General features: G+C 42.5%; 1 protein-coding gene, 1 long non-coding RNA gene and 1 pseudogene across 3 annotated transcripts; 1 reads left to right on the top strand and 2 right to left on the bottom strand.

Annotated features, from left to right (window-relative positions):
* Positions 1-27262: 27262 nt before the first annotated feature.
* Positions 27263-27969, bottom strand: LOC105858053 (large ribosomal subunit protein eL15-like; annotated as a pseudogene).
* A 9756-nt stretch (positions 27970-37725) lies between these two features.
* LOC142863887 (uncharacterized) lies at positions 37726-41171 on the bottom strand. Its single transcript, XR_012914538.1, has 3 exons — positions 40759-41171; positions 39014-39318; positions 37726-37920 (listed from the first exon to the last, which is right to left on the bottom strand). It is a non-coding gene; the product is annotated as an uncharacterized LOC142863887 (long non-coding RNA).
* A 40-nt stretch (positions 41172-41211) lies between these two features.
* Positions 41212-48622, top strand: LOC105855630 (transmembrane protein 187-like). Of its 2 annotated transcripts, none has more exons than XM_075997039.1 (2): positions 41212-41315; positions 47040-48622. In XM_075997039.1, the coding sequence occupies exon 2, from the start codon at positions 47272-47274 to the stop codon at positions 48070-48072; it is 801 nt and encodes a 266-aa protein (XP_075853154.1). In that variant the 5' UTR covers positions 41212-41315; positions 47040-47271; the 3' UTR covers positions 48073-48622. The 2 variants fall into 2 exon arrangements, with proteins under 2 accessions (XP_075853154.1, XP_075853153.1); XM_075997038.1 differs by having other exon boundaries at positions 41212-41341.
* The last annotated feature ends 23467 nt before the right edge of the window (positions 48623-72089 follow it).

The following is a 72089-nucleotide window of genomic DNA, read 5'->3' as shown; positions in this document are numbered from 1 at the left end:
CTATATATATTAGTTGGCCTATTAATTTCTTTCTATTTGTAGTGGAGACAGGGTCTCACTCTTGCTCAGGCTCTTACGGGTTGGAGACTGGAATTCAGGTTTTGAACTCCTGACCTTGGGCAATCTGCCCACCTCGGCCTCCCAGAGAGCTAGGATTACAGGCGTGAGCCACCGTGCCCGGCCTACCCATCTCCTTTTACATACAAGCAAAATCATCCTGCTAGGCCTATACACTGTGTTCGAGAAAAACTGGATTAGCACATAGTAGGTCTCTAAGACATGCATGAATAAAAGATAAAGATAACTGGAAGTTTCTTTGACTGTAAATTCCTTAAGGGCAAGAGCTTTGTCCGATTACTCTGTCTCACTAGAACTTGGTATAGTGCCCACCACACAGAAGGCGCCCGAAGAGTATCAAACACTGAGTGTAAGGTGCAAAGGTGCAGGAGAAAATCAAAAGGAAAAGAGATGAGTTTGGGTTTTGTTTTTGGTACCGGTGTCTATAAGTATTTTTTTAGAAAGTTCTACCAAACCCAAAATATTTCATTGAACACCTTGGACATCTCAGCTCTGGAAAGATCTTCCTATTGCATCTCACTCTCCCTTATTCCTGTTTCATTCTGGAGGCTCTCAGGTCACTGGGGAAAGCTCTTAAGGTGGAGGGCTGGTGGGAGGGAGGGAGATGTGCAGGGACAAGAGGTGGGAACAGAAGAAACATAAAGGAGGCAGCAAAGAAATACAGGAGTAAGAAAACACTTCCATCTCTCGCCAAGCACAGCCAGCTTGCTAGGAGGGACAGCCCTTCCCAAACTCCCTGGTGGTGGCTTTGGTGAAGAGACCAGGGCTTCAGTACTTGAGGAATTGAAGGTCATGATTATTATTGTCACTATTCAAGATCAAACTTCTTTCCGACTCCATCTGATTTCTTACAAATCTGGACTGTTCCTGAGTGCTGGTGTTGCTTTTCAAAACAGTTGAGACATGTAAACTCAGGCTTGAGGAGGAAGCCTGTGAGGAGGGCCTCGGGCCAGCTTTCGGAGGAAACGGAAGAGGGGGTTCTCTGGGATGGGAGCAGCTGAGGACGGGAGAGCTCTGAGGAGAGAAGGACTCCTGGCGGAGGCCTCAGGAGAAACCTCACCCAGGGAGGCGGAGGCGGCTCTGAGAACTGAGCTCATGGGGGCCGGGGGAGAGCCCTGAAGAGCCCTGAAGTGCTTCACGTTGCCATGGAGAGTCTCGTTGCTCCATGACAACAGATTTCCTCAGACATCACCTAACCCGTGGCAAAAGCAGTCTGAGAAGGGGAAGGGACAGCTGACGCCAGCCCTGTTGAGTCGCTGTGGTTAACCTCCATCCCCTACATTTCCTCAGAGAGTCTTGGGACTGGGCCTCACAGCCCACCTCTGAGCAAATGACAGGTTACAGAATTCGGCTCTGAGTTCAGCCTTTCCAGACAAGATTACTGTGGCCTCCGCTGGGGCCATCTCTCTTACCCGCCATTACTCTCCTTGTTTTCCTTGACTCCTGAAATTCAGCTGTGTGTTTTGGTGTTTTTCCCCTACACGCAATTTCGACTTTCTCTTTTCGCCTATACCAGCCGGAGCTCCCTGTTATTTCAATCCCAGCTCAGTATCACATTCCCTCAGACCGTGTTGTTTTAGCCTTGCCCTGACACCTAGCGCTAATTTGTTCAGCTCTTGCCCTCAAAAACCTCTGAGCCTCAGCCCGGCTCTGGGGACCAGACCAGATTAGTCTTGTGTGTGGATTTTTGAACTTGACAATTGAAGCTTTTAGATACCTAAAATCAAATTCACGTGTGACGCAGGCCATTCAATGCCACAGGTAAACAAAATCACAATCCTTGGGTGTGCTAAATATGATACATATGTGTTAGGCCTCCTTTTGAAGGCAGGCTCTGACATACTTACTTACTCCTTTTAAACCCTAAGTTTAGACCAAAGGAAATGTCCCCTCAACTTGGGCCTGTGGTCCACTCAACTCGGGCAAAAACAATAACAGCCAACAGCTGCCTAGTGCTGACACTCTGCTAACCTTTCCCAAGCTTTTTCTTATTTGCTATGGTTGTTCTCATAACACTCCTGTGGGATGGATGTCATTGTCACCATTTTACAGATGAATCTGGAACTCAGAAAGATAAAGTGCAATTGACACTTGAACAGCACAAGTGTGAACCGTGCAGGTCCACTTATAAGTGGTTTTTTTTTTTCAATAAATATGTTGGAAAATTTTTTGAAAATTTGCAACAATTTGAAAAAACTTGCAGATGAACTGCGTAATCTAGAAATAAAGAAAATATTGAGAAAAAGTTAGGCTCGTCATGAATGCATAAAATATAAGTAGATACTAGTCTATTTTATCATTTATTACCATAAAATATACACAAATCTATTATAAAAAGTTAAAATGTATCAAAACTTATGCACACCCTTACAGAACATAGATAGTGCCATTCTAAGTCGAGAGAAATACAAACACATGCAAGTATGCAGTATTAAATCATAACTGCATAAAATTATTAATAACTGCAGTACATACTTGTACTACTATAATGATTTTGTAGTCACCTCCTACTGGGGCGAGCTCAAGTGTTTTGAGTATCTGTTTAAGATGCCCCGCGATGCTGATCATCTCTGCTTCGGCAGTTGTCTCTCCAGTAAATTGCGTGTCGCAGTAAAAAGGGATCTCTTACAATTCTCGCATATTTATTTATCACGTTTAGTGCAATACCTTAAACCTTGAAATAACCCCATGGGACCCATACAAAGGGCCACTAGTGTTGCTGGAAGTGCTTCCCAGAAGCAAAGTCATAACATTACAAGCAAAACTTGAATTGCTTCGTATGCACCAGAGATGGAGGTCTGCAGCTGCAGCTGCCTGCCATTGCAGACAAAAGATTCAACTTGCAAACAGACCATGCAAACACACGGTATCAATAAATACAGTACAATACTGTAAATGCAGTTTCTCTTTCTTATGATTGTCTTAATAACATGTGGCTTTCTCTAGCTTACTTTATTGTAAGAATACAGTATATAATGCACATACTGTATTGCGTTAAATACAATAAACTGTATCGTGCAAATATGTGTTAATTAACTGTTTATGGTCTTGGTAAGGATGCTGGTCAACAGTAGGCTGTTAGTAGTTAAGTTTCTGGTGAGTCCAAAGTTATACCCAAATTTTCTACTGTGTGGGGAGTTGGTACCTCTAACGCCCTGTGTTGTTCAAGGCTCAACTATAATTTGCCCAGTGTCACAAATCTTGCATGCTACAGAACTGAACTTGAACCCAGATCAGTCCAAAGCCCAAACCCAAGCTCTGAACCAATTACACTCTAGGACTAAGGCATTTTAGGGGAGAATCACACCCTGTGCAGGGGACTAACCATGTAAGATTGAACTTGGGCTCCCCAAAACACTGTTCAGTTCTCTCAACAATATTCAGTCTTACTATCTATCTATAAGTTAATTAAATTCCTCTTGAATCTAAATGTTCTGCTTGCATAATATCTTGAGTAAATGATTTTCTTTAGCTTAGTAGGTACTATGTGCTTCTACTTATTTGAGCTAATACTACCATCTTCAATCACTACAGAGAAGTCCTTAATTCTAATATGACAAGATCTGTAAATTCCAATTTTCCTTAATAGAAACCTTTGCTTTTCTTTAGATTTATGTAAGGTCTCACAGTTCCAGGCCAAAAAAAATCATGTTTGCAGTGTTGATATAAGGCAGTGGTCTCATCCCTCCCTTCCTAACCCCGCGCTCCAGGTGAACCAACAGCTCCAGGCTGTCACCTGTGTATGCCTCCATTTTCTCACCACCCTTCAGGTAGAAATACCCTTCCTTTTTCTCCCCCTCTTCCTCATAACCTCATGGGCGAAACTTGTACTTTATGATTGACTCAAAGTTTACTCCCTCCTTGAAGCCTTTTTTTGGTGGCCCCAGTTGGAAGTGATTTTTCAGTCTCACATGAAATAATACTCACTCCAGCCTGGGTGACAGAGCAAGACTCCATTTTCTAAAAAAAAAAAAAAAAAATAGAAATAATACCATAGGACTATTTAACCTTATATCCTTCATATGGTACTTATCACTTTCTCTGTCGGACTTTAGTTATACTAAATATTACATATTCCTCCTAGATTATAGCTACTTGAGGGCAGGGTCTATATGTATTTCCTGGTGACTTACATTAAATTTGGTACTCACATACTGGTTGAATGCATGCATGAATATATTAATAAATAGTTGTGCTTGACTTCTTCCCTGAAACATTTCCATCTCAGTTGAAGCATTTCAAGTGATAGATCACTATGAGTTGATATAAGGCTAAGATAACATTTTATAATTTGCATCTGACATCCTTCTGACAATCTCCAACACTGCAGTGGCATGTTTAAATCTTCTTGGAAAGGTTGAACTCTTTCCTGGATCATAACTAGGAACTGCATTTGTTGTCTTGAAACAGTGTGGCTACTTCTCTCATAAATGATTTATTACTTTAACTTCCATCTGAAAATACTATTATTTTACATACAGTATGAAGGTTATACTGGGTACTCTTTCAAATTATAGCTTATAGAGATATCATTTGTTTCGTGTACCAGCAAAATCGCAAAATTAAAGACATTTCTGTGACAAAAAGAAACAGAACATTTTAATTTATCTCCCCCAATATTTAAAGTATGCACATGTGTTGGCTTGAATTTCTGGCCCATGCTGGAATACAGAACTGCTAACCATGGCAATGTCTTTGGTAAGTTTTGGTTAAACTTTCATTCCCTGCACACACCAGGAATATTTTGATTAATACTATTTAAACTATATTGTGCACCCACCTGCAGCTGATGTTGGACAGAATACTGAAAGGCACAATCTGCAAGGAATTCAAAGGCCTAACAGCTGCCTTTCAGATCCAAAATTACTCTTTTTAGAGAGCTCTGAGGGAAAACACAGAAGGGAAGTCAAGATTATCCAACAGCTACTGCTACAATCATATTATGTCACCTATATGATTACTTTCTTTCGAGATCACAGTGCTTGCAAAATAAGGACTTTCAACCCACTTTAATATTTAGTCTATTTTCCTACCATATTAAAGATATTGGCTCTGTGTCATATAGATCAGGATTCCAAAGCCACCCCAGGAACAGCAGAAGTCAAAGGTTAATGTGTGCAAAGAATCACCCAAGGGACTTCCTATCGAAATGCAGACTCACAGGCCCCAGCCCAGACCCACTGATTCAGTAATCTCTGGGGATAAGGCCTGGAATCTTTCTTTTTTTTTTTTTTCTTATTTTTATAGAGACAGGATCTTGCTCTGTCACCCAGGCTGGAATGCAGTGGCATCATCATGGCTCACTGCAGTCTCCAACTCCTGGCCTCAAGTGATCCTCCTGCCTTAGCCTCCTGAGTAGCTGATATTACAGGCGTGAGCCACCGTGCCTGGTCCATAATCTCTATATTTTTAACAAGGATTTTTAACTAGGATTCTGTTCAGTGTCCCTGGAGCCAGACTTTCAGAAAAAAATTGGAAGTGATAAAGGAGAAAGACAGAGAGGCAGTTATCCCAGCATCTGGAGCTGACAGAGCAGGAAATTGCTTACTTTTTGGGATTGCAGAGTCAACGTAGGCTTGCAACTCCTGCCCCTTCCTCACCACTAGAACCCCTCACCTGAACAGAAGTGGCATGATGGGAATGCCACAGGCTGACAGCACAAGAACACCAGGGTCCTTGTCCAAGCAGCTGTGATATTTGGGGACCTGCCTCACCTCTCAGAACTAAGCTGGGTGATCTCCAGGGATGCTCTGAAGCCCAGGAATTCATTTCGTGAACGCCAAGGCATCGCCTGTAGGCTCCTGCTGTCCAGCAAAGCCACAATGCCAGCCACATACGTAAGCGTCAATGTTCTAGTAGCCACATTTCAAAGAGTAAAAAGAAACAGGTGAAATTAATAGTTTAAGCCCACTATATCTGAAATATTATCATTTTAACATGCAACCAATATAAAAATTATTAATGAGATATTTTGCATTTTTTGTACTAAGTTTTGGAAATCTGGGGTCTATTTTGCACTTTGAGTACATCTCAGCTCAGACTAGCTACACTTCAGGTGCCCGGTAGTCACCTGTGACTGGCGGCTACTGTACTAGACAGTGCTGTGCCAGAGTAGGGTCTGCAAACTATGGGTCATGGGCCAAATGTGGTCTGCTGCCCGTTTTTGTACAACCTGCTAGGTGTGGTTTTCATATGCTTACATTATTTTTAAAGGATCAAAAATAATATTTCCTAATATGTGAAAATTATATGAAATTTAAATTTTAGGTCTACAAGTAAAATGTTATTGGAATATAGCCATATCCAATTGTTTACATATTGTCTATGGCTGTTTTTGTACAATTGCAGTTAAGTGGTTACAACAGAGACTGTATGGCCCACAAAGCCCTAAATATTTACTATTTTGGTCCATTACAGAAAAGTTTACAGACACCTGTTCTAGAAGTCCACAGAGATGAAGTGTCAGAGGTGGCATCAAAGGGCTGGCTCGCTCTGGCCCCCTGCCACTTGTGTGGAAGCAAGGCTTGGGTAATGCTTGGCTTGGATGACATGGCAAGCCTCCATTGAAAGAAATGGGGGGCTGGCAGGCAGAGGCTTGGGGGGCATGGAATACCAACTGAGATGCCACAGCAGAAAGGAAAGTCAGACAGGCCCAACGTGAGGGCTGGGAGCAAGGCAGGACAACTGCGGTGGCAGGGCACTAGATGAAGGCTCAGGTTGAGGATGGCACGCCATGGGAGAAGGAGACCTGAAGATGGCTGTGGCCAACTTAAAAAGTCTGAGCCACTTACCTGTGTCAGGATTTGGAGTTTGAGCCTTAACTCAAGTAAGCAGGAATAATAGCAGCAGCCTCCTCTCTTTTGTCTTTAAATATCTGTTTCAACGTCTTTTAAAGTGCAGTACTTGAGCTGCATCACCTCTGGCCGTTCTCCCAAGCTCTGGACTGTAGGTTTTATTGGTCCCTTGGTTTATCTCTCACCCTAGCTACACGTTTGATTGGAAGGAAGTCTAGCCAGGCCCTTGAGTTCAGGGAATGTTTCCAGGACTTTAATTACCTGGGATTTAGCTCCATCAAAGGCATATTTTGATCCATGAACCCAATGTCCTGGTCCAGCCCTTCCAGTTCCTGTGAGTTACCTTTGGGCAAAATAAAGATAACATTCATTAATTTTTCTCTTTTAAACAATTGGGAAAAAATGACCAAGCTTTTTTGGGGGGCCGGATTGTTCCTGACCTCTTTGATCCATTTCCTTATGAGTTATAAATTCCTGGTAGTATTTCTTTAATGTGGTAGCATTTTTTGCTGTATTATTCCATAAATCATTCTGCTCTTAACCCTGTTGTCCAAATCATTTCTGCTTTCATTCTTTTTTTTTTTTAACCTTTCACCCAGATTTTTTTTAATGTTAACAGCTTTCATTACTATGGTACATTTGCCAAAACTAAGAAGCTAACATCAGTATATTACTATTAACTAAACTTGACATCTTATTCAGATTTCAATTTCCTGTTCTGGAATATAATCTAGGATATCACATTGCATTTAGAACAATGGGTTTTTTTAATTAGCACAATAATCAACATTATTGTCAATCAATTAGTGATTCCATTGTCAAAACCTAAATGTGCCTTTCTAAAACACTTGAGAGATCTTGAAAATCATTTATTCTCTGAAGTGTTGTTTGAAAAATTATTGACTTACTAATTGGCATAGTAAATTCTTTTCCTTAATTTATTATTTGGTAAAATAAACATAACATAAAATTGACCATGTTAACCATTTTTAAGTATATAGTTCAGTGGTGTTAAATACATTCATAATGTTGTGCAACCATCACTACCATCCATCTCCATAACTATTTCATCTTATAAAACTGAAACTCTACCCGTTAAACAATAACTCCCCATTCCCCCCCCCTTCAGCCCATGGCAACTACCATTCTACTTTCTATGTTTATGATTTTGATTATGCTACTTTATGTAAGTAGAATTGTGGAGTACTTTTGTGATTAGCTTATTTCACTTAGCATAATGTCCTCATTCATGTTGCATGTGTGAAAATTTCCTTCCTTCTGAAGGTTGAATAATATTCCATTGTATTTACATACTACATTTGCTTATCCATTCATCTGTTGATGGACATGGGTTAGCTATTGCAAATAATGCTGCTGTGAACATGAGTGCATAAATATCTCTTCCAGACTCTGATCTCAATTCTTTTGGATTATATACCCAGAAGTAGAATTGCTGGATCATAGGTAATTCTATTTTCAATCTTTTAGGGAAGCACTATATGGTTTTCCAAAGTGTCTATATCATATTACATTCTCACCAGCAGTACACAAGAGTTCTAATTTCTTCACATATTCACCAATATTTGCTATTTTTGTTTTTTTTTTTTTTTTTTTTTTTTTTTTTTTTTTTTTTTGGAGACAGAGTTTCGCTTTGTTGCCCAGGCTAGAGTGAGTGCCATGGCGTCAGCCTAGCTCATAGCAACCTCAAACTCCTGGCTCAAGCAATCCTCCTGCCTCAGCCTCCCGAGTAGCTGGGACTACAGGCATTCGCCACCATGCCCGGCTAATTTTTTGTATATATATTAGTTGGCCAATTAATTTCTTTCTATTTTATAGTAGAGACGGGGTCTCGCTCTTGCTCAGGCTGGTTTCGAACTCCTGACCTCGAGCAATCCGCCCGCCTCGGCCTCCCAGAGAGCTAGGATTACAGGCGTGAGCCACCGCGCCCGGCCTATTTTTGTTTTTTTGATAGTAACTATCTAAAGAGTATGAGATGTTATCTCATTATAGTTTTGATTTGCATTTATGTTGAGCAACTTTTTATGTACTTATTAGCCATTTGTATGTCTTATTGGGAGAAATGTCTATTCAAATTTTTTGCCCATTTTAGAATCAGGTTGTTTGATTTTTTTGTTGTTGAGTTTTAGGAGTTCTCTGTAATTGTAGATATCAATCTCTATCAGATATAGGATTTGCAAATATTTTCTCCCATTCTGTGAATTACACTGTACTCTGCTGTTAGTGTCTTTTAATACACAAATTTTTAAAATTTTTGTGAAGTCCTATTTGTCTATTTTGTCTTTTATCTTCTGTGAGTTTGTTGTCATATCCAAGAAATCACTGCCTAATCCAATGTCATGAAGCTTTTGCCCCGTTTTCTTATATGAGTTTTGTAGTTTTAGGTCTTATATCAATTTTGTAAGGTCTTTGATCAATTTTGAGGTAATGTTTGTATACAGTCTTAAGTGTGGGTCCAACCTCATTATTTTGCATGTAGATATCCAGTTTTCCTAGCACCATTTGTCGAAAAGATTGTCTTTTCCCATTGAATGGACTTGGCACCTTTGTCAAAAATCATTTGACCACGTAAGTGAGGGTTTATTTCTGGGCTTTCTGTTCTATTCCATTGGTCTATATGTCTGTCTTTATGCCAGTGCCACCCTGTTTTGATTACTGTAGATTTGTAGTAAGCTTTGAAATCAAGAAGTGCAAGTCCTCTAGCTTTGTTCTTTTCAAAATTGTTTTGGCAATTCGGGGCCCCTTGAAATTCCCTATGCGTTTTAGGATGGGTTTTTCTATTTCTGCTAAAAATGTCTTTGGGATTTTGATAGCATTTGCGTTGAATCTGTAGATTGCTTTGGATAGTATTGCCAGAAGACTTAACAATATTAAGTCTTCCAATCCATGAACATGGGATATGTTTCCATTTATTTATGTCTTCTTTAATTTTTTCAGCAATGTTTTGTAGATTTTATTATACAATTCTTTCACCTTTTTGGCTAGATTAATTTCTAAATATTTTATTCTTCTTGGTGCTATTGTAAATAAAATTGCTTTTGTAATTTCCTTTTCAGCTTGTTCATTAGTGTATAGAAATGCATCTGATATGTGTGTGTTGACTTTGTATCCTGCTATTTTTGTGAATTTATTAGTTTTAATAATTTTTTGTGTAATCTTTAGGGTTTTCTACACACAAGAAAACTTATGTCTTCTCCAAACAGATAATTTTAGTTCTTTTTTTCCAAACTGGATGCCTTTTATTTATTTTTCTTGCCTAATTGCTCTGGCTAGAACTTCTGGTATTATGTTGAATAGAAATGGCAAAAAGCAGGCATCCTTGCCTTCTTCTTGATCTTAAAGAAAAATATTTTGGTCTTTTATCATTGAATATAATGTTTGCTGTAGGTTTTTCACATATGGCTTTTATTATGCTGAGGTAGTTTCCTTCTATTACTGGTTTGAGTGTTTTTACTATATCATGAAGGGGTTTTAAGTTTTCTCAAATGCTTTTTCTTCATCAATGAGATTCTCAGGTGGTTTTGTTCATTCATTCTGTTAATGTGAGATATTACGTTGTTCCATTTTGTATGTTGAATCATCTTTGCACTGCAGAAATAAATCCCACTTAGACACAGTGAATGATCCTCTTAATATGCTCCTGCATTTGGTTTGCTGCTAGTATTTTGTTGAGAATTTTTGTATCAGAGTTCATCAGGGATATTGGTCTGTAGTTTTGTTTGTTGTTTTTGTTTTTTCCTTGTAGTATCTTTGTCTGATTCTGGTATCAGGGTAATGCTGGCATCCTAGAATGAGTTAGGAAGTATTCTCTCCTATTCAATTTTTTAAACAGTTTGAGAAGGATTGGTGTTAGTTCTTCTTTAAATGTTTGGTTGAATTCACCAGTAAAGCCATCAGGTCTAGGGGTTTTCTTTGTTGGGAGATTTTTGAATACTGATTCAATCTCCTTACTAGTTATAGTCTACTTAGACTTTCTATTTCTTCATGATTTAGTCTTGGTAGATTTTTTGCTTCTAGGAATTTGTCCATTTCATTTAGGTTATCCAGTTTCTTGGTGTGTCATTGTTCATAGTACTCTCTTATAATTCCTTTTATTTCTGTAGAATTGGTAGTAATGTCCCCACTTTCATTTCTGATTTTAGTAATTTGAGTTTTCTCTCTTTTTTTCTTAGTTAATATAATTAAATATTTGCAAATTTTGTTGATCTTTTCAAAGAATCAACTTTTGGTTTCAGTGATTTTCTGTATTTTCTTTTCCCATTCTTTATTTCCTTGATCCCTGCTCTGATTTCTGTTATTTCCTTCCTTGTACTAGCTTTGGGTTTAGTTTGTTGTTGTTTTTCTGTTCCTTAAGTTGTAAAGTTAGGTTGTTAATTTGAAATCTTTCTTATTTTTTAATGTGCTATAAATTTTTCCCTTAGCAGTGCTTTTTCTGCATCCTGTAAGTTTTAGTATGTTGTGTTTTCATTTTCTTTCATCTCTAAGTATTTTCTAATTTCCCTTCTGATTTCTTCTTTGATCCATTGGTTGTTTAAGATTTTCCTGTTTAATTTCCACAAATGTGCAAATTTTCCAGTTTTACTTCTGTTATTGATTTCTAATTTCATTCCATTGTGGTTGGGGGAGATATTTTGTATGATATCTATCTTCTTAAATCTATTGAGACTTAATTTGTGGCCTAACATTGGCCTATCTTAGAAAATATCCCATGTGCACTTGAGAAAAGTATATATGCTACTGTTGTTGGCTAGAGTGTTCTGTATATATCTGTTAGATCTATCTGGTTTATTGCATTGCTTAAGTGCCCTATTTCCTTACTTATTTTCTGTCTAGTTGTTCACTCATTTATTTTCTAAAAATTCTTTTCAAGCACATTCATGTCCATAAGCTTATTTGGATGGACAAATTGGGAAGGATGTTATTTGTTCCATTTTTACAATTCAGAAACTGAGGACCAGAAATATCATAAATTTGCTTAGGTTCACACAAGCAATTATGGCCAAGCGGAGCTAAATATAGCCTTCTGAAGCCTGGACTTGTGATCTTTTTGCTACATTTTGTTGGCTGCCTATTATTTTTACACTCTTATTCATTGGCCTGAATATTTCCTCTTCTCAACTCATTTTAACTTTGGTCCAAGCAGAGAAATAGGCCATGGAAAAGTCTAGAGGTTTGGAAACAGCTGGCCGCTGGAGGAGTTGGTGTGGGACAATGGAGGCCTACATCGTGGCCCTGTACGGTCCACACACAGCTTGTGCCAGCCACCTAGCGTCCTTGGCCGTTCTTAACCTGGTCTAATAACCTTTCAAATAAGCCAAAACCATTCAGTGTGCCCCTGGATCCTGTGGGTGGCGGTCATTTCAGCCTTTCTAACCAGGTGCTGGAGGCAAAATTAAAGAGGGCAAACTAGAGACCGCAGCAGCTCACCCAGTGTACCAGGCTGGGTGAAAACAAATCCTGCAGTTCCTACAAGATAAATAAAAATTCAGAATTGAGAATGGCAAGGACAGCTGGCCAGCAGGGGACAGGCACATGGCCAAGGCTTCATGTTCGGATGACAAGGGAAGAAAGAATGAAATGCAAGAGGAAAACAAGGACTCTCTCTTCAAACAGTTGGGAAACACCCTCTGTTTCCCTTTGTTTCCCAGCGGGGGAGGGCGGCAGCAGCAGGACATGGGGTCAGGAGGAAGCATTCAATCCCAGACACCCTGCCTGCTACCAGGAGACCTGTTGGGTGGAAGCCACCGGGCCGGATGCCGGAAACAGGGGACACAGAGAGTGTGGTGCCCAGTCCCTGCCGCTGTCCCCACCGATGCCAGGGCCTGCCCCAAAGAGCTGGACGTCAGCAGACAGAAAACCATTCAGACGCTGCGGCAGGCAGGGTTCCCATGGCAACCAACAGTCCACCCCCACCCCCCACGCCACCCCAAGAAGCACCACATGCCCTTCTTTTCCTCTCATAAACTTTCCATTTGGATCCAGCCTTCTCTCTGGATAACGTGCAGGTTGGATAAGTGGTGCTGGGGGAGAGGGAGATTGCAGGGGGCTTGAGGAGTGGGAAGAAGAAATCTGGTTTTCACATGAAGTCTGGGAATGAAAAGTCAGTGGGTCCCCAGGCAAATATATAACCAGGCTGTGCTTTTTTTGAGCCTAGCTTTCTTCCCAGTTCTGGCATTTGCCCGAGGCTCTTTTATAGGCAGAGGCCACTGGTCACTTCTCCTGGCCCTTCCCCGGCCATCACTCTGACCTGCTGTAAGGATGCTCTGCTGCCCAATGCTGTTCCCAAGTCAATTACTAGTCCCTCCCCCAAATCCAAGCTGGCTGGCGTCCCTCTGCCCTTTCAGTGGCTGATGGATCAAAGGAAAGGGAAAGGCCCCCTGAGAATGTTAAAGAAAGTCCACTCGTGAGCTCCACCTTCGAGATTCAAGATCATTAAGCCTGATTGGAGTTCCAAAGATCTGGATTTTTCATAAGCACCCTGGCATATGCAGGTTTTGATGGCCACTGAATACATGAACAAACACACTAAAGAAATATTGTTCTCAGGGATCACCTAGACTGGATTGCAGCCAAGGCCGTGGGATAAACAGACTTCCAAGGATACAGTTGGAATTCAGGCCTGGGTGGCAGACGCACTCAAGAAAATGTCCTTTTCCACGAGGAGAGGTGTCTCCCAGCCCTGGGGTGTGTGCTCCTCCAGTTCTGTGGAGCTGCGGAGCGTCTTTCAGCATCTTTCAGCCAGCGCTTAAAGTTTTTGAAAGAAAGAGGTTCCAGTTCTCTTCCTGGTGAAATGTGTGCTGTATTCCCTCTTGCAGAGTAACTCCGCCGTCTCTAAGAACAACAGAGCCCGTGCAATGCTTGACTTAAGTAAAAGTGTCATTTCTGATTCTAACAACCCAAATAAGACCCAGGGAAAGTCACATGAAATGAACCTAGAAATGAACAGAAACGAGCATGACTAAAAGCCTGGGAGGAATTTCTCTCATGTTGGAAATGGAGGAAATGTTTGTGTTGACCTCATTTTCCTCTTTGATGCTGATTACTTTTAAGTGGGGTTATTTTAATTTTCCTGTGCAGTGAATATTTTTCACTCTGAGCCTCATCTGGCCTTGGTTACCCTATTTATTGCAAAAAAAAAAAAATTAAGGAAATCTGCAAAGGGATATTTTAATCATTAAAGGAATTGATTGAGCAGGGAGTATACAGTAAAGAAGAAGTAGGAAGTGATTGTATCTCTGTTCTAGAGACAGAGGTGAGTGATGGTTTCTATTGGAAATGCACTGGCATTGCATATTAAAAGTTAACACAGAGGTTTCCCTGAATGCACCATCCACACTCGATGCCCATGTGTCCAAAACCAAGCACTTACTTTTCTATCATCTGTATGGGTTCCTAGGGGCTGATTTTAGTGAAGACTAGGGATTGTGTTTCATTTCTTTGTATCCATCATAATACTTCTAGCATTGTGCTAGCCATTTATTAAATAGTCATAAAGTCATTGTTAATTGGTGGATTTTGAAAAGTAGTTTTGACGGTTTTGATGCCTCAATGAGCTATCTTCAGACTCCATTTCCTGGGTATTTGTAGGGAACAAAGAGAGGGACCTGCCATGTATATTTGTAATACTCTCCAGAGGGGTTGGCTGGGTAAGATCCTTCAGAGGCACCTGCCAGACTGAGCTTAATCACCGGTTAGTGATTATCCACCTGCATTTGTCACCGAGTCATTGGGTAGACATATGACCTAAACGTGAGGATCATTCGCTCTGTTCCTGTTCTGTTCCTGTTTCATCCTTTACAATTCCATTCTGTACGAATGTCACTTCTGGCTGGGCACCTAGGTCCTCTAGAACCTGGATAGTGAGGAAAAGAGGAGAATGACAAATAGCAAAAATGATTTCTGTCCTAAAAATCATAGTTAAGTTACATTAAAGAAAAGGGGTGGAGGTTGAATGTGAACAACAAAGTAACAGTTCTCTTCTGCTTCCCACTAACACATGCTAGATGCAGCTCTGAGAGATGGTAGCCAGCCAGTTTTCAAGGAATGCTGGGTCCCACTTCTAGGGATAAGGACTAAAAAGTCTCAACAGGTTTTGAAATTTGGCATTGTAGAAAAGAAAGGCATGTTCTAGCCTTTTAAAACTTCCAATGTCAGCAAAAGAGAGCCAGAGAAGTCAGTCACCAGATTGTGTTTTGGCTGTGGGATTTTCAATTTACTATCTCAAGGTCTTTTTTGAACAATAATACCTTCATTACATTATTTCTTCTGCTTCTGGTCCAGAAAGAGTATTACACAATGAATTCCATGGAGAAGCAAAGAGTATTTTTAAAATGACATCAGAATATATACATACAACGCAAAATATTATTTAGCCTTAAAAAGGAAAGAAATTCTGACGCATGCTACGACATGGATGAACCTTGACAAAATTATACTCAGTGAAATTAACCAGTCTCAAAAAGTCAAATACTGTATGACTCCACTTGCATGAAGTTCCTAGAGTGGGCAAATTCATAGAGACAGAAAATAGAATGGTGGTTGCCCAGGGCTGGGAAGAGGGGAATTGGAGAGTTTTTGTTTAAAGAGTACAGAGTTTCAGTTTGGGAAGATGAAAAAGTTCTGGAGATGGATGGTGGTGATGGTTGTGCAACACTATGAATGCACTTACTGCCACTGAACCACACATTTAAAAAATGATTCAAACAGCAATGGGTGTTTCATATCCACATGTATTTTGCCAAATTAGAAAAGATGTTTTAGAGTCATCCGCATGTTTATGCATAGAATTTTTCTTTTTAATTACATCTCCTCTTTTTATCTACATAGTAACATAATTTCCAGAACTGTCACCTACTATTATGGTAGTGAAGTAACAGAATTTCACAGTTGTTTGGAAAAAACAATATACTTGGATTTGCATGCTTTTCAAGTGAAACTAAACTAGTTTTTCATTGGTTAAAAAATGCTAAAATGTTAAACTTTATGTTATATACGTTTTAACACAATATAAAAAAAACACACACAAAAAAAAACGAAGCATCAAGGAAAATGATGCCCAAGCACTGGGTGAAGTTTCTGCTGCCTCTTTGCACAAGCTGCTCTGCTCTAGACCTATTATACGATAGTTGCCCTTTGCTAATCCTACAGACAAATGTTGCAGTAAATGATTTTTAGTGGGTTTCATCAGAGGGATATGGAATCTGCTCCTATCCTCCGATTCACCAGTCTCAATGCCTACTCCTCCAGGGGATTCTGCTAAGGAGCTAGAAGGAACCAAGGGAAAGGAAGGTGGCTGAACTACCAGGAGTTTTCCTGGGTAGCATGTGGCACAGGCTTGCTAAGAGAAACATCAGAGTCAATAGGTTTATGCAATGCGTAACTAAGAGCATTTCTCTCCAGTTCCCCAAATAAACAACCTGCTTATCATTTGCCAATGACAAGAATTTTGGAGATGGTTGAATGAAACCATCCACCAGTTAAATATTTCAGTAGCTTTCAAGTTATTTTGATTGCAACCCATGGTAGGAAATGGATTTTGCACCATGACATAATGTCCTCATTCATATTGATGAATGTTTATAACTGAAGCAACAACTGAGGTTTCACCAAATAATATTATTGCTTTCCCCTGTTACAATTGTCACTAACAGAGATGGTAACCTGAACTGTGTGGCATCCATATGGCATCTCATGGGCCCTTGTGGTGGCAATGGCCATCACCCTGGAAACCACAGTCCTGTGAATGCCCCAGCAGGACACTGTGACATTTTACCTGCTCTTCTCCTAAATTCTGGTCTACTCTACTCCACTTTTTAAATGCTGATTGTCATCCATTATATTTATTTCAGGTTATCATCCATTAGATTTATTTCAGGCCCTCTAATAGGTCTAGACTCGCAGTTGGAAACACTGCTGTGTGTCTGCTGCTCCTTCTGTGGGTTGAGATGACACTGCTTGCTCCAGAGGAGTGCCCACAGGTGACCCCCTCCGCAAGCGAGAGGAGCCTTCAGGAAGGTCAGTCTCCCCTCAGTCTCCGAGGGAAGCAGCCTGATGTGCCAGCGTCGACTGAGGAACGAGTGCACGGGCCACGGGCCGTGAGCAAGGCTCAGCAGGAGAGGCTGGGACCGTGCGTCTGCCCGTCAGCAGAACGCTGAGTGCGGACGTCAGCCAAGTCCACCCTTCCTGGATATCACAGCAACATTATAAAATGAAATCTGATTTGGGCAATTAGGGAAAAGGCAAAAACAGGAAGCTCCGGGGTCTTGCTAAACATTTCAGTAAAGAGAGGAGTGCATGGGCTATGCAATCGTTTTCCAGCGAGAAATTAGAAGTTGGGACATGTTTGAGTACGCACGTGGTGGCACTCGCACTTTCCAGAGCCCTCTGCAGCCAATTATCCATCCTGCCTCTAACTCCATCATTTTTGCCATGTTGTCTTGGAAGCTGAGAAACAGAATGTTGGAACCTCTTGCCCAATGTCTCTGTTTTTCTGTTTTGTTTTGTTAGTTTTTCCTGTGCATGTTGGAGAGATCTAAAGGAAGTTAGGCCCCTGGGGAGCACTGCTTCCTGGCTACTTACAGTCAAACCCAGGACGAGAGGAATCGACATTCATTGAGATCACGTGGAAAAGCACGTACAGTGTTGTAACAAGTACCAGGCACCATAAAAACACATCATTTTTGGCAGATTGTGTTGAAAGTATTATAGTTTCCAGAGCTCAGAAACTGAATTAAGAATTCGCTTTCAAAACAAACCGATGCCTGTCTATGCAGACTCCAGTCACTCCCTCATGCGGTGTAGATGTTCAAGGAAGTCATCCAACACGCTTCGCTTAAGGAGTTCTCAGGCTTCTTGAGACAAGCTTCTGTGTCCCTTCTCTACTCACTTTCTCACAGATGTGCCTAATGATCTACAAGGAGGTGGCCCCTCTGTGCTCCCTCGCGCAGGTGCTGGGGCACCCACAGGACTGTGGTTTCCGGGGTAAGTGATGGCCCATGGGATGCCATATGGATGCCACACAGTTCAGGTTACCATCTCTGTTAGTGTCAAATGATAGAATTCGAGGCTGGAACTGTACTTAAAGATCACCTTTTTCAATTCCTTCAACACATCATCTCGAGTCACCTAGAAATGGCCTTCCCGCCCAAGCCCACCTCCTCCAAATAACTCCAGCTCATACTTTCTGTTTTCTACATTTCAGTGAACAGACTGTCCTTACCACGAGTTCAACAGTTCATTTCCCTGTGGGTTTTTTCCCCTGTGGATAATATTCCACGTTTCCACATAGATGGCAACTTCCCTCTTTGGCCTCACCCTCCTTCTTCTCTGGCACATGGCATTGTCCTCTGTTTGTCAACTGGAGCCAGTCGACATTCTGGATTGGATTATTCTTTGTTGTAGGGTCTGCTCTGGGTATTGTAGGATTTTTAACAACATTCCTAGGCTTTATACCACCTCACCACCACCAGTCATGAGAATTAGAAATGTCTCCAGAAATTGTCAACTGTCCCCCAGGAGAGAAGCAAAAATCACCCTGGAGTTGAGAACCATAAATGTAGACCAATCAGGTTACTTGTTTCTGTGCCTCAGTTTTCTCATCTGTAAAATGGGACTCATAACAGTAGCTTTCTCCTGTGATCCTTATGAGAATTAAATGATTTAATTTACATAAACATATAGAATATAGTAAGCACTGTATAAATGTTAACTACTACTTTCATCTACTACTCAGTGTATGGAATATAGAATGTACTCAATATATATTTTCTGAATAATGAATGAATTCAGTGGCGAACTCATTTCTATGCATGTAACACTGATATAGCTCAGCAAAATGATATTCTATAATGCCATTCCTGCCGACAATTTCTGAAGCTGGGGTTATACTCTGGATGTGTGGCACATTTCAAGTGTCACCACTAGAATGTAAGGCCTTATATGTGCAAGGGTAAAACCTGGTCCCATTCAGAATTTGTATGGCCACTACGGAATGAGAAGGGCAAGCTAGTGGGAATCGGGGACCTTCGATGGGCTTGATGATTTATTCATCCAAATCGTGGAGTGAGTCTACTCTGCCTTGTATCCTGGAAAACAAGACTGAGAGCATTTTCTTAGCTGGACATTGCAGACTTGGAAATGCAGGCTGGAGTCCCCTGAATGAACATGCTGAGAGTAGTATCTTGATGACATAATTTAAGTGTATGCATTTTTTCCACTTTATTACTGTTGATAATAATAATGATGTTCCTATTTGCATAGTGCCCCATATGGTTTTAAAAATCACTTTCACATTCCTCTCTAAACACCAGGGCCAAGGAAACCACCTTTCATGTGAGCAAAGTGGCGGCATAAATACTTCCTCAGAGCCATTTCTCAGCAAGTCAGCACAGAGTGGGCACTGGAGAGTGGACCAGGGGAAGATATGGTAGAGACAAGCGTAGGAGCTTTTGGCTAAGCACGGTGGGTTGGAAACATGTGACCACTGTCCTGCAGCTCCACTGATATTTCAGGGAAAAACCATGTTACACATAACATGACATAAATCACCAAGGACAAAGAGAATGGGATGGGCATCACTAGGTAAGAAACATTGGAATTGGGGAGAAAGAAATCAGGGGTGTGTGAGTGTGTGGGGGCGGCGTGGAGGGAGGTGGTATGGAAGAGCTAAGGTCTCTTCTTAGTAGGAAGAAGGCGTATTCAGCTGCTGGGGCTGCCATAACAAAATACCATAAGTGTCTTAAACTATGGAAATGTATTTTTTCATAGTTCTGGAGGCTGGAAGTCCCAGATCAAGGTGCTGGCCCATTTAGTTTCTGGAGAGGGCTTTCTTCCTGGCTTGCAGACAGCTGGCTGCCGTCTCACTGAGTCTTCAGATGGCCTTTCCTTGGTGCGTCCTCCAAGAGCGAGCCCTGGTGTCTCTTCCTCCTCTTATAAGGACACCAGTTCTATCAGATTAGGGCCCCACCCTTATGACCTCCTTTTAACTGTAACTACCTCTACAAAGGCCCTAGCTCCAAATACAGTAGTCACATCTGGGTTTGGGGTTCCTACATATGAATTTTAGAGGTCACAATTCAATTTATACTGGAAGTCAATAGAAGATATGAAATGCTAAAACAAGAAATAGTTTATCATTTACAAAAAATGATAGTAAATATATGAAGAAATAGCTAAGAGTTAGAAGAGACTGCCCAGGAACAGAAAGGGTGCAGAGAGATGAGACAGGGTACTACTGAAAGTTCTGTCCTTGTCCCAGTGGCTGAACAAAGAACAAAGACAAGCGACTTGAGGAAAAGGAAAGAGAAGTTTATTAATTTGCCAGCGAATGAGGAGGATGGTAGACTCTCATCTCAAAGAACCATCGTCCTCCCTTTATTTCCCTGTATTTCCTAAGCAGAAATACAGAGCCTTCGAAGGGGGTTTTCAGCTTTAGGCTATTGTTGATGAACTATCATCTCCTGCAAAGATGACCCCATGACCTCTGTCTCGACAATTCCATTGAGCCAACTCCTGTGGTTTAAGATACTAGAAAACAAAGAACAAAGAACTCTCCTCTACCCCTCTGATTACTGGCCATGGGCAGAGATGCAGATTTTAATTCCCAAAAAGGGTGTGGGTGGGGGAAAGGTAAAGAGACAGCTCATAAAACATTTTGCTCTTTTTCAGGCCTTTACCTCTGTTATAAAAGAAAAAAGGAAATAAAATTTGTAGAGAAAGTTAACTGTGCATTGGCTAAAAGAACCTACTCAAGTGATCAATTTTTAAAAATTATTCTCTGGAACCATTGCTCTAATCTTGTAGCTGGAGAGTACTTAATTTGTTGGTGTTCCCAGGAGAGTTAGGCTTTCTTCTGCTTATTTTATTACCTTTGAAGGTAGAAAATTAGATGGTGAATATCATTGCTAAAAAAAAATAATTAGAAGTAAAAAGATCTATGAGCAATTTTAAAAATAAAAGTGGGTACCTAGGATTAGAACTGTGGGTCAGATTATGTAATTGGATAGTAAGAAGCAAAGTTAAGCTGAAGCTATGTGGTCATTTTGATAGGTACCAACAGGAATTTATTTGATAAGAATTTAGTAAACATTGCTCACAAAATCTCTTAGTAAACTGCATATAGAAGACTGCTTCTTTAACATGTGACAGAGCATTAATGTAGACCCAATAGTCAATGCTGTGTGTAATTAGTGAAAAAATAGGGGCCTTCATGTTAATAGCCAAAAGTAATGTGAGACGCTAGCCATCCTGATGCCATCGTACCTAGTGAAATAAAATGGAGGGAGAGGGTAGAAGAAAGGAGGATACAAATCATTATTTGCAGGTGATGTGACTGTCTACATTAGAGAATCTACTGAAAAAGAAAATAATATAAAAGAGATATTAGATAATGGCCCGTTGGAAAATAAATATACAAATATTAATATCTTGCTTAAGCACTAGCAATAACAAATTCAAACATAATAATGAAAGAGGTGCCACTTACAATAGAAATTTAAAAATATACGTATACTATACCTCAGAATCAACTTCTCAAAAAGATATAACATGAATATTTTAAAAAGAAACTTAAAAGAAATTTAAAAACAAATAAATCAGGAAAAAATATTCGCAAGTATGTGCAAATTTTCTTATCTCTGAATTTACAAATATTCTTATCTCTGAATTTATAAATAAACAAATAAAGGTGAAATTCCAACTGGAGGAGAGTTGCCTGTAGGGGCTGCCCCAACCAAACACAGGAGTGTTAAACCATTGAGTTTTCAGAGTTTGCTCTTCCTGCAGCACGACTTCTCCCTTTCTAAATGATAGACCAATCAGAGACTCTGAAACAATTTTTTAAAAAAGAATTTGCTATTTGGGCTCTTAAAAAGGATCAAACTATTTTTAAATGGGTAAAACGAGAACTTGGTTGGACTTCCTTAGTGTTATTTTGTAATTTAGCACTTTGAAATTTTCAAATAGCATGTGGGGAGTACTACAGTAATGTCTATGCTCAGGGTTCTGAGGGTCTGTAAGCAGCTCTGCTTTCCTGAACACTGAGGAGCTCACAGCCTCCCAGTGAAGACAGCTCACTGGTGTCTTCAGGCTCTTTGCTAAAAACACTCTCCATTCCCATGGTAGCTCTACTTTTGTCCAGGGATTCCCTGTACTTGGAATGTTTGTCCTAGCTTAGCTTTCAAGTTCGGTTCGACTCTATTTCTTCCAAAAAGCCTTTCTAGATTCTCCAAGGAGTGATTGATTTTCTTCCTCTACAATTCCATGCCTCCTTCCATAATACCATAATGCCCACCACGTTTGTACCCGACACCCCCGGCCCCAGTACATTCGCACGTGCGCCCTGAAGGAGCGCAGGGATTTCACCCCAAAATATGACTTCCTGGTATCAAGAGTTTTGACTCAAAGGCCCTTAGAGGGCAGCAGGCACTGGAAGGGGCTTTCCCTCTCTCTGTATAAAACCAGACAGACCCATGAAAAAGAGCAATTATCTTTCGTTCCCCTTCGTGTTATCTCAATATATTGCGGGAAAGGAAATCAAGAATGCAACCAGACCTGGCCCGAATCATTTTAAATGCAATACCTTCCTCTCAGGTTAATTTAATTTCCAAAGAGAATCATTTACAGGACGATCTGTTTCTCCCATCCATTCATTCTCCCAAGTATCTATTCAGCCTCCCTAGTAACCATTTATTGCCCCTAAACAGAATTATCTACACTCCTCATCCATACTTCCCCTCGAAAATGAGGGTATAGAAACTTCTGGACCCCATTGGTGTGGGGCGTGGTGTCAACACCATTGCAAGATGGCGCCGACTTCCTGGTCACACCCATACCACAAGACTGATAAACAGGATGAACCGCGCATGTGTAGGGGCTTTTTCCTGTCTCTCAGCAAGTATGCTAATGAGGGCTCTTGCGTGAGCCAATCAGATTCTGCCTAATGTACTCAGTGCCTATATAAGCCCGCTCCGAGAGCTCCTCGGGGTCTTCCGCTTTAGTCACCTTCAGATTCCCCAATAAAGCGCTGTCAGAAGAACTCCGGTTGCCGCGTCTTCCTTGCTGGCGAGGCGGGCGCGACACATTGGGATATTGGGTAATCACTCCGTGATCTCCCTGTGTGCACAGTAAATAAACCTCTTTCTCTTGTTAAGCTGCCTTACTGTGAGTTGATCTTCCAGCAAACTTCCCGGGCAAAGGGGAGGTTTCCCTTCACACCCACAACACTAAACTGCAGCTTTTGGAAAACAGGTAGTGTTCGTTCCTCACTGTTGTCCTCATCATAACGTGCTCAGAAGGTGGTAAAAGTTCAGAGCATTTGTAAATCTTAGTAAAATCATTTTTTTTAGCAGACATAGCCATGCGGTGTTTTTGAAATGATCATACAGGCCCGCTCCATTTATATGTAGGAAGGGCCCCAACAACATATCTTTGTTCATTCATTAAAAAAAAAAAAATTCAGAATGTCTCCTCTAAACCAGGCACTGTCCTGAATGCTGGGGTGCTGTGTATTCCATGTCACTATCAGGACAGCTACAAACCACCTACGGAGCGTTCCTACTATGCGCCCGGCTCAGCGTAGATGAGTCGCTCTCAGCCCGAGCTGCTGGTCAAGGCTCAGCTTTCCAGAACTTTTTTTTTTTTTTTTTTGAGACAGAGTCTCACTTTGTTGCCCAGGCTAGAGTGAGTGCCGTGGCGTCAGCCTGGCTCACAGCAACCTCAATCTCCGGGGCTCAGCGATCCTCCTGCCTCAGCCTCCCGAGTAGCTGGGACTACAGGCATGCGCCACCATGCCCGGCTAATTTTTTGTATATATATTTTTAGTTGGTCAATTAATTTATTTCTATTTTTGGTAGAGACGGGGTCTTGCTCAAGCTGGTTTCGAACTCCTGACCTTGAGCAATCCACCCGCCTCGGCCTCCCAAAGTGCTAGGATTACAGGCGTGAGCCACCACGACCGGCCTCAGAACTTTTTTCTTTTTCCGGGAAATGCAGCCTCCCAGCATCTGGGGAGGCTAATCACTCATTTGTTCGTGTTTGCTCTTCACACCAGGATTTTTTTTTTTTTTTTACTTTCAGGAACAGGCTGTTCATGTTTTTTTTGGCTCAGATCTCTATGTTCCCATACCATTATGATGTAACTTAGAACTTATTTTATAGAATTGAACTCCATTCAATTTTGAAATTGTGTAAGAGATCTACCCCACCCATCTTCTTTCCATTAAAAAGCAGAGGGGTGTGTGTAGGAGCAATTTATTAAGGATCCCTGAGGCTAGTCCCAGCCCATTATTTCAACACTTTCTTCCAGCTCACTGAGAAGGGAGGGAGAACGGGAGGGAGACTTGATTGTTTGGCCAATCCACAGGGACCCCCACCTGGAGAGAGCCATCCAGCTCCCATTGGGAATGCAGTGCTCAGAGAGCCCACCCTGAGGCAGGGCTGGCTGGATCAGACTGTGAAGAATGGTGCAGATTGGAAGGTGAGATGTGGCCAACAACAGGGAAGGCATGATCAGAGGTGATAATTATTAGAACACGACACTTCGAGAGTGGGATCCAAGTCTGTTCAGCACAGCCCCAGCACCAACTTGCCTTAGTAACTGTTCCATGAGTTTAAATAGACATTAAATGAGTAAGTGAATGATTGAGTGAATGAATGTCATATTTTTGTTTTCTTCTCCAGTCACTCTTTAAAATTCATGTCACCTCTGTAACTCAGGAATCAGGAATTTGGCGAGCTATGCAGGCCTTCACTTGAAAAGCATCCTGCTAGTCATCAAGGCCCAGGATGCTTGGGCGGAAAGAGCACAGGTTGGGGAGGAGAAAGTATTATAGAATAGTGTCTTTCCAGAGTGTTTGCAAATAGGCTAGAGCCCCACTTCCCTGCATAGTTAGGTTGAAGCTTCTTTGTAATCCTCCCAACATGCTGATGGCTCTGTGAGAACAGGGAGCAGGAGCATATGAGGATGGTTTGATGGGCTCTGCAGTGGTACAGCCCTGGATTCTAGTCCTTGTTCTCCACTAACTCTGGGGAAGTCACTTAAGCACCTTAACCTTCAATGGGTCATCCATAAAACAGAGATAGTAATAGTAGGTGTCTCATAAAGTTGATAGGAAGATTAATTTACATATAATGCACATAAAGTACTTGGCCCGGCCCCTGGAACATAGTAAGTTCTGAATAAATACGAGCTATTATTATCATTAGCTCAAGACCTAGCACATGGCCCTTCATGGATGTTTTTCAATTGCCCCACTGAAACAGAGCCCAGCTTGGGGAAGCAGAACAAATCAGAATGAGTCCATCAGGATTCCTTCCAAATCTGAGATCGTATTGAGCTCAATCCTTTGTCTTGGCTCAGTTATTTCTCCAAATGTGAGCAACTTCAGGCTTTTCACAGTAGGGTGAATGGGCATATTTGCAGGGATGACTTGCAGTTTTGAAGAAGCTCCCTGCAGGGCTGGTTTTCAGGGGACTTCTTCCAGGCTGAGTGCCTGAGAGAACTTGTTGAAGAGCTGGTCTCACTACCTCCAGCAACAGGAAGGTATAATTGACAACTTAAAATTTTGGAGTGATTAAAATGTGTTATATCTTGATTGTGGTGGTAGTTACATAATGTATTCATTTGTCAAAACTTATTGGACTCTACCCAATAAATGAGTGCATTTTGTTGTACATGAATTATAACTCAACAAAGTTCATTAATTTTTGTATTAATTTTTGTATAAATATACTAAAAATTGTATATACTTACAATGTACAATGTGATGTACATGTACAATACACATTGTATGCATGTACATGTACAACATGATGTTTTGATACATGTATACATCATGAAATTATTAAATCAAGCTGACATACCAATCGCCTCACACACATCATTTTTTTTTTAGCTTAATAGACATTTATTCCTTTCGTTAAACAACGTCTACACAAAATCCAAATTAATTTTTTTTTAGAAAGTAATTTAGGTCTTAGGTCTCAAATTTTATGAGCCTATTAATATTTTCTGAACATCGATTAACCGAACCTTTTGAAACCCCTAGAGGAAAATTGGTTCAGGAAAACTATCAATTGAATTTTGATATCAAATTACTCTTAAGTCAGAAAACTCAGAATTTGGGAAAAAAATGGAGCAACTCCTCCTATTTCCTTCACACTCAAATTTACCCTGGGAAACATTAGCCTAGTCCACTGAACACAGGAAACGTAAATGTGGCAGGATACTTAAAGTTAAGGTGAGCCATAACTGATGGCCCAATTTTGTGAAAGGCTAAGGATTTTCAGAGTATTTTTATCAGAAACAAACTGCAGATATGTAAGGTTAGATTGGAAACCATGAATTTACATTGACACCAACTATGTATGACTCTTCCCTGCCTGTAACCTTTGGATTGGGTTGACCCAAGATGATTTGTTAAGAATGGACTGAGAATGACATATTTTTAAGCAGCCAACTATACTTTTACCCCTCATGTGGCTAGAGGATTTATAATGGTCACAAGTTAGTGTTACAGGTAAGTATTTAAAAATCTTGAATAAAGGTGCTTTAGTTTTCTCACCTCACATTTGAAATGTATTTACCTAATGGCCACTGGCTTGCCAGCTTACAAACATAAGGTTAATGATTCTTATTTGCCTAACATTCAATTTCCATCAGTTTCAAAATGCAGTGTAAATATCACTACTGTCTATATGTATAGAATCCAGGACTCTAGATTTCATGGAGCCATGGGATTGAATCAGGAGCAGCTTTTATCTCTTATGTTAATTTAAAATGGTACAATGAAGACTGAGGCAATTTTTAGGTTAACCCAGAGGTTTCATTCGTAAGATAAGCCTCTTGCAACAAGTATATCCAGTTCCGAAAAATGGTGGCATTTTAAACTTTTCTTTCAGAAACAAATGGAACACTGGACTAAATCTGAAGATGTGGGCTCTACACAAGCTCATATTTTCCTATGTGACCACGACATAGGGTTAAGATATCCTCCTCCTACCCTAAAAATTTCTAAACAAAACCCAATTAAAAAGCTAGCAGAGCATTGCCATCATCCCAGTAAAGCTGTAGGTTTCACCACATGCACCAAACAAATCTACAGGGTAGTTGTAGCACTCCTCTTTTAAAGAATTTATTTTGCACCTATTATACCACACAGCATGTTTTAAACACCGACATAAAACTCCCTAATACGATAGAGCAAAGACAAGAAAAGCTTCTCTTATTAGAAACAAGATACACCATCACTTATAGTCTTCAAACATTATTGCACTTTTAACTTCATATTTGACAAAGCACTCACGAAACAATCTGCAGACTAGCTTAACAGACAAATAACACCTTTAAGCAGACATGACCGTCCTAAGTAGTTTATTAGGTATGAATTTTACAAACATTACTTATTAGCGGTAACGGCGGAGCTGGAGAGTATTGCGCCTTCTCCAAGCTGCACGGCGAGAACCACCCATAGTGCGGTGGAACTTACGGCCCTTTCCAAGGCCACGGCTCTTGCGGCCTGCAGATGCCAGCCCACGCAGCTCCCTGTGCTTGTGGACCGGTTTCGTGATCCACTGGGTATCAGGATTTCTTCTGATAGCTTTATGGAATGGATCAATGAGGATAACCTCAAAAAATCTGTACGTGGAATCTTCACCAACCCAGTAAGAATTCAGGACTCTCAGAGCCCCACAGTGGCGTCCAGCTCGCTCCTCGGCAACAGACTGAAGGCTTCGAGCAAACTTCAGCTGGTTAACACCAGGATGGACAGGCTTGCCATAAGTTGCACCCTTAGGAACTGGGCGTTTGCGGCCACCACGGCGCACACGAATCCTATATATGACATAACCTTGCTTGGCCTTGTATCCCAGTCTGCGCGCTTTATCCGGTCGGGTGGGGCGGGGAGCCCTGTGGAGCGCAGAGAGCTGCCGGCATTGCCAGCAGCAGACCCTCAGAAGAACACGCATTCAATCAGTAGCATCGTTAATCCTAAAAAAAAAAAAAAAAAAAAAAAAAAAGAAGAACACGCATTCCATCAGACTGCTGCCTCTTCCACAGCTCCTGGATATACTTGTATGCACCCATCTTGGCTTACCTGATGGCTGCCGCCAGACGGAAAGGCCACACATCATTTTTGTGTGTGTGGTGAGAACTTTTAAGATCTACTCTCTTAGCAATTCTCAAGTACTCAACACATTATCAGTAATTACAGTCACCATTCTGTACAGTAGATCTCCAGAACTTAGTCAACCTAGAAGACCTGTTTGTACCCTTTGGCCAGCATCTCCCCATACCCTCCTCAGCTCCTGCAACTGTTATACCATTCTACTCTCTGCTTCCTTGGGGTCTACTTTTTTGGATTCCACATATAAGTGAAATCGTGCAAGATTTGCCTTTTGGTGCTTGGCTTATTTCATTCTGTATAATGTCCTCCAGGTTCATCCACGTTGTCACAAGTAACAGGATGTCCTTTGTTAAGGCTGAATAGTATTCCATTCTGTATATATACCACATTTTCTTGATCTGTTCATCCACTGATGAACATTTAGTTGCGTCCATATCTTGGCTATTGTTAATAGTGCTGCAGTGAACGTGGGGATGCAGACATCTCTTTGAGATCCAGGTTTCATAGAGCTACCCTTGTAATCACAATTGAGGGTGAGGTAAGAGGAAATGGGGCCTAATGGCCACTAGTGCTTCTTGCTAGACAGGAAGAATTCCTGGAACCAATTTAGCCTCCTCAAAGAGGTGATACCCTTCTGGGAAAAAAGTAATGAACTTTATTGAGTTATAATTCATATACAACAAAATGCACTCATTTATTGGGTAGAGTCCAATAAGTTTTGACAAATGAGTGCATTATGTAACTACCACTACAATCAAGATATAACACATTTTAATCGCTCCAAAAAAATTTCCTTTTGCCTATCTACAATCAATCTTTCCCCATCCTAGGCCCCAAGCAATCATGGATCTGCTTTCTGTCATCATAGGTTAATTTTGCCTGGTCTAAATTTTATATGAACAGAATCACACTGTATGTACTCTTCTGTTTTGACATCTTTTGTTCATCCATGTAGTTGCATGTACACTTTGTCTATTAAGTTTTATTAGTGAGTAATAATATTCTATTGTATATTATAGTATTCTATTGTATATTATAGCTTCTTTTATCTATTCACCTGTAGGTAGGCATTTGGGTTGTTTCCAGATGTGGTCATGATAAATAAAATTGCATTTGTGTACAAGTCTTTGAGTGGACACGTTTTCCTTTCTCTTGGGTAAGTACCTAAGAGTAAAATAGCTGGGTACTTAGGTAAGAAATTTTAAGAAATTGCCAAATAGTTTTCAAAGATGGCTGTACCATTTCATGTTCCCACCAGCAGATGAGTCCCAGATGTTCTACATCTGTATTGGTCAGGGTTCTCCAGAGAAACAGAACCAGTAGGAGAGTTTTTATTTTTCATATATATATATATATGTATATATATGTTATTATAGATATATGTTTTCATATATATGTATGCTATTTTATGTATATATGTATGTAAAATTATGGGAATTAGCTTGCATGATTATAAAGACCAAAAAGTCACCTACAAGCTGGGGAGCAGGTGGTATAATTCAGTTTCAGCCAGATGGTCAAAGTACCAAGAGCACAGATGTCCAAGAACAGGAGAGGATGGATGTCCTAGCTCAAACAGAAAGGGCAAATTTGCCCTTCCTTAGCCTTTTGTTCTATTTGGGTCCTCAATGAATTAGATGATACCTGCCCACATTGGTGAAGGTGGTCTTCTTTATCCAGTCTACCCATTTAAATATTAATCTCTGCTGGAAACACCCTCACAGACAGACCCAAAAATGTTTCACTAGCTGGTCATTCCTTAGTCCACTCAAGTTGACACACAAAATTAGTCATCACAACATTCTCACCAACAATTGGTATTCGTGGTAGGCTGAATAATAGCTCCCAAAGGTGATCATGTCCTAATCTCCAAAACCTGTGAATATATTACTTTCCATGGCAAAGGGACTTCGTAGATGTGGTTAAATTAAGGATCTTGAGATGGGAAGATTATCCTGGACTATCCAGGTGGGCTACTGCCATCATAAGGGTCCTTAAAAGGTGGAAGATGAAAGCAGAAGAGTCAGAGAAGGATATACGAGGACAGACACAGAGGTTGGTGTGATGAGGTCACCAGCTAAGGAATGAGGACAACCTCTAAAAAACTGAAAAAGTCAAGGAATAGATTCTCCCTTAAAGCCTCCAGAAGAAATGAAGCTCTTCAGACAGGATTTTAGCCCTATAGACCCCATGTTAGACTTCTGACCTCAAGAACTATAAGATCATAAGTTTGTGTTATGGTAAGTTTGTGGTAACTTGTTATAGCAGCTATAGGAAACTAATACCTATTGTTGGTATTTCTAATTTTAGTCTTTGAGTATGCGTTGTATCTCAGAATGGTTTAATTTGTATTTATCCATCTACTGATGTCAAGTTTTCCTAGGAGACATTCATATATATCTCCTTTTGTGAAATATCTGTTCAAGTCTTTTGTCCATTTTTAACTATATTGTTTTATCATTTAATTGCAAGAATTCGTTACATGTTTTAGATACAAATCTTTTGTTAACCTATGAATTGGGACTATTCACTCCCAGTATTTGGCTTATCTTTTTATTTTCTTAATGATGCCTTTCAAAGGCAGAAGTTTGTTGTTGTTGTTGTTGTCTTTTTCCTATCCAGTAAAAGGAAGACATTTTTAATTTTGATGAAATTCAATTCATCAATTTTTTATTTTTATGCGTCATGCTTTTTGAGTCTTATCTAAGAAAGTTTAGCCTATCTGAAAATGGGAGGAATTTGGGCATAGTTTTCTTCTAAACTTCTATAATTCCAGCTTAAAATTGTACTCCCTTGAACTTTGGAACATATGTTAAGATGCTTCGTATGAAGCTCAAGGCTTTGTTGACATTCAGAGAATCTTTCCAGGCAATCTTACAACTCCATTAATTTCTATCTCTGGGTGAGAGATGCGAAAGCATTGCTTCAGTTTTTAGATTCTAGATTTTCTGAGAAAGGCTAGAAGAGAAAAATATGTCCTCTTGCCCATTTCTCTTCCTAACTACAAGCTAAGAGAAACAAAGTGAAGCTTAAACTAGTATTTATTGCATTGTGATGCTCAGCCAGACAAACCTTCATGCAATCAGTCCATTCCACAGATGAGAAAACTGAGATTCAGGGACTTTAATTACCTGTTATAGGTGACACAAGTATAATCAGTCCAGAATTTAAGTTCCTATCTCATGGAAATATTCTGAACTTTCAAATCAGATGGTATGGCTTTTTACTCTTCAAATACACTACCCTTTTTCTCTGTGAAAAATGTTATTTCTCTAAAGTCAAAATGCATTAACTGTATGAAATTAGGGTTCTTTCTTCACAAGCACCTGTCAAATTATGAAGGGAACAATCCAATGTTCCTCTTCTCTTCCCTTAGGTGCAGAGATTTTTGGCACTATTTATATCTCCAGTGTCCTGGGTCACTTTTTGAAGAGCAAAGGCAATCGGTTGATCAATGCTTGGAGCAAAATGCAAGGAATCTGTGAAGACTTCCTTGGAAGTTATTAACCTCAGATATTCCAGGAATGAATGAACAGAGAGATTGACCTCTATGCAGTTGTGACCCTGAAAAGCAAGTGCACACACACGTACACACACACAAAAGCACACATAGACTTAGAAGAATATAGACCATCGCACAAAGCCACCAACAGCCACTTTCACTGCAGAAAGGCTCACTAGGGATCTTTCCTGTGCCTCTTGGGAGCTACAGAAGTTGTGGGATCAAGCCCCTAAGAGGTGACCACTCTTGCCAAAGTGGCATTCTGGCTCTCTCACTGACTGACTGATTTTCTGGCTGATTTATTAATTCTCAGTGCCTCCGTTTTCTATTTTAGTGACAGAAGCAGCATTATTTGGGTGCTAAACTGTTAGTGTTAAAGTTCTGACTCTCCCATTTACTAGCTCTGTGATTACAAACAAATTGCTTCATTTCTGTGTCTAATTTTCTCATTTGTAAAATGGCGCTTCAGTGACACTAACCCAGTGTGGTTGTGATAAGGATTTCATGAACTAAGTAAGACAGGTAAAGCTCATGACTGCTGCCTAGTGTATAGCAAGGGCTCAATAAATGTCTTTGGTTATGGGGCAATCATATATATATATACACACACACAAATATATATATATATAATATATATATATATATAACTTCCTTCTACTTCTGCTCTAGAAAAAAGTACTAAAAAGAAGGGGAAAAAAAGTAGTTCCCTTCCTCAAAAATTTATTTCAATTCCTTTGCTCCATATACAGTGTTAGACTGTTAAAATAAGGCTTCCACAGATTACACAATACCCTTTTATTTTCCTGTCCAGATCTTATAGTGTTAGGTGAAGTGGGGAGGATGAGTCATAACTGGCAGGTATGGGAGGACAGCCAATATCCTTAGTTGCTTTGCCTTAAACACGTGACTTCCTCTACTCAGCAGTGGCTGAGCCAAGCCTCAAGGCAAGGCTGCCCGGCTTGTGCACACACTGGCTCTGCTGCTCAGCCCCCTCAGCTCCAGGCACAGGCAGGGACCCTCTCTCAACAGTGAGATGACTGTGGGTTTGCTGGTTGACCCTGGAAAGGGAAGGGTGGTGACAAAAGGAGCTAGGGTGAGAGTAGGGTGTTCTAAAACCAAATATTGCCTTTCCCACAAATTTGCCAACTCTCAGAGAGAAGACTGTGATGATTGTGATTCTATCCTTGTAGACCACGAAGTTCCCTGCACCTTTGTCTATTATAAGACTGTCTCGTCTTATTTATCTTAATTTGTGTTAATAACCCAGCCCAGAGCCTGGTGACTGGTGCAGCATTCCATACCATTGAACTGCATTAATACCAGCCATCCTAGCCTTAAAAAGAGTTCAAGGGATCTGAGCTAGAAGAAAGCTCAGAAATAATGGAGCCCAAACTCCTGCCAGATGCAGGAATTTCCTTACATTATACATCAAAGAATGCAGTGGTTTGGAGCATAGGATCTGGAGAGAGGCTTCCTGGGCCTGAGTCCCATCACCATTATTCCAAATCCTGTAAACATGGGCAGTTTACTTAACTCTTCTGTTCCTCAATACTTTATAGGAATATTGTTAGATTTTAATAAGATAATATGTGTAGACTATTTAAAATATGCCTGGTACATAGGAAGTGCTCAGTAAATGCTGCCCATCATTATTTTCTTCTTCTTCTCCATCATTGTCATCATCATCATCGTCACCATCTGGGTTCTGCTTGGTGATCCTCAATGACAAGGATATATCAAGGCAAACATATCTTCTTTTAATTTCCATGCATTGATTTACAACCTGTCTTTACATGGAGGCTTCAGAGAGTCAAAGATAGCTACTGGGTATGTCCAGAGCCTTCTCTAAAGTTATACATCTATACTTCTCACTATCATGTATTCTAATTCCATGTGGTACAGATCTTCCTTCCTTCCTTCCTTCCTTCCTTCCTTCCTTCCTTCCTTCCTTCCTTCCTTCCTTCCTTCCTTCCTTCCTTCCTTCCTTCGTTTTGTCTCACTCGGTCACCCTGGGTAGATTGCAGTGGTGTCATCGTAGTTCACTGCAGCCTCAAACTCCTGGGCTCAAGCAATCCTCCTGCCTCAGCCTCCTGAGCAGCTGGGGCTACAGATGATCACCACCATGCCTGCCTAATTTTTCTATTTTTTGTGGAGACAAGGGTCTTACTCTTGCTCAGGCTGGTCTTGAGCTCCTGACCTCAAGTAACCTTCCTGCCTAGGCCTCCCAAAGTGCTAGGATTATGGGCGTGAGCCAAGATCTTTGTCTATTTACTCAAAGGCTTCTCATTGCCTATGAGAGATATCCCAGTCGACCACAATCCTAGTGTGATTTGTTCCAGAGGAGGGAAATGTGAGCTTATTTCCTCTTCATTAGAGGCATGATTCCAACTCAAGGATAGTTTCTTAGATCTCTTCAAAGAGGCAGAGGTTTACATGTATTTAGGTAGAGATGGGGGGGGAGTGGAAATAGGCAGAGGTTATAAACTGGGTGTCTACCAAGCTATCATCCCCTGTTCACTGCCCCCCACCACATACACACACATTCATTCTGAATCTCAGTTCTTTGTACTGGGGTTGGGGTATAAAGTTCTTTATGGCATAGCTCCTCCTTCCCCCACCATGGCTGCTGTGACACTCTGAGAGGGGACCAACATGGGTTCTGGCCATCCTGAGTTTCTTCTAGTGCCACCAAAGCCAACTTCAATACTTGAAGCAGGGTAGGAGCTATGCACCAGCAGAGTGAGTGATCCAGGAGTTTGGGTAATTTATAAAGATCAGAAACGTATTGGCTGATGGTTCTGAAGGGTGGGCAGTACAATATTTAGAGGCTAACTTCTGGCAAGTGCCTTCTCGCTGAGTCATCCCTTGGTGGAAGGGCAAAGAGGAGGCAGGAGGACCATACTCACCCTTTTATATCGAACCCATTCCTGAGGGTTTTCATGAATCCTTTCATAAGGGATTGGAACCCTCATGGCCTAATCACCTCTCTCATTAGCCGTCACCTCCCAACACTGTTGCATTGGGGATTAAGTTTCCAACACATGTTTTGGGAAGACACATTCAACCCACAGCACACCCATGTGGCAAATCCTGCAAACGTCTTCCTATATATTGCCCTCAAAAGCAACAGGGCACACCAGCCATGGGGGAGCCTAGATGTTACCCGTCATTCTTAGGGTGTTAATAATGCTTATGGAATCTAATTTTGCATTGATTCCCTGGTAATTCAGAAACTTAGTATGTGACTACTGTTCATTTACTTTTTCCTAAGTCAGAAGATCAGAGGAGGGCTCACCATTTCAGTTTTGACCATTGCTTTAAAATGAATAATGAACGAAGTTAATTTTTAAAAAAATTAATTACTGACGGGCAAGGTGATGAATTTTTTAAGCATTGAAGCAGAGATGACAATTAATGCTGGATACAGATTCTATTTAAAACAAGAGGAAGTTTGGTTTCAAAAAAATTCTTTAGAAATTGTATGCCAAGGATTCCAGCAAAGTCAAACAGCCTTAAAGCATGGGATGAGTCATCTAATTTGTTTTTTAAGGCTTACCCAGCTGGCAAGAGCTGTACTTTCTTACAGGGAGAATTCCTGATGGCAGCTTACTGGTAGTAGGCATCACACCACCAGGATGATATTAGCAGCTCACCACCAAAATCAGTTTGGACAAGTGAGAGTGACCACTGGGCAAATTCCCTTTCAGCTGATTTGCAGGTATATTAATCAGCTCTGGCTTTCATAACAAAATACTATATATTGGGTGGCTTGATACAAATTTATTTTCTCACAGTTCTGGAGGATGGAAGTCCAAGATTGGGGTCCCCAGCATGGTCAGGGTTGGGTGAGGGCTCTCTTGCTGGCTTGCAGATGGCTGCCTTCTGGCTGTGTCCTCGAGTGGTGGGAGAGAAAGAGAGAGCTCTGGTATCTCTACCTCTTCTTATCAGGGCACTAGTCCCATCATGAGGACCCCACCCTCATGGCCTCATCTAAACCTAGTTATCTTCCAAATATCCCATCTCCAAATACCATCACCCCCATACCGTTGAAGGTTAGGGCTCCAATATATGAAGTTAAGGGGAAAACAATTCAGTCCATAGCAAAAGGCATTTTAGAAGGACCTGGAGCCTTGAAGTTCTCGGGTTTCCTACCGGTCTTACTATATTCACAGTCTTTACACTGACTCCACTTTCTCCTGTCTTGGCTCAACTCCTATCTCTTGTTGGTTTCAATGTCATCAGAGTAAGAAATTCTTTTCCAACAAGAATTCTGATTTTTTTCTTCAATATACAAATTCCCATGGATATTTAGAGGAGAAAAGCAGCCTTCCATGAGTGTGTGGCATAGGACAGAAGGAAGTAGGTACCCTGAGATGAGCAGATCAGAGCCCCCACCTAAGAGCACCAATCACTCATCATACAATTATTTATGCAGCATCTACTCTATACCAGGCACCATGCTAGGCGATATGGGTGCCATGGAGAATAAGATAGAAGACTCATAACCCTCGTGGATGCAATGGACTGGATGTTTATGTCCCTCCAAATTCATATGTTGATATGAATTCACCTAGTACCGATATGATAGTACTAAGGAGGTGGAGCATTTGGGGGTAATTAGCATATGAGGGTGGAACCCTCTTATAAAAGAGACCCCAGAGAGCTCTCTCACTTTCTTTCCAACACGAGAGGATACAATAAGAAGACAGCAGTCTGCAACCTGAAAGAGGGTCCTCACCAGAACCTGGCCATGCAGCACCCTGATCTCAGACTTTCAGCCTTCAGAACTCTGAGGAGTAAATTTCTGCTGTTAATAAGCCACCCAGTCTGTGGCATATTTGTTACAGTGGCCTGAACTAAGACACTGGATGATGCTGATTTTAAATACTCTGTCATATTTTCCATGAAAATTCATTCTTGTCTGTTAGATCTTTGCCTGCCAGTGTGAGCTTAGAAAATAGAGTGATATATTTATTCTTCTGTGTTTTCTTTTTTGACGTTCCTTCATCCCCACCTTCCTACTGGTCTTCGGTGACTTCACTGTCAGTAGATTAGAGAGCAGGGACCTATGCTTCATCACCTATTTCCCTAAAATTCTTTCTTTGTCACTGGCTTTTGGAAAGGCAAGACTGAGGGTGGCTCTATCCCTCAGCAGTGGGGCCGCAGTCACAGTATCTTACTGCCTAGAACCAGGCGATACCCTCTTAAGTCCTTCCCAGGCTCAGATTCTAAGTCTGCTTGGCAGACACGATTTCTTTCATGTAAAGAAACAAACAAAAAACAGCAGAGATGGTGGTGTGACTTCAGGTGGGACAGAGATCCCGACGCATCTCTGGGCCAGCAAGTGCTCTTGGTCAGAGTGACCTCACTTCGTCCCCTTTGTGCTCAGACATTTGCAAACTCCAGCTTTTTGGTGGCAATAGTTGGCATATTTGGATATCTCCTGGGGTTCTAGCAGACAGTCGAGATGAACATGTAATTAAATGTGTTTTCCAGCCTCAGCTGGACCTTCAGTGTCGCTGCGCCATCCACCATTGGTTCACGAACTAGGTCTCTCTTCTCTTTTCTAACGTGGCTGCTTCAAACCTTCCTTCTTCTCAGAGGGTTGGCACCCTTTCACAGTGTGAATGTGATGGGGCGCAGGTTACTCTGCCCTTAGAACCTTCTGCAGCCTCCCGGTCCCAGGGCTCACGTGGCCTCAAGCGGCCCCACCTGTCCTTGCCTCTCTGGTCTTGCAGTCGTCTTTCCATTTCCTAGCAAGGTGCTTTGTGTTTTTTTCAGTACTTGGAATTCGTCAAGCTCTTGCCTCTAAGCCTTCATACTAACATGCTGCTTTCTTAGGACAATCCACCCCTCCCTCCACACCCTTGCCAGCCTGAAGTCTCATCTCTGCTTGCATTTCCTCCAGGAAGCTTCTCCAACTCCTTTAAGCAGGCTAATTATCCCTGGTATGTGCTCCTGTCACACACTGGACTTCCCCTTCAACAGCACTTGTCACACCTCATTGTAACTTTCTGTTGAATTGATGGTCTCTGCTGGATGATGAGCTTTGAGTGGGCAGGGGTTGCTCTGTTCTCTGCTGTACCCCCACTGCCTGACACAGAGCTTCACTCGCAGTAGGCAATCACTGCATAACCCAGTCCGTGAATGCAAGATCACAGAAAGTTTGAAAAGTTAGAGGCAAAAACCACTCATAATTCCATTACTCTACTGAATGGGAACATTTTAATTTTTGCTTGTTTCCTTCTCCTTCTCCTCCCACCACATATTCATATATTTAAAGAGCTGCAGTCATGAGGCACTTGTAATGTGGTATTTTGCTTCTAACTTAGCATTTTTCCTAAGTGACACATAGCAAAACTGAAGCATTGGAGCTCATCCTTGTCCTACAGGCAACACGGGATTCCACCTGCCAGGAGGAACACAAGGAGCAAGAAGAAAAAAGAATAAGTGAAATACACTATTGCATTGTTTCAAGGTTGAGCTCTGGCTCATGGAGTCAAGCAGCCCTAGATTTTAAAAGCTCTTCCCCTGCCTGCTAATTTTGGGAAAACCACTCAAACTCCCTAAGCCTCTGTTTCTTTTTTTGTATAATGAGGATGATAGTATTGCCTGACTCATAGTGGGGCTATGAAATTTAAATGAAATCATGTATATCGAAGTTGTTAAAAAAAATGAGGTTTATAATTTGGAGAACGAGAGCTTATTTCTTACGAAGGTTTATAGCCTGCGGTGGCCATTCGGGCAGGCTGGAACGCAGGGCTCTAGGTCACGTGCTTCAAGGCAGGGGAAATGGGAACAAGAGTTTTTACTGAACAGATGCCCAAATGTACATATTTAACAAGCTATAGGCAGAGTCGTGGATATGCCGTTGATAATAGGATGCACCCCAATTTCAGAAATGGTAACTTAGGTCGCCAGTAATAAACCCTGAAACCAACATTCACGTGCAAGGGATTAATTAAAGCAGTGCCCCCAGGGGAAGCCAGTAAGGGACCGGGGAAGAAGGCCAGGGAAAGGGAGGAAGCCAAGCAAAGTCCCACAGAGAGCAGCTCCGGCCACAGCCCACAGGGGAGCTTGGGCTGTAAGTGGCATCTCAGAGTTTGTCCTGATGGGAGGCCGGGGAGCTGGACTTTCATACTCCTGTACCAGTCATTGGCCAAGGACACCCAGGGACATTGCATTTGCAGCTCTCAGCTCTGAGTGGCCCTAGGGCAGTCCTTGGAAGAGAATGGCAAGGGCAGTTGGAAGCAGAAGCCCACATTGCGTGAGGAGAGGTACACAGACATGGCACGAGCAATCCAAGAGGATCTGGCCGGAACACCAACGCTGTTTGCTACAGCTAGGTGGACGCTCGTGCACGTGCGTCTTAGGAACCACGGCACAGCCTTGGAGAGGGGTGGGCGTCGGGCTGGGCTTCACAGAGAAAGCTTTAAAAGGAGCAGAGGAAGAAATGTCCTTTCACTGAGAGGGAATGTGATGAGCAAAGTGAGAAGACTCACGTGAGACGGTGTGAGACCAAGGAGCAGACAAGGTACCCGTCGTTGACTGCAACCAACTTCTGGGGCAGGGGGCCTGAAGCCACCTTAGAGGGCGCTTCTGTTAGAAACACTGGTTGTGTCGTATTCTGACCTGACTCCTTTCTTGGGTGCTGCGAGGCTGGCTCCTCCTCCGAGGTGACATTCCACAACCAGGCAAGACGACGACGGAGACTGCAGCAGAGACCTCAGTGTGGGCTCTGGCAGCCAGGGAGGACTGGGTTAGCCATGCCATGAAGTTCCACTTTGTCCTGTGTCACCCAGGGAACCTGGGAAGGTTTTTAAACACAGGAGTGATACGATTTGGCCTGTGCTGACGAAGCATGACCAGGCTGCGATGTCTTCACATCTAGACAAGGGTGCTTTTATTATTATTATTATTATTTTAATTCTTTGCTGTGGGGACCCAACAGACATCTCTCTGTCCCATCTGTCTTAATCTGCTTGGGCTGTGGCAACACAATACCACAGACTGGATGGCTTACACAAGGGAAATTTATTTTCATACAATTCCGAGACCAGGGTCCCACCAGGGCTGGGTTCTGATGACAGCCCCTTCCTGGCTTATAGCTGGCTCCTTCTCGGTCATGCTGCCTGGGCTTTTCCTCGGTGCACGTGAGCAGAGGAAGAGAGACAGACAGGCATGCAGACACACGGGATGAGAGCACCCTTTGGTTTCTCTTCCTCTTCTTCTAAGGACACTAATCCTATCAGTTCAGAGCCCTACCCTTATGACCTCATTTACCCTTAATTACTTTTGCAAAGCCCCATCTCCAAATTCGATCACATTGGGGGTTAGAGCATCAACATATGAATTTGGGGTTGACACAAATGTTCAGTCCATAACACCACCCCATGGATTTTTTTTTAATAGTTGGAAACATTCAGATCTGAAAATGCTCCAGAGGCTTAACTACAGCAGGGCCCTTGCCAGTTCAACCCAGCTGTTGACCTCATTTGATCCTCTTCTTTAACTACCCGGACTATCAGTTTATACCAGTTAAATCTGTGCTCCTTGGATTTCCCACGGAATTTGTATTTCATCCCTAAAGCTGACTCTGGGGGTTTATCAGGCCCAGGGTTCAAATCCTGGCTTCCTAGCTGATCCTTACGGAGCCAGCTGTCTTGCTAACTTTCCTATCTGATTTGCAGCAGCTGCCTCTGTGCCTGGAATATGTCTATGAAATCTGTGAGATCACAGACTATTTGTCTAGTTCCAATGGGAAGTAACTGTCACTGGTGGGTCACTGGTGGCCCTGGTTGTGGCATGTCACCTTGGAGAAGGAACTGGCTTCATTGGACACAAGATGGATTTCAAAAAATTCGGCATGATCTTTGCAATTTAAATAGCAAAACATTGGCTATCAATTAATATATACACTTGATCTAAATAAATTCTAAAACATTAATGCTAAATAACCAAACGCTAATAATAGAAAATATTAAATAGCCAAATGAGACCATCTCAATCCAAAAAACCAGCCATATCCTATAAACTATATTCTACATAATTCCTTTTCTCCATAACTATACTTAAATTTGAGTCTTAATATTTTTCTCTATGTTCTCCCAGCCATTGTGTGTGTTCAGTCATGCTTTTAAAAAATTTGTAAATTCTTCAGAATTTTTTTCTGATCACAAAAGCATACATTTTTATGGTGAGAAATTTGAAAAATTTAGATAAGCATAAAGAATAAAATAAAACTCACCTATAAGCAGGGGTACCTGCAATTAACATTTTGCTACTTTGTTTTTAGTTTATACGTTTAACAGTCATTTATTCATTCATTTATCATTCATTCATTTTTCCATATTTACTGAGCTCTCTCAAGGAGCTTACATCATAGTGGGAAAAAGGAACAACAAATTGATAAATCAGAAGGTAAAATAGTGGGTAGTGGTGAGTTCTATGTTAAAAATAAAATAGCTTGCTGGACCCGCCCCCAGGATCCCCCGCCTGCGTCCCAGCAAAATGAGCCGAGTCGCCCCCGCCGGCCCTCAGCTCCCGGCCGGCCCTCCGCGCCCCGTCGGCAGCAGGGCGGAGAGCCGGGCCGGCGGCTCCTGAAGCAAGTGGGCAAGCGCAGGAGAGACCGCGTCACCTCGCGTCGCCCCGCCCCGCCCGCTTCCCAGGGCCCGCGCCCCGCCCCGCGCGCAGGCGCACGACCGCTTTTCGGGTCCGCCCTTTTTCGAGATTTGAATTTCCCCCTGCAAAGCGAGAGAGGCAAAATACCCGTATGGTGATCGCTGACCTTTTCGCGCCAATACTGTAAGTTCTAACATCAACCTTGACAGGTGGGTACTGGTGTCGCCTCCAGGTCCCAAATTCTCCAGGAGGCCACTTGGGCGCTGGCGTTATCCCCACAGACACAGGCAGGCTGTAGCGCAGGGATCCCAAGCTGGCGTCCGGGAGCTTGGAGTGAGAACAGATATTTCTCTACTTTAGCTCATCTTTATTTCATATTTATTTTCACTAACCTCTGGCCGGAATTTGGCTTTTCCCAAAATTACAAATGTAGGTAGCAGAGCACAGAGCGTTAGCAGTCAGTACCTGTGACTTTGTCAGCAGTGGAAATGGACAGATCATTTCACATCACATAGCTTTTGTTGTAAATGTCTAGAAGTTAAATTAATCAAATTACAGGATCTACTGGTGAGCTAAATAATTACTTTGAAGCAACTGTAGATCTTGCTTATTCATCCTGCTGGTAGATCTTGTAATTTAATGTGTTAGTAAATAAGCACATGTTACCATATCATACATTTTCTGGAATATTTTAAAAACCATCTTTGAACATATTAAATTTATTTTGTAATTCTCTGTGTTTTACTTTATGCAGTTGGAAGTATTCATTTTAGAAAAGCCAAAGAGACCTGTGGCACACCCAAAAGAGAAGAGCCTTTATTTGTGTTGCTGTGCCACCAATCACCCTATGTGACCTTGGCCAATCACCTTGCCTCATTGGCCCTCCCCTATAAAATAAGAAAGCTGAGTTGCTGGTCCAAGGACCTTAACTGAAATCAACATTTCTCTCACCCAAAATCAGGAGCCACTATGGTTGCTCTAGGTGGGCCAGGTTGAACTTGCATGCTAGGGGTGTCCCCAGTTATGTTCCCTTACCTGCAGAAAGACAGGAAGGAAGATCATGGGGGGCACAACAAGTGGTTGTCATAAATGCTACGGGCCAAAGAGGCCACCACTGTTCCTTCACCTGGAGGTGACAGTGGTTCCTGATTAAAAGCTTACAGCCCCAGGAATAAGGAGAGTCTAACACAGGAACACATACATATGTAGAAAGCCCATGAGCTAGGAGACTGACTGTGCAGGATTTCCCTAAAAGACCCCAGACCCAAGGGCCAGGCACGAGGGGCAGCTGTGAAAAGCTTTGAGTGCCACATAATAAGAGTCATGACAATTCGTGGGTAAGGAGGAGCTGGGCCATAAAGTAAGCAGCCTCGTTTTCCTTGGGGACTTGGACAGGTGGTTTGAGTACACGTCACATTCAGCTTGTGCTCTGCTCATGTGGACTCTGCCTCGGCAGCAGGAAAGAAGAGTCACTTTCCACACCCTTCCTAGATTTCCTCCTCTATCAAGTTGACAGTTTTTGACTCTTGTCCCCAGCTCTCCACCCTGCTTGATGGTAGACAGGAGGGTCAGGCTAGCACGGTGGCATGGGGCCCCAGATGCGTGAAGGAAAGAGCCCATAGATACCAGGTGGGGCTTTGGCTGCTCTCCTAGTTGGAGTCAGGAGCTAAATAGGGAAGTGCCTGAGAGGAAATGACAGTCAAGCCGAGAGTATAAGCAGGCCAGGGGCAGTGTCCAGGCACAGAGAGCGCAGGGCCTCCAGGACTACAAAGCCTTGTTCTAGCTGGAGGACAGAGCTGGGTCTGGGAAGCTCACAGGGATATGTGGGCTTAAAGTCTGGCCAAGAGGTTGGGACGTGATCATGCACAGAGTGGGAGCCAGTCACTGAAGGGTGATCCCATCCAGGGGTATGTGAGGAAGACGCTGGGGCTGCTGTGTGCGGACCATGTTAGCAGCAGCCAACCTGCAGGTGGGGCAGGGCACCCCTGCCTTCCTCAGACCTGGAAGCTCCTTAGACTGGGAGGACATGACAGGAGGAGTCCAGGGTACCCCACGCTGAGGTGGGAGGCTCCTGTGGAGCAAAGATACGCAGAGTCAGAGCGAGGGCTTCAGTCCCCTCGTAGAAACAGAGCTTGAGAGGGCATCCACATGCTGGGCCTGGTGGTCCTCCTTAGCGACGGACCCCCAAAGCAGGACCTGCAAAGCAAAGGAGCTCGGCTCAAGGCTCAGCAGCCCCTCCCAAGAGGATACGGGTGGACCCCCAGGATCTGTCTGAGAAGTGACATAGCAAATAGCACTGGGGAAAGGGTAAGGACAGAGCACAAAGGGGCTGGCCGTGTGCTCTGGTGTAATTTACTTGAACTTTAGCAGTGCTTCACTGGGCCCTGGAGGAAGAGCAGAGTCAGACCCACCGTTTTAGGGCCTAAACTACAGGGAGGGAGATGGGCGTTGTGCTTGTCCGATGAGTAGTCCGCAAATATTCTCTCCCATTCAGCAGATGTCTTCCCTCTGCTAATTATGTCCTTTGCTGTGCAGAAGCTTTTCAGTTGAATGGATTACCATTTGTCTATGTTTGTTTCTGTTGCCTGTGCTTCTGAGGTCTTAGCCATAAAATCTTTGCACAGACCAATGTCCTAAAGCGTTTCCCCTGTGTCTTCTAGTGGTGTTAACAGTTTCAGGTCTCACGGTTAAGTCTTTAATTCATTTGAGTTGATCTTTATAGATGGTGAGAGACAAGTGATCTAGGTTCATTCTTCTGCTTGTGGACATCCAGTTTTCCCAGCGTCATTTATTGAAGAGACCTTCCTTTCCCCATTTTGAGTTCTTGGCACCTTTGCACTATTTATAATAGCTAAAATATGGAGTCAACCTAAGTTCCCATCCACAGACGAATGGAGAAAGAATGTGTCTGTTCACAATGGAATACTCTTTAGCCGTAAAAAAGCAGGTCCTGTCATTCACAGGGACACAGAAAAGCCTGGAGGAAATTATGTTAAAATAAGTCAGCCACACAAAGACAAATATTGCATGTTCTCATCACGTGGGAGCTAAAACAAATGTGCTCATGAGACCGGGCGTGGTGGCTCACACCTGTAATCCTAGCACTCTGGGAGGCCAAGGCGGGCAGATTGCTGGAGGTCAGGAGTTTGGAACCAGCCTGAGCAAGACCCCGTCTCTACTAAAAATAGAAAGAAATTAATTGACCAACTAAAAAAATATATATACAAAAAATTATGGCCGGGCATGGTGGCTCATGCCTGTAATCCTAGCACTTTGGGAGGCTGAGGAGGGCGGATTGCTCAAGGTCAGGAGTTCAAAACCAGCCTGAGCGAGACCCCGTCTCTACCAAAAAATAGAAATAAATTAATTGACCAACTAAAAGTATATATACAAAAAATTAGCCGGGCAGGGTGGCGCATGCCTGTAGTCCCAGCTACTTGGGAGGCTGAGGCAGTAGGATCGCTGAGCCCCGGAGATTGAGGTTGCTGTGAGCCAGGCTGACGCCACAGCACTCACTCTAGCCTGGGCAACAAAGTGAGACTCTGTCTCAAAAAAAAAAAAAAAAAAAAAAAAAAAATATATATATATATATATATATATATATATATATACAAAAAATTAGCTGAGCATGGTGGCCCATGCCTGTAGTCCCAGCTACTCAGGAGGCTCAGGCAATAGGATCGCTTGAGCCCAGGAAATTGAGGTTGCTGTGAGCTAGGCTGACGCCATGGCACTCACTCTAGCCTGAGCAACAAAGTGAGACTCTGTCTCAAAAAAAAAAAAAAAAAAGGCCGGGCGCTGTGGCTCACGCCTGTAATCCTAGCTCTTGGGAGGCCGAGGCGGATTGCTCAAGGTCAGGAGTTCAAAACCAGCCTGAGCAAGAGCGAGACCCCGTCTCTACTATAAATAGAAAGAAATTAATTGGCCAACTGATATATATATAAAAAATTAGCCGGGCATGGTGGCGCATGCCTGTAGTCCCAGCTACTCGGGAGGCTGAGGCAGAAGGATCACTCGAGCCCAGGAGTTTGAGGTTGCTGTGAGCTAGGCTGACGCCACGGCACTCACTCTAGCCTGGACAACAAAGCGAGACTCTGTCTCAAAAAAAAAAAAATAAATAAATGCGCTCACGGAAGTAGAGAGTAGAACTGTAGGGATTAGAAGCTGGGAGGGGTAGGGAGCAGGGGAGAACGGGAAGAAATTGGTTAGTGTATACGAAATTGCCGCCACATAGGAAGAATGAGTTCTGCTATCTGCAGCACTGTTGACTGAATATGGTTATATAGAATTTATTGAATATTTTCTTTTTTAAAAGTTCTTTCACAGGCTGGGCATGGTGGCTCATGCCTGTAATCCTAGCACTCTGGGAGGCCACGGTGGGAGGATTGCTTAAGGTCAGGAGTTAGAAACCAGCCTGAGCAAGAGTGAGACCCCATCTCTACTAAAAATAGAAAGAAATTAATTGGCCAACTAAAAATATACAGAAAAGATTAGCCAGGCATGGTGGCACATGCCTGTAGTCCCCGCTACTCGGGAGGCAGAGGCAGAAGAATTGCTTGAGCCTAGCAGTTTGAGGTTGCTGTGAGCTAGGCTGACGCCATGGCCGTCTAGCCCCGGTGACAGAGCAAGACTTTGTCTAAAAAACAACAACAACAACTGGCCGGGCGCTGTGGCTCACGCCTGTAATCCTAGCTCTTGGGAGGCCGAGGCGGGCGGATTGCTCAAGGTCAGGAGTTCGAAACCAGCCTGAGCAAGAGCGAGACCCCGTCTCTACTATAAATAGAAAGAAATTAATTGGCCAACTGATATATATATAAAAAATTAGCCGGGCATAGTGGCGCATGCCTGTAGTCCCAGCTACTCGGGAGGCTGAGGCAGAAGGATCACTGGAGCCCAGGAGTTTGAGGTTGCTGTGAGCTAGGCTGACGCCACGGCACTCACTCTAGCCTGGACAACAAAGCGAGACTCTGTCTCAAAAAAAAAAAAAATAAAAAAAAAAAAAAAAAAAACAACAACAACAACAACAACAAAAAAACATTTAATCCACAGGACAACCCTGGTAGCATCCCCATTTTACAGATAAGCAAACTGAGGCCCAGAATTGTTAAGGCCCAAGGTCACATGATTAGTAAGTGGGCTAGCTGAGGTTTGGAACTGAAGCAGTCTGGCATCAGGCTACCTGGAACTTGAGGCCCTCTACTCTCTCTCCCCGACACCTGCCCACCCTCTTATCTGTGAGTCCTTTTCAGAGCATTGAACCTCTTCTCCCTGTGATATTCATACATGTTTCAGCTGCTAGGCTAACTCACACCACAGCCAGCCCCAGAGCAGTGGGCAGTCAGGTAGATTGTGTCTCTAGTTCTGTCGCTACAGGAAACGGAAGGTTTTAGCGTGGGCTGAGGAAAGAAGGTGACTTGGGGCTCAGCACATTGTAGGAAGGCAGAGGGATGAGGCAGGGTGATCACTGTCCCCCTCCAGCTCCGCACTGTCCCTTGTCCCAGAGCCAGAACTCAGACTGCATCTAATGGTCTCTAGTTCAACTGGGTATTTGGTTAAAAGCTTCAGGTGGCCTAGAAAGTTCCACGTTCTGAGTTGGAATGACAGACCTAGGAAAAGTTTAAGTCTCTAAATGCAGCGGCTTTAAGGGAACTAGGACAATGAGCAGGATTTTTATTGTACACAGATGAAAGAAGAGCAGCATAGGTGCCAGGAGACAGAGGGAGTAGAGAATTCCAGAGGCTTCTAGAAGCCATGAGTAAGAAGGTGAACATACTGTGGGTATCATTTGACTTTTATTTGTTTTGTCTGATGAAAACTGTTGGTGGATCCCGAGGCTCAAAGTCGGGAAGATGGAGGCTCTTTTTTGGATGTTTGTTTTCTAACCATACTCTTTTTGTAACCACAAAGGAAAAAGGCAGAACGGTCCTCCACTGGTGCCAGCCAATCAGCAGGGCTCCTGCCTTCCTCCAGGGCAAGGTCGCAGCATCTGTGTAGGAAATCACTGGAAGTCTTCCTGGTGGCTCAGCTGGGAAGCCAAGGAGTGTTTTCCGAAAGCTGTTTATCTGAATTCTGAAATCACAGTGGCTGTTGGCTGCTGCGCTTTTAAGCTCTCTGCCCCAGATCACACTGAGGGTTCCAGATGAAGCCAGAGTTGGGGCAGGCCCTCTTTCATGTGGCTGTAGCAGGCTGCCTGTGTGCTGCTACCGTCTACACAGGCATTTTCGAGGGTGTCTTCGTCCAAGTGGGCTATGAGCACTATGCAGAAGTGCCCGTGGCCGGCCTCCCAGCCTTCCTGGCCATGCCCTTCAACTCGCTCGTGAACTTGGGCTACGTGCTCCTGGGTGTGTACTGGTTGCGGAGGAACAGCAGTGCCCCAGGGTTCCCAGTGGAGATGGGGAGGGCCAGCTACCTGGAAGCCGTCTTCGCGGGCATGGCGCTGCTCTACGGTCCTGTGCAGTGGCTGCGCATCTGGACCCAGATGCACTCCGCCGCGGTGCTTGACCAGTGGCTCACTTTGCCCATCTTTGCGTGGCCGCTGGCCTGGTGCTTCTACCTAGACAGGGGTTGGAAGCCCTGGTTGTTCCTGTCCATCGAGTGCCTCTCCCTGGCCAGTTACGGCCTTGCACTACTGCACCCTCACGGGTTCGAGGCCACACTGGGTGTTCACGTGGTGGCCACAGTGGGGCAGGCCCTGCGTGCCCAGCGTCGGTATGGCAGCACCTCCTCAGCCACCTACCTAGCTCTAGGAGTGTTCTCCTGTCTGGGCTTCATGGTCCTCAAGCTGTGTGACCATCAACTCACACGGTGGCATCTCTTCCAGTACCTCACAGGCCACTTCTGGTCCAAGGTCTGTGATGTGCTCCAGTTCCACTTTGCGTTTTTGTTTCTGACAAATTTAAGCACTTGCCAAAGACTCCATCCTGAGAGGAAGACACATTAAAGTGTAGAAAGAAGCTATTAATACTTAAAACTGATGACCCCCCACCCAATTGAAATGGACTGTTAGATGACAGTCTACTACCAGTGCTGGTGTCCTGGGTGTGATGATATATGATGATTACACTAAAGACCGTCCTTCCTTTAGAAGTTACAAGCTTCAGTACTCAGGCATGAAGTGTGATGACCTCTACAGCTTACTTTCAAAGACATAAAGCAAAGATCTAGGTGCGGGATCTGTACGTGTTCCTTATACTATTCTCTCAACTTTTCTGTGGTTTGAAATGTTTTGAAATAAAGCATCAGGGAATGGTGGAAATAACCTCAAGAAATCCATCATGTTCACAGTTGGAAAGAGAAAAAAAAATAAAAAAATAAAAAAAAAAATAAAAATAAAATAGTGTGATGTAATATCAAGTACTTTTTAAGTTGAAGCCTCAATGACAAGGAGCAGCCAGCCTTGTCTTAGGAAAGAACAGTCCAGGCAGAAGTTTTTAAGGTGCAAAACCTTAAAAATACAAGTACCTTTTAAATGCAACTTACAAGAATGTTCTTCTTGTAAGTATACAAAAAAAAAAAAGATAGATATAGACAGATAGAGGTAGTTGCACTATTGTTTACAGTAGCAAATGACTATAAACAATCTATCCATAGGAATTTGTTAAATACAAATGTGCTTCCATGAAATAGAGCATCTCGTGGTTGCTGAAAAATGAGGTGGCTTTCTCTATATAAGCTGATATGGGAAGACCTCTAAATGGTGACTAGGATTCCAGGCTGTTTTCATCCAGTGGTTCTGCCATTCGCTAGAGCCTCCTCGAAATCCTCTACTGAGTTTGTGCACTTGACTACCTAACCAACAGCAGAGACAGAGAGAGATTATAAGAAGTTACACAAGACAGTTCAAAAGTTGGGCCCTGTTGGGGTGCACGTCACACCCACCCATAGTCCATGAAGTCTCACAGCCCCACCTACACTGTAGGGAGGCTGGGAAACGTAGATGAAATGTGCGTATTAGTTTCTTTTTTTTTTCTTTGTTTTTGGAGACAGAGTCTCACTCTGTTGCCCTGGCTAAAGTGCAGAGGCATTATCATAGCTCACTGCAACCTCAAACTCCTGGGCTCAAACAAGTGATCCTCTTGTCTCAGCCTCCAACCTGAGTAGCTAGAACTACAGGTTCCTGCCACCATACCTGGCTACTATTTTTTTTTTTTTTTTAATTTTGTAGAGACAGGGTCTTGTTCTTGCTCAGGCTGGTCCTGAACTCCTGAGCTCAAGGAATCCTCCTGCTTCAGCCCCCCAGAGTACTAGGATTACAGGTGGCCTGTATTCGTTTCTTATTGCTGCTATAACAAATGCCACAAACTTAGTGGTTTAAAACAACATATATGTCTTCTCTTACAGTTCCATAGGTTAAAAGTCCAACACAGATATCACTGGACTCAAATGAAGGTGTCACCAAGGCTGCATTCCTTCTGGAGGCTCTGGGTTAGAATCTGTATCCTTGCATTTTCAGCTTCTAGGGACTGCTCACATTCCTTGGCTATGGCCCTCTTCCTCTATCTTAAAGTCAGCAACATTGCATTTCTTATAAATATCGATACCCTATCTACTGGATATCGCCTTGTTTCTAAGAGTCAGGATTTTGTGTTTCTGTGGTTGTTTCATTGTCTTCATATCTTCACACTTTTTTTGCATTTCCCAAATCAACCTTACAACTGATGACAAAAGAAAACCTGCCAACTTCCACGCCATGCCAAAAAGTGGTTCGAATTGCCCACACCTGTGCAGACTTAGCTGGGTTCTCCATTGTTTCATTGACACCTGATTATATTATTTTCATTGGTGGCACCAAGTGCGGTTAATTTTTACTTAATGTGGTTTTCTAAATATTGTTTAAAATACCATCAAAATATTACCCCATGTTTCAGCATCGAAATAAAAAGTTCCCTGTATACATAAGAGCAGGCAAATACAGTTGGGACAGGTCAATCACAGCTTGGCAGGAGAGGAGTGATGCCCCTCCACATTGTTTTGGTAAAGCAACAACCAAATGTCCTTTGGAACCTAAGGAGAATTTTGTTTTGTTGTTGAGACACAATGACGTTAGAAGCAGCGAAAGTCTAGGTGGGAGAACTTGGTATAACTGACTCGTATGTCATGAAGGACTGTGTCTCGGACTCCAAACATGGGTCTGACAGCATTTCCTAGCCTATTTTCAAGAAGAACTTTTTAACCTCCTCAACACACAATGTAATGAAGCAGGAAACAAAACAGGTTTAATCAAACAAGAAATGCAGACAAAACCCAGCTATTTTTAAATATGCATCATGTTAAAAGTCAATGTTAAATGTTCAAAAGCAGTAAAGCTCCCCAAAATAGTAGCTCCTCCCCACAATGCTCTGCGTAGCTACTCATGGCTAAAAAAGTAAATGACGGGAATTTTAAACACTGAATGTGGGCCGGGCGCGGTGGCTCACGCCTGTAATCCTAGCACTTTGGGAGGCTGAGGCGGGCAGATCGCTCAAGGTCAGGAGTTCGAAACCAGCCTGAGCGAGACCCCATCTCTACCAAAAATAGAAAGAAATTAATTGACCAACTAAAAATATATATACAAAAAATTAGCCGGGCATGGTGGCACATGCCTGTAGTCCCAGCTACTCGGGAGGCTGAGGCAGTAGGATCCCTGAGCCCAGGAGATTGAGGTTGCTGTGAGCCAGGCTGACGCCACAGCACTCACTATAGCCTGGGCAACAAAGTGAGACTCTGTCTCAAAAAAAAATAAATAAAATAAAAAATAAAATAAAAATAATAAACACTGAATGTGAAAATGCATTTTTCTCCAGCCATAAATAGAATAATTTTGTGCATATTTACTGTTTTTTTCTCCCCAAAGAATCAGTTTTTGTTTAATCAGTGAGGTGATTTAAGGAAATACAGTATTTGTAGCAATTTACTTGTGATGCCTCTCACAGAATTGATTGCAACACATCATAGAAAAGAATCATTTGACCAGGGTACTACCAATGTCACTTCCACCAGTAATGTTGCCTTATTCTATGCGCCCATGACCAGTGTGTTCCGGAGCCAGCTGGTACCAGCCCTAAAGAGGCATCCTATGCCCCTCGTCCCAACAGCATGTTCAGAAACATCTCATTTGTAGTTTGAAATGGCCATAGTGGTCTTCAGTATATATACTGGGGTGGGTCATTTTCCTAACATACTACTTGATACTATTATTTAGGGGGACTTCAGCCTCAAGAGATGTGATATCCTATGGCTTTTAGTATCCCCATCAATTAAAAAAACTGCTTTCTATTTATTACTATAAATGAAGTGCTTTTATTGGTCATTGCATGTTTTTTGGGTTTTTTGTTTGTTTGTTTGATAGAATATAAGAGCGGGAATCTTCTTCTCTTTTATTCACTTTTTGTTTGTTTTTTATTTTTTTTCTCCACCTCCATCCTTCCCTTTTATTCACCGATGTATCCCAATAACCTAACAGCACATGATAGGCATTCAATAAGTATTTGCTGATAAACAAATACGATTTGCCTGAAGCTAAGGCCACTGTCCTCCTGAAAGCTGATTCCTCCTGGCTTCCTCTACCATTAGGATTGCAAAATCTTTGCAGGAAAACGGTCAAGCTTCTCTCCATAACTCCTTCTTCAGCATTCTCATAATAATTTACAAAAATACCTATATTATAAGGGTGGCAGTTATCCACATTATAATAACTTATTTTATTAAACACATGTGTGACTCTTCCACTGTATAGAAGCTCTTAGCAATCAGGGTTGGTGTCTTTGTTTTGCTTTTGCGTTATCTCTTTAAAAGTGATATTTCCTTTCTGTTTATTATTTATTCTCATGAATGTGTCACATGAAAAACTGAAGGACTTGGGGGCTTTCCCTGTGTTCCTTCGCTGGAGTGCCAGCCCCTCTGTGGCAGGTGTGCGGGCCAAAGCTGCTCTCCCAGTCCTTGACAGTCCTCAGCCCCGTCAAGAATTTGGGCTCAGCACATGTTTGTTGAAGGAACCGATGCTGGCTTTCCCTTTGAAAACCCTGGAGGGACTTCAGCAAAGCTCAAAGGAGGAAAAGCTGAATTTCCTCCTTTGAAAACATTGCGTGGTCTCCCCCCTCCCCCCATACACGTAGTAGCTTCTAATCTTGGACTTGGCACCAGTTACCTGTCAAAGTAAATCATTCTTAAAAAGGCTTAAGCAGGAGGCCAGCCAAAGGCTTTATTTTGACAAGATGCTATATGTCTGAGTGATGCTGACCATGTCCTTAGCCTTGGCTGTCCCCTCTTATGACTCAGAAATAGCCTAAACCCCTCTGATGTAACAACTTTTGGGAAGTTCTGCTGAACTGATTGACAAATCTCTCCCAGGACAGCCTGGCATGCCCAGACAATATACAATAAGCATGTTGACAGTGAGAATCAAATTAAATAGCTTCTCCTGAGTTTCCCTATCACCACTGGCAGAGGTGACATGGAAACCCCAGGCCTTGAGAAAAACATGCCTGGGAACATACTTGGCTGCCTGCTGGGGCCTTACAGTTCCAGTTCTCTAAGAAGTTTTAAGCCGCTAGCATAAACACAAGTGTCCTACATCGCAACCCCCATGAGATAAACAGTAAACTACGGCACAACAGCCAGCACACCCTGAACTAACTTTCTGTGGAAACTCCCTAGAGACCCAAGGTTGCATAAACTCAACAGAAAAAGACAGTGCAACACTCTTTCCCCACCACAGCGTTCCGAAATCTTTGCATTTGTAAATTGCTGCTTGCATTAACCATCTACACGAAGATGGCCCACAGAAAGCAGTGTCTATTGGTATATGGGCAGCTCCTTCAGGGATACTTGAAGGTCAGAGAGTTACATATTCCAGAATCATCTGTTTTGAGCTTTAGGCCAACTAGCCAAGACTCTGAACAACATTTTCCTAGTCAATCAAGGTCAAAGCTTAAGGTCTTATTCATATTGGGGGACTATACAGATGTTTGTGTATTATGTATCGTTTATTTAAAGCCTTCCTGTCCTGGAGGGCAAAGGGAAGGAGGCTGCCTCCTAGTGGGAGACAAAGGAAAATGGAGAGAAGCAGCCGCTTAGAACAGGCTGAAGGAATTGGGGAGGATCTCAGACTCTGGATAAAAAACACAGACTCTACTCCTTCTGCTTTTAAAAGATCTGATTTTATGCCACGCACAAGATCTCTTTATAAACATCTATACAGCCTCACTTGGTAGCCCATTCGAACCTACCAACCAACATATTTTTGACAACTTTCTATGTGCTCGAACATGTCTGCAATATGTCAATAGCTTAATCTTCTTTTGGACTCCTCTGCCCCCAGGAGCAAGCCCATGCTCTCTCATGCCTCTGTGCTTGGAGAGGCGTACCTGGGACCACCTCAACAATACTCTATGCAAAGTTAATCTCAAAATGCAACTAAAGCTATTGCTTCTCTCGTAAAATATTCCCTGATCCCATACTACACTCTGGCCTAGCCTGGTCTCACCAGGGTGCCTAGCCTTTGTGTTCTCATTGGGCTTGATGCTCATCTCTTATCACAGAGCTTTATTATAATAAGCTATTGGTGTCTGACCTGTTCACTAGGCTGGAAGCCCCCTTACGGGTATGGGCTGTGTCTTATTCTTCTGTATATTAAAGCATCTCTCTCTCTCTTAGCTCCTGGTCCTTTGAGTGTATCAGTGCTCTTTTGTAAGACAGGGAAAAGGGAGATCACTGAGGAAGCCTGAGCAGATGGATTCATAGAAAAATATCAGAGTTGGGTCCTGGCAATGGGTAGTTAGGATGTGAAGGGGCAGGGGGAGGGTTTTCTGCCTGGAGAGTAATTGTGAACAAGAGTAGGAAAGAAATAGTCAAGGACACAAGCCCAACAGTGAGAGGCAAAACATTCTTCTGTATGGCTAATGAAGATCTAACAAAGTCCATTTTCTTTTGCTCAGTCTTTCCCAGGTCAGAGGGATAAAAAATATTGTATAAATTCAAAATCAGAATTACGAGCAGACAGAAACTTGGGTTAGCATTCCAGCTATGAAAGCAAGTCTTCTCAGGGGCTATATGAATTCATAGGATATAAGATCTTTCTCATTGCATACTCTACCCTCACTGTTCACAGCATGAGGTTGGAATAGCTAGAGTTTAACTAGAATGGTAGGTTTTGGCCTTTGTAATTACAGCTCCTATAATTACATAGGCCTCCTCGTCCTATCAGTGGTCTGTTCTTTGAGGCTGGGGTTGAAGATCACTTTGCAGACAATATAGGGATTACTCTGGAGAGTGGTGCTCAGGGATGTTATCTGCTCAAGTGGATGGAGGGTAGAAAGTACTGACCAATACCTCCTGTTTTGGACAGGGTTATTCTGAAACAGAAAAATGTCAGATAACACCACCAGCTAGACCAGAATCTTCTGTTTCTTGAGATTTTGGAGGGGAGGATAAAAAGTCAAATGATAAAGATGATGAAGCCATGAGAGATTTTGTCTGGAAAAACAACTTTTAGACTGTTTTAAGATAGAAAACCTCATGTCTATACTCTTAAACTGCTTCGTGTACAGCAGATAAAGACATGCTTATAAAGCAAGCCCTAGCATCTGTAAGAATCTTAATAATAAAAAACAATGTCAATTAAATGAATTATAGAGCTATTAATAAATGTAAGAACTAATACTCTAGTAAAACCTCTAGAAGAAAACATAGGTGAAAATCTCTGTGACGTTGGGTTAGGCCAACATTTCTTAAATTCAACACAAAAGGAATAGACCATAAAGGGAAAAATTGACCAATTGGACCTCATCAAAATTAAAAGCTTCTCTTTTTAAAATATCAATTACATTGATTAATTCATTCTAAATATTTATTTTTTAGTATGTGCCAGCATCCTCCTAGGTGTTGGATTATGGCAATGAATTACATTCCCTCTATTATATTGGACTAGAGAAAGAACACGGACATTTTAGAAAGATTTATAATGCAGAATAACACAAAGCATGGAAAATTTTATGAACTAGCATATCCCTATCATATTTAAATTTTTTTCAATTTAAACTCATGGAGAGGATCTAGTACCAGGAAATGCTGAGAAACAAGAATGTGTGTAAGAAGCCTGTCTGTTGTGTTTGGTGGGTCTCATACCATGTGACCAAGAATCCTGGAGATGTGGGTGCAGGATAAAGAATATCAGTGCTTTGGAGGGCAGTCTGAGAGCACATGTCACTCCATATGTACTATGGGACTTTAGAGTCAGGCAGAACTAGATTTGAAGACTGGTTTCTTCTATGAGCTGTGGGATCTCAGAGTCTGATGAAAATGTCTGCTTTATAGAGTTGTAAGGATTAATGAGGTAATCCATTCAAAGTCCAGGGGACATAACTGGGCCTCAGTAAATGGAAACTATCATTGGATGATGATGATGATGATGATGATGATGATGATGATGATGATGATGATTGTGATATTGATAAAAATGAAGAAATCCAATCAGGTTCCAAAAGTTGACCAGGACTAGGCAGCTTACCTGTTATTCTTGACAAATGTGCCTCCTCCCCCATGAAAATCGTAGGGTCTATGGGAAGAATAGGGGCACTCCCTTCCTCCCCCCATCTGTGCCCATGGCAGGTATCACTAACCAACCTAACCTAGCACTCCTCGATTAGCTTCAAATGGGCTATGGATCCCTCTCCAGGCAGCCACAATTGATCCACTTAAAGATGTTGATGGAGATAAAATGTACTTGTCATTCTTTTTGTAAGGATTCAGCAAAATTCCCCTCCAGATCAGGAAGAGAGACTGTAAGTTTATTTTTCCTGCAAGGTTAAAGGTCCAGGTCTAGCCTAAGGAAGGATGCCTAGGAGTTTTAGAAGGGGAATTAGCCACACTATAGTCCAAGTTTATTTCTTCAATAATCAGTCATTAGTTAATTTGTTTTTCATTTAGTTTAACTCTGCTCTTCTGTTTGTTCTACATTTGGAAGTACACTATCCTCTACTCATGAGATTTCTTAAAAGTAGGTTTTTGACTTTTTACACCCCCTACCCTACCTTATAAGTAGTGATGTTGTTCCTTAGGTTAAGAAGGACCTGGACTCCAACTGAACAAAAAATAATTTCATGAAGCAGAATAAAGCAAGCCCATACCAGGCCATATTAGTCTGTTTTACACTGCTATAAAGGAAATACCCGAGGCTGGGTAATTTATAAAGAAAAGAGGCCTGACTCATGGCTCTGCGGACTGTACAAGAAGCGTGGCACCAGCATCTGCTTCTGGGGAGGGGTTCAGGAGGCTTCCAATCAAGGCACAGGGCCAAACATCCAAATCACATCACAGGCCCATGGTCTGGTGACCTGATTCAATTTGGGGCAGCTGTGCCCAAAGGGGCAGAGTCACCTCTGATGCATGGTTCTCAACCTGGGCTACTAAATAGACTCACTGAGCAGCTTTTAAAACCCTGTGGATGAGGCCGTGGCCCTGACCAACTACATCAGAGTCTCTGCATTTGGTACCTGCATGTGAAATAAAGTTCCTCAGGTCATTTTAACGTGCAGACAAGGCTGGCCGAGAATGTGGGTCCTATGGTGTTTTGGAAATTTGCAAAGGATCCTGGTATCACAATCATTGAGGCAGGGGTGTTACTGGCATTTTCTTGGCAGGGATACAGGTTAGATTATTTATGATTTCTTCCATGCCTGGGACAGTTCCCTTGCAATGAAAAATTGTCCCACCTTTGGAATGTCCTACTGGGCATCAATATACTTGAAACACTTATGTGATCTGGAACTTAATTCCACCTTACATATAGACACAAACTACTTTTGGCATGGTTTTAATTAATATTGCATTGAATTTTCCCAAAATGTAATCAGTGTATAATTCAGGGTAAAATTGTACTTTATTCTGTTTAAAGCCTTACTAAGAGTTATGTACCTTTTTACATAGCCACATCACTGATATTAGTACCATTTATGGTATTTGAGTAGTCAGCATTTGTAGATTCAGTTGGTGATTCTGTGTACAGGTGCAACCACCTGATGATCTCATTATGCTTGAATGTGTATGTATGTATGTATTTATTTAGAGATAGGGTTTTGCTCTGTTGCCTGGCTAGAGTGCAGTGGCATCATCATAGCTCATTGCAACCTCAAAATCCTAAGCCCAAGTGATCCTTTTGCCTGAGTAGCTGGGACTATAGGCACACGCCACTACACCTGGTTAATTTTTTTATATTTTGTAAAGACGAGGTCTTGCTATGTTGCCCAGGCTAGCCTCAAAGAACTCCTGGCCTAAAGCCATCATCTCACCTCAGCATCTCAAAGTGCTAGGATTACAGGTGAGAGCCACTGCATCAGGCCCTTGAATGTCTACTTATTGAAATATATATTACTTCGTTGTGAACTGTATCTATTTCATGTCTCTTTATATCAAAATAGTGTGTGTTTAGGTGGATTATATAATCTGAATTTCATTTAGGATAATAAATGTCACATTATAAAATATTTCTTATAAAAAAGGGACCTTACACTTGATATAAGGCTAAGAACTTCTAATCTAGGGATTCCTTTTGTGATCTATAATATGGCCTCTCATCTTGTGTCTCTACTTCATGGACCATGAAATTTCCAGCAAGCACAACGACAAGGGTGTTAACTTTGAGAAAATTATTTAATGTCTCTATGCTTCAATTTCCTCATCTGCAAGAATGGCCTCCTCGTAGTAGTTACCTCCTAGACCTGTCAAGAGAATTAATTGAGATCAACTATGAAAAGCACTTAGCAACGTTGCTGGCATGTAGGAAGCACTAAATCAACAATACCTTTTTTGATAATGATGATGACAATGGGATGATAAATACACCATTCAGAGAGAGACCAAAGACTCTTTAATCCATTCCCCAGGCAAGTACTCATCTCTACACTTGACTTCTTTTCTCAAGGGTCAATACTGCCCAGAGCAGATGACGTGAGACACCTAATCTTGGGTGCAAACACCTTGCGTGATCTCTGCTTAATTCCTGTCATTGTTTTGAACAGATTCGTGGCTTTCTTTGTGAGTTGCTAATAAACTGTTACAGGTTTTATCAGGGTGTCAGCATTCTGGGAACTCAGAGAGCTTGCAGCTGGAGATGTGCCACTATGATGTGACATTCAGAGTCTTCCAAAAGGAAGCCAGGCACCACCTTTTTCTGTTTGTTTGATTTTTTCCCGGACTCTCCACCTCACTTACAAGCCTTTTCTCTCTCCTTCCTGTCTCCATGGAAACTTAGTGAGAGAACTGCCTTCTCTTTGGAAGAATCCAATCTAGATATTTTGCGCTATCAGATGGACAGATGGGCTAAAACTCTCCTGTAGTGGCCAGTCAGTGATCTGAAACCCAGCATCCTCATTTCTTCCCAGTTTCCCACCCAACCCTGACTGTGCTCACCTGGAATATTTGCAAATGAAGAGACTGTTTTCCTTATTTAGCGAGCACACTATTTTCTGTCTTTGTCAGGATCCACCCACTGTGGATACCAGATAAACTGTCAAGTTTTGTAAGCAGGTAGGTCTCTGCCTAGGCACAATCTACCATGTAATCCTGTTCTTCACCTCGAAGACCTTGAGTACCATGGTAGGAGGTGCTGGGGGTGCCTGGGGGTGGGGTGGGCACAGCCACCTGTGGATTCGCAGCTGAAGAAGCATTGAAAAGGTACTGTAAGCACCAGTACTTTGGGGCAGGAGGACACACAAACCATTCCAGATAGAGGAGAACCCCTCCACACGTTAAAGACCTTCAGAAATGAGGATTCCACAATCACTGCCCAATACCATCTAGTAATAAATGTCTTCTACTTAAGAACAGTTAGCATTTACTGAGTACTTATTAACATCCAGGAATAATATTAAGCTTCTTATATTCATTATCTTAACTAATGCTTACAAAAACCCTCTGAGTTAGGAACCAAAACAACCCCATTTTACAGATGGGGAAACTGAAGTTCAGAGATATTAAGGTACTTACCCAAGTAAGTGGCAGAGTCTAGATTTAAAACTAGTGTCTTTATCGCCAAAGGCCAGGCGATTAGCTACCATGCTCTATGCTACATTGCCTCACCTGAACACTCCTGGTACAGTTTACACCCTCGTACTTGTTGCCTTGTATGTGCTTCTGGCATAACCACTATTCTCCTCCAAGACCCTGTGTTTGACCTCAGGCCCAGACTAACCAGACCAGCACCATCTAATGGAAACACAACATGAGCCACAAATGTGAGCCACATGCATAATTTTAAATTTTTCATTAGCCACATTTTAAAAAGTAAAAAGAAATGGGTGAAATTAATTTTAATGATATATTTTATTTAACCCAGTATATCCAACGTATTACCATTTTAACATGAAAGCAATAAAAAAATTAATGATTTTATACCTTAAATTTGTCTTTTATCCATCTTGCATTAATTTTTGTATATGGCAAGAGATAGGGGTCCTGTTTTATTCTGCTCACAGTTATCCAGTTTTCCCAGCACCATTTATTGAATAAGGCTTCCTTTCCCTAGTGTATGTTGTTGCCTGCTTTGTCAAAGACCAGTTGGTTGTGGGTAGATAGTTTTATGCATGGGTTCTCTATTCTGTTCCATTGGTTTATATCTCTAATTTTATAATAGTACCATGGCGTTTTGGTTACTATAGCCTTGGAGTATAACTTGAAGTCAGGTAATATGATGCCTCCAGATTTGTTCTTTTTATTTAAGATTGCTTTGGCTATTTGGGGCTCTTGTTTTGGTTCCAAATGAAACAGAATTATTTTTTCTGGATCTATGAAATATGACATCAGTATTTTGATGGGGATTGCAATGAATCTGTAAATCACTTTGGACAGTATGGACATTTTAACGATGTTGATTAAATGTAAGGCATGGAACTATAAAAATTCTAAAAGAAAACTTAGGAAAAACTTCTAGACATCAGCCTAGGCAAAGAATTTATGACTAAAAGCCCAAAAGTAAATATGGCAACAATAAAAATAAATAAATAGGACTTAATTCAATTCAAAATCTTCTGCACAACAAAGGAAATAGTCAACAGAGTAAATAGACAACCTATAGAATAGGAGAAAATCTTCACAAACTATACATCCAATAAAGGGCTAATATCCAGAATCTACAAGGAACTCAAACAAATCAGCAAGAAAAGAAAAACAACCCCATTAAAAAATGGGCAAAAAACAGGAACAGAAGTTTTTCAAAAGAAGATAGACAACTGTCCAAAAAACATATGAAGAAATGCTCAACATCACTAATCATCAGTGAGATGCAAATTAAAACCACCTTACCCTTGTTAGAATGGCCATTATTAAAAAGTCGAAAAACAATGGATGCTGGTGTGGGTGCAGCAAGAAAGGAATGCTTATACACTGTTGGTGGGACTGCAAATTAATACAACCTTTATGGAAAACAATATGGAGATTCCTCAGAGAAACCTTACCACTCAATCCAGAAATCCTACGACTGGGTATCTAACCAAAGCAAAAGAAGTCATTTTATCAAAAAGATACCTGCACTCAAATGTTTATCACAACACAATTCACAATTGCAAATATGTGGAATGAACCTAAGTGCCCATCAAGTCATGAGTGGATAAGGAAAATGTGATACACACACACACACACACACACACACACACCAAGGAGTATTACTCAGACATATAAAGGAATAAAATAATGTCTTTTATAGCAACTTGGGTGGAACTGGAGACCATTATCGTAAGTTAAATATCCCATGAATGGAAAAGCAAACACCACATGTACTCTCTAATAATTGGGAGCTAAATGATGGGCACACCTGGGCACAAAGAGATGTAAAGGACATTGGAAACTAAGAAGGGGAAGGATGGTGAAGGGCAAAAACTTACCTATAGGGTACAATGAACACTATTCTTGTAATGGGCATGCTAAAAGCCCCTACTTAAGCATTATACAAGGTATCCGTGTAACAAAAACATTTGTACCCCTTTAGTATTTTGAAATAAAAAAATAAAATTAAAAAAATTAATGAAATAATTTATACTTTTTTGTACTAAGGTTTTGTAATCTAGTGTGTGTTTCACATTTACAGCACATGACTGCCTGCATTTCAATTGCTCAAGCCACATGTGGCTGGTAGCTACCAAAATCAGCGTCACAGGTCTAGGTTCATAGATCCCAATCCTCCTAATAATCTTCAGCTCTTCTTGAAATCTTTCAGAAGATAAAAGGAACAGATTTGCCAAGATGAAGAGCATTGAGATGGTGTGGATGTTCGGCCCTTACAAATCTCATGTTGAAATTTGATCCCCAGTGTTGAATGAGGGCCTGGTGGGAGGTGTTTGTGTCATGCTAGCGGATCCCTCAAAATGGTTTGGTGCCCTCCCCGCAACAGTGAGTGAGTTCTCTGTGAGTTCCGCAGGAAAGCTGGTTGTTTAGAGGAGCATGGTGCCACCTCCTTCCAGTCTTGTTTCTCTCTCCCCATGTGACATGCCTTCCCCCCTTTGCCCTCTACCCTGATTGGAAGTTCCCTGAAGCCCTTCTTATACAGCCTGCAGACTGTGAGTCAGTTAATCCTCTTTTTCTTTGTAAATTACCCAGCCTCAGGTATTCCTTTATCGTCATACAAAATGGGCTAACACAAGCATGTTTTTTAGTTATTTGCTCAATGTAGTCCAAGAAAAGAAATGAAAAAATAAAGAGAATAAACTCCACAAGTTCCATCTTATAATCAGTAGGCAGCTTAGTTGCCAAAGAGCAGGTGAGAAGCAGAATGATGGAATCCATGTCATTCCATAATGTCTGTTGGGTGTCCTTGTGTTCTTATGAAGCTGGGCACACAACGAAGATAGGGAAGCTCCGGATCCTTGACCAGAGAGTGGTCCATGAAGCCAGCTCACAGGGAACCCCAGGTAGAGCCACCAGCATCTCCAGTCCTTCTCCTTGCACCCACTCCCTGCCCCGGTTTGCAAGGCAAGGTGCATGAGCCAGACCTAAGCAGTGTGGGACAGACTCCACCCTCCTCACATCTGCAAGGTGGAGAGGAGCCCCGACACCTCCCTTCAGCCTCGGCCCCAAGGGGAACCCCAGGGATTCTCCAACTTCTATGCACATCAGACTCATCTGGAGAACTTATTAAAACTCAGATTGCTGTGATTTGCCCCAAGAATTTCTAACTAGTCAGGTCTGGTAGGGCTAGAGAATGTGCTTTTCTAGAAAGTTCCAAGGATACTGATGCTGGTCAGAGGACCACACTTTCAGAACCAGGGCTCACTTCTAAGTTATCAATATATTCCATAGCAAGAAAAAATTTAAGAAAAGGGTCAGGCCCCTTTTTCACTCTTGATGATACAAAATGTGATTTTCAAATAGTTGATGTGTTTAGCTATTTCTCCCTTACCCCCCCCTCCTTTCTATTTCCTCTAGTCCAGGAAGGAATAAAGTTCATGATGAAGAAAGAAAGACTGAAAGGAGAAAATAAGTGGGCAGGAAGGCTGGAGGGAAAAGGGGGTGGGAGGCTGAGGTAGGTCCCAAGAGTTCAGGGTGTTGCAGAATGCCACAAGGTGTGTGCCCGGTGGGGAGAAGGGCAGCATGGCCACCTCCAGCCCCTTTGGCGGGGCCCCACACACAGACCAGAGACAAGTTTGCTCATTCTTTTCAACAAAGCCACAAAAGCATCTTACACAGAGATTGTTTTCCTCTTTGCTTTCTAAGAGAGAAAACTGTGATTGAACTATACATGACAGTGGGCAGTTGTAAACCACAAGAATCTTGGACACCCTCGTTCCAGGCCCCACGCAATGCTTCACTCCCTCTCTGCCCGCGTGAGGGCGTTTTCACCTCTAACCTTTCAGGGTGCCTGGGTTTCAGGAGGACAGGCAGTGAGACTTGCTGAGTTGCAAGCAGCTGGGAATTTGGAATGCGTATCTGGAGATACACACTGAGCCTGGCTCTGAACTTCCAAGAAAGCTCAGTGGGAGGGGAGGAAAAACAGCACAATGACACAAGGCCCGCCTTGACCTTACTGAATCACCCAGAGATTGCATTCCAGCTGCACTGCAGTGACCCAATGTTCCAGTAAACAAGGAGGGGACCGGGTGGACAGACCTTAGATCAGGCTACCTCGGAGCTTTTGAAATAGAACATGGGGGGCTGGCAGGGTGGGGCTGCAGGAGGGGGGTCCCCTTTGCGCACATCCTGGACCAGCAAAGGACACCCACCCTGCCCACCCGACGCACAAACACTCACACTCACTTCCAGTGGGGCTTGAGCAAGTACCAAACTCTCAGATGTTCCAGCCTCGTCATGGTCAGAAATGGTGACCTCCTTGACCCCTCCCAGGAACCTCAGGACACGAGGGTGTGCAAAGGGTAAAGTAGGGAGATGCTGACTCAGGCCATGCCAGGCCACTGACTAATGGTGTCCACTCTCCAAGCACCACCCCCGCCTTCCAGAAAGACGAGCAGAGCCACAAAAGACAAGCACAGTCATTTGGTCCATTTCCCCGTTTGACGCCGCGGCATGAATAACTGACTGATGACCTTGTGATTCCTCAGGCTCATCCCACCCTTTCTGCCTCACCCCACACCCTCCTCTTTTCTGTCTCTACTTCCATTTCTCCAGCCTGCACATGAGCCAAAATAACAATCAGAGGGGTTGGGTAAAAATATGAGGAAGAGAACCGTGGTTCAGAGAGCAAACAAAGTTCTAGACGTTTCTTTCCTGAGTGCCCCTTTGCCTGGAACAACATGGGGCTCTGTAGCCCAAAGAGCATATAGGGTGGATGCCCCACACACGTGAACACGTGGGTGATCCTGTGTTCCCCTATATTCCAATGCCTAGGTGCCCTGAGACTTTACCATCCGCACTGGGACACCTCTGAGAATTCAGAGGCATGCTATTGATTCTGGAGCAAAGCTGTTGACCAGAACACAGGGCCGCCTGCAAGATAGGTGGGCCATTTGCCATCCTGCACACGCTCCCACCCTTCCCAGCCCACCCTGCTTCACAGATGAGTTCTTTCTCTGATTTGTCCTCTCCGTTTCCTGGTTTTGGCCTATTATTCCTTCATTTTCTTGTGTAGCAGTCACATTCCGGCAATTACTGCATCTCTACTTTGAAGTGGGGAAAAGGTGTGCTTTGAAAATTCCCCATAGATGCCTTCGTCAAGGCTCCAAGTGACCCGTCCTGGCGGCCTCCAGAAGCGACTCTCAATTCCAGAGACTTGCTTCATTGGGGACATGAGTGTCCAGCGGGTATTGACAGCTTTTGCTCACCAAATGGTCACACCCCAGTTTTTGGACAAACAAAACAGCATGAAAAAGGGTGACGCTTACTTGAGAACTCATGGCAGAAAAAAAGACTTTCTCCTGCTATTTCCGTGCTACTCATGATAGCAGGACCTGCCTCTTTTCTGTCTCTCCAGTGTACTTAAAGCACCATGCACAGTTTTTCAACATTTACAGCCAACCTACGAGGTTCCTGTCATCCTCATTTCATGGACTGAGGCTCTAAGTTGAGGCCAGAAAAGGGACACAGCCAGGTATTATCCAACCCAGACCAACCTGGTTCCAAACCCCATGTCTGTGCTCCACCAGGCTGTGCACCTGCTTTGCAAACCCAGCTTGACCTCTGAATAATCCATATTGGACCCCTGCTTATTCTCCAGGGTGCCATTTTTCTTTCCCATTGGATTGTCCTTTTCCATTACAACTGGTGATTTCATACTCCAGCAAGCCTTATCAAGCACACACCAAGACTGGGGCCAGAAAAGTACTGGGCGTGGTAGGACTTGGGCTGGCGGCTGGGCAGTTTCTGTAAGTCATCTGAGACAATAGAAGTGTGGACCCAGTGATGAGACAGGGTGGAGGGGGGCAAAAGGTTTAGCGACTTAGGGGCTAAGCAACCTCCACAAGCAAGACTGAGTGCCAAGCCAAGCTCTCCCAGGCAAAACTTCCAGGGCAGGACTCCATGTGTGGAATTAAGTAGCACATCTGCCTAGAGTTGGGAGTAAAGTAGGAGAGACTGGGACAGGGATTTAATTTCCTGTTCCTTCTAAACACCCCTTTGTATCCTAACTGGCTTACCTCTGGCCATTCTGCCAGGTGTACATATTTCTCTGACCCTAAATGACCATTTCTTACAATACTTGCTCTCTACCCTCTCCCCAGAGATAAAATACTGGGCACATGAGCATGGACTTGGAGGCCAGACACTCCTGGGTTTGCTTCTTATCAACTGTGTGACTTTGGGTATGTGTCTGAACTTCTCTGAGCCTCAATCTTCTCATCTATAAAAAAGGGATAATGATCAGACCCTCGTAGACTTGTTCGAAGAATTAGAATAAAGTTATAATTCACCTCATACAGGGTAGGCACCCAATAACTGGTTACAAACCATTTATTTGTGGTTATAAACAGCCTGTTGCTGTTGCTTGGGATTGGAGTCTGTTCTTCCTCCAGTCCCCTCGCCCTAGATCAACAGAAACAGAGAAACTGTCAGGGGCAGGGACCTTAGCACTCATCTGGCCCAACCTCTTCATTTGTAAAGAAACCCGAGGTTCAGAGGAGGTTAATTGGCTTGTCCAAAGTTATATTCCTTAGTAGTTCCAACCTCCAACTAAGGAAGTTAATTTGTTGGGGTGGCAGAAGGAGCTCTGGCTTTGCAGTGAGACCTGTGTGAATCTGAATTCCACTCACCAGCATGGCGGCTTTCGACAAGTTACTTGACCTGATTCTGCTTCATCTCCTCGTGTGCAGCTTTGGGGAAACAGGGCCGGTCTCCCAGGACGGTGGGGCGCACCGAACGGGATAATGTACATTATTAGCACCCGGGAGGCACCGGTGAAATGTTGACACTCCTGCTGGTTTCCTTAGATTATTAAAACCTTCCACAACCAGTGAGAACAAGAAAATCCCAGTGGAAGGAAATGTGTAGAGCTTCAAAACATAATGGGCTTTGCCTAAAGAGTTGACATAGTTGGGTGAAGGGCACACTTATGACTTTCACTTAGGCCATACAAATGCAAAATAGGTAGCCAAAACGTGTGCACCCCTGTAATATTCTGAAATTTTAAAGAATTAAAAATTTTAAAAAAGGTAAAAAAAAAAAAAAAAAAAAGTTGAAATAGGGACATTGAGGAATAACTTTTGCTTACCGGGTCCCCAAATGCCAACTTTAAGGCAGAGTTTGGTACTTTGGTCAGGGAAGGATTCCTGGTGGGGAGGCCCAGAGCAAAGATGGGGATTAGCTGCAGGCTGATCTAAAGCAGGGGGGAGGGGACGCGGTCAGGGAAGATGATCCTGAAGGTTTTAAACTGACCTTCTAAATCTAGAGTATCTTTCAAAACAACGTTGAAAGCACTCTGGTTTCTAGGCATACATTATATTTTGAACTGGCGACACAAAGCGGGAGGTGGCTTTGAGATGGGTGGCCATTTTTCAGATGCAGCCCCTGCAGTGGTTTTGAAATGAGAAGTATGGGCGCGTTTTGCAATAGAAAGTGAGCCCTGGCATGGGTTGGTTCCAAGATGAATATGGACAAGGGCACTGAAACACAGCAGGCCCCGCCCCTGAATGATCTAATTACAGGTTTTGAAAGGCACCCAGGGGCAGAATTTAGAAATCTAAAATGGAAAGGGACAGGAGAAGCAATTTTGCAACCAAATGACTGACTCCAAAAAGTCCTCTGAGGAGAAGAGGGTTTGGAAAATGCTGTGTTTCCAAATGCCCCATGGGAGTTAGGATTGACTTTTCTAGGGGTAATTAGGATGATTCTAGGGGTAATTGGTCTGAGGTTGATTGGGGTCTGAGATGCCTGGGCGACCTCTGGAATGGAGAGTAACAGCAAGTAACATCACCAGCGGCAGAGCTGTGTCCTGATTTAACAAACAGAAACAGCAGGGAAATTGTTCAAAACTGTGAAATACTTAGGGACTGGGTCTAGGTTTTTGTCATCTTGTATTGCCAGTGCCTAGCAGAGGGAATGAATTAAAAAAATAGTCAGTTAATAAATTAATGGCTTGGGCTACCTTTTAAGATAAAAAGTTCTACAGCATTAAAAAAATCTTTTTTTTTTTATTTTAAAATAAAGGTGCAGTGACCCACACCGCCTGTAATCCTAACACTTAGGGAGGCCAAGGAGGGAGGAACTTGAGGTCAGGAATTTGAGACCAGCCTGAGCAACATGATGAGACCCTGTCTCTACAAAAAAATAAAAATTTTTTAAAAATTTCTAACATTAAAGATATTCAAGCAATAGGCCCTTAGCAGTAACCGTATAAAGGTTTTCAAGATTCTTTTAGAATCTGATAATTATTAGGGCTCTTAGCACCCCCGAGAGTCTGGATGTCTAGCATAGCACAGTCACTCTCTGAGATAACTGGATCTGATTTGAACATTGGGGTCATCATGCAATAGACTAAGGGAAACCAATCAGAGCCAGAGTTGTCCCAGTGGGAAGACTAATGGGTCTAACTTTCTGGTTTCTCATCTAGTCTGAGGGCTACAATACTTCCTTAGGCAAAATTAACTTTTTACTCTCACTACCACATAGATACAGATCAATCTGGAGTGTTCTACCTGACCTGTCGTGTCTGCTGTGGCTCAGGCCGCTGGCTGATCACAGACTCATTGCATTTTCTTCCTGAGCAAACAGTCAACATCTTCCAGTCTCCCTTGAGTTAAGTGGAGCTACACACCTGAGTTCTGACCAATGGGATGCAAGCAGATTCATATATTTACCTTTCTTTGTCTTCCTCTCCTTTTTTCTTTCTCTGCTCTTTGCTTTCTGAAGTCATAATGGACTCAGAAAGGAGGATGAGGATATAACCACGGTCAGAAGAGATTGTTGGGTGGGTGAAGACAAATCTCTCAAGTGGCTTTATTCTCTTCCTTCTGCCTGAGATGTTGATCTTGGAGTGTCCTTACTCCTGCTGCAGAAGTATGAGTAGGGTGACCAGGTGCAAAGCTTTGTAGCAGATGAGCAACCATGTAAGCATCAGACGCTCTCTTCCCTGATGCAAGCACACTTGTCATCTCTTTCTCTCCCCAGAATCTAGCTCTCTGCCCTCTTTAACAGCTTGTGGAAGATGGAGAAGAAAGGCAGGGTGCCCTCTTTGGGCTGCAACCATGAGACTAAAGGCCTTGGTCTACTAACCTCCTTCATCTCTCTCCTCTTTTGTGAGTTGCCAGCAATCTCATATACAGAAATGATGGCATGAGGAATCTCAGAGTGTAAGCTAAAAACAAGAAAGCAAATTCTAGGCATATGGCTTAGTTGGAATGTTGCTTTGGCCACTATCATTTTCCCTCGGTCTTATTTAAATGTTCTTGATTCTAGATCCTCTCTGCTAAGTTGTTTCCTAGCCTAGTCTTCTACCTTGTCCTGCCTCCTAAATCTACAGAAGGTCCTAAGAGTACGCTTTCCCTTCCTTTGTTGACCATGCCTTCCTTTCCATACCAAACCAAAGCCTCTGCCTTTCCCTGAGATGCTAAGTAAACTGATTGTTCCATTTGCCTTGTATTTTGGCCCAACTATAAAACAGGCATATTCTTAATGATCTTGATTCTATTTTCAGTACTGATATTCTGCTCTACAATTTTTGGACACCTCCCGAATAACCATAAAACCCACTCCAGTAGAGCCTGTTATATATCCCCAAACGTCTATCTTCTTCCTATGAGGAGCAGTAGGATCCCCACAGCTAACTAGAATAAAAACTATACATGGTAGATCACCTTGCAGGTAGGTATGGCCATAAGACTAAGTTCTCACCAATGGAGTGTAAGCAGATGGCCAACTGCCATCTTGGATCATGATACAAACTTGGCAATGGAAACCATGCTGGGCAGAGCAACAAGATGGAAGGAACCTGGGACCCTGACCCTCCATTCTAGCCATAGATGACCAATCTCTACAGTTTCATGTGGGAAAAAAATAAGCCTCAAACATGCTAAGTCACAGTTACTTAGAGTTTTCTGTCACTTACACTTAAATTAATTCCATTCAATTACTCTAGTCTCTGATATTCTAAAGTTAATCAACCTTTTTTCCTTTCTTCCTTCTATTCTTCCTTCCTAACTTATTTCCTCCCATTTCATCTCCCTCCATCCCTTCCTTTTTTTTCTCTTTTAAAATAATATTGCACTAAATCATCAAGGATCTTAGTTATTATCTCACCCAAGCCCTTCATTTCACAATGAGGACATTGAGAGCGCCAGAGAGGGGAAGTACCTGAGCTCAGCAGGCCTGAACCAAGAGCTCAAACCCAGGGCTCCTCACTCTCTTGCCCTGTTCTTTTACTATACAACCCACCCTGGCTCTTAACCAAGCAAGTTTCTTCTTGGCACACATCTCCCTACAAAAATACAATATTTTTGGTTCTCCTTCCCACAATGAAATAACATTTACTTTTTTTAAAAACACAGTCTTGGTAGACAAAGAAACAGGAAGACATTAGCTTAAAATAAAGTTAATTTTTTTCCCTTTAGTGTAATAATTTATTGTATTCCATATTACCAGGCTTCTGTGCCATTCATTTGGTTGCTTCTTTCCCTCAGAGGACACTGTTCCTGAGGGTGGCCCCAGGTCTAGAGGCTCTAGGCAAGATTCAGGTGTCATCCTACAGCTTCCCTGAAGGAGAAAGGGCAGTTGGGCTGTTTCTAATGGCTCCAGGTCTGGGTGGCAGCTGGATGACGAAGGTCCCTGCTGATTGGGCCCTGACTCCCTCCCTCGCCTTCTGAGATAGCCCAGCCCCTCCGCTGAGCAAAGGTGACGCTACTCTGGACCTCATGCCTGGGCTCCCATCTGCCTTCTCCTCAGGGAACGAACACCCCTTCCTCCCACTGTCTGTGGAAGAAGATACTTCCCTACAACCAGTCTGCACAGGACGGAAAGTGCCAGAAAGGAAAGTGCTGTAACTTTTATCAAGTGATGGTGAAGAACCTACTCCATAAAACAAAACAAAACATATATACCTAATAGAGCAACAACCCTAACATGATAAACCTCTATCCATTCACTAAATATTTACCGAATTCCTGTCACCTGGGCAATCAACATGGAGCAAAACAAACAGGCCTCTTACCTCCTGGAACTCGGCATCCATTGGTAACCTATAACTACTCAAATAAATGCTATAATTAAAAACTGTGGTAAATGCTACAAAGAAAAAGTACAGGACACTCCGAGAGAGTAGAAGTAGAGAATCTAATTTGGGATGAATGGCGGTTAAGAAAGAATGCTTAACTTGAGACCTAGAAGACAAGAAAGAACTAGCCAGATGTTGGGCACTGAAGGAGCAGGAACATCTGGGGTAGAAGCCCCTTGGTGGGAAAGGATACAAAAATTGAGTATCCCTTATCCGAAACGCTTGGGACCTGAAGTGTTACTGATGACGAATTTTTTTTGCATATACATAATGAGATATTTTGGGGATGGGACCCAAGTCTAAACACAAAATTCATTTATGTTTCATGTACTCCTTATACACACGGACTGACAGTAATTTTGCACAACATTTTTAATAACTTTGTGCACGAAATAAAGTTCTGACTGTATTTTGACTGCCACTCATCACATGAGGTCAGGTGTGGAGTTTTCCATTTGTGGCATCCTGTCAGTGCTCAAAAAGTCTTGAATTTTGGAGCATTTTGGATTTCAGATTTTCAGATTAGGGATCCTCAAACTGTGTAGCAAAGGAGTAGCTGAAGATGGAGGCAGAGGCAGATCACACAGGCCTAAGGAGCCATGTTGTGAGCAGTTCATTTCTCCGTCAGCCAGGAAGGACGTGTTGAGGTTGGCATACCCACCAAGGACAGTAACTACCATGGCTTCCAGTGCTCTGACGAAACCTCAGATGCATGGCGTCCTGGCCAGGCATGGATTCATATTGTTGGAGCATTCCTCATATCCCTGGGGGTTGCAGCTTTGTATAAGTTTGGTGTGGCTGAACCAAGAAAGAAGGCATATGCATATTTTTACAGAAATTATGATTCAATGAAAGGTTTTGAGGAGATGAGGAAGGCTGGCATCTTTAAGAGTGCAAAGTGATTTGGGAACATAAAAGAATTTCTTTGGGTTGACTGATTTACATAGAAGTTTGCCACTGATCTGTGTTCCTGAGCTACGAATATGTGGGCTGAGGAGTAGTTTCTCTTGATAAATAAACCATTAACAAATAAAGAAAAGAAAAGAAAAAAAAGAGCCATGTTGCAGACAATCGATCTCACCTAAAAGCCATGAGAGCACATGAAAGATTTTTGACTGCAGTGACTCGATGTGATTTATATTGTGGAAGATATCCCAGGACCAGGTGTTTTTGGAGAGGAGCTTCCCCCTCATTAACACAATCAGGCCATCAACCAACTAAAACATCCTTCAAAAATATTTTATGAATCTAGCTAATTGGAAGAATGAATCACTCTCATTCACTGGCCATGAACTCAGCTGTAGACGAATTCAATTTAGATCCTCAGATAGAGCTACCAAATCTGCATTCTAACTCCACTGCCAAAATCAGCAAGGCAGGAACAGTTTTTCAGAAATATAAGGTCACAATTTTAAATGGATAGTCCAAGTGGCATATGCAGACGGCATGGTTTATTACACTAACCAGAAACAAGAGCTAAATGCTAACTACAATAAAACAAAAATAATTGTCCTTGGATGGGATAGACTCCAAGATTTAATTAGTTGATATCCAATCACTCCTTGTGGTGGTGAATCATACAATTTCCTGAGAGTTTATCTGTGGTTAATTCATTCCAGTGGCCCAGGAGGAAGCCATGCTATTTGGAACTAGACATTCCACCCAAATCTTACAGAGGTTTGGCTCTGGCTGTGATGGACCAACTTGAAATATTCATACCATTCTAGCCCAGGGAATTTTGGAGTCTCCATTAAACATAATCTCTAGTGGGTCACCTGTATTTGAAGAGGCATGGCTTCCTTCTGCATGCCATCATGGGAGGCTCCTCTATTGCTATACCAAAC

This window comes from Microcebus murinus, chromosome 23 (genome assembly GCF_040939455.1).
Source record: "Microcebus murinus isolate Inina chromosome 23, M.murinus_Inina_mat1.0, whole genome shotgun sequence".
Classification (NCBI taxonomy): domain Eukaryota; kingdom Metazoa; phylum Chordata; class Mammalia; order Primates; family Cheirogaleidae; genus Microcebus; species Microcebus murinus.
The sequence above is the reverse complement of the archived record's forward strand: the minus strand, read 5'-3'. Positions and strand labels throughout refer to the sequence as shown.

What these genes read in the sequence shown, in the direction of transcription:
- LOC105855630 (XM_075997039.1), top strand. Translation starts at nt 47,272, where the DNA reads ATGAAGCCAGAGTTGGGGCAGGCCCTCTTTCATGTGGCTGTAGCAGGC.